Source organism: Phyllostomus hastatus, unplaced genomic scaffold (genome assembly GCF_019186645.2).
Source record: "Phyllostomus hastatus isolate PE091 unplaced genomic scaffold, TTU_PhHast_1.1 phas_contig_150, whole genome shotgun sequence".
Taxonomy (NCBI): Eukaryota; Metazoa; Chordata; class Mammalia; order Chiroptera; family Phyllostomidae; genus Phyllostomus; species Phyllostomus hastatus.
This window is the reverse complement of record NW_025333611.1, coordinates 12,949,357-13,019,055: the sequence shown is the minus strand read 5'-3', so window position 1 is coordinate 13,019,055 and position 69,699 is coordinate 12,949,357. Positions and strand designations below refer to the sequence as shown.

General features: G+C 46.0%; 4 protein-coding genes across 9 annotated transcripts in view; 1 reads left to right on the top strand and 3 right to left on the bottom strand.

Annotated features, from left to right (window-relative positions):
* Window positions 1-12,234, bottom strand: part of C1QTNF2 (C1q and TNF related 2) — a 15,004-nt gene extending 2,770 nt beyond the window's left edge. The window contains exons 1-3 of one of the 2 annotated variants that reach the window (XM_045826709.1): window positions 12,166-12,226; window positions 5,194-5,269; window positions 1,413-1,664 (exon numbers count right to left, since the gene is read on the bottom strand). In XM_045826709.1, coding sequence (XP_045682665.1) covers window positions 1,413-1,656 — 244 coding nt within the window. In that variant the 5' untranslated portion in view covers window positions 1,657-1,664; window positions 5,194-5,269; window positions 12,166-12,226. Of the gene's footprint in view, window positions 1-1,412; window positions 1,665-5,193; window positions 5,270-12,165 lie in introns of both variants that reach the window. The other variant, XM_045826717.1, reaches the window with a different exon arrangement.
* Window positions 12,235-23,368: 11,134 nt separating this feature from the next.
* Window positions 23,369-28,862, bottom strand: ZBED8 (zinc finger BED-type containing 8). Its single transcript, XM_045830240.1, has 2 exons — window positions 28,389-28,862; window positions 23,369-26,143 (listed from the first exon to the last, which is right to left on the bottom strand). Exon 2 carries the CDS (start codon window positions 26,092-26,094, stop codon window positions 24,313-24,315), a length of 1,782 nt encoding a protein of 593 aa, XP_045686196.1. The 5' UTR covers window positions 26,095-26,143; window positions 28,389-28,862; the 3' UTR covers window positions 23,369-24,312.
* Window positions 28,863-30,285: 1,423 nt separating this feature from the next.
* SLU7 (SLU7 homolog, splicing factor) lies at window positions 30,286-43,918 on the bottom strand. Its single transcript, XM_045828844.1, has 16 exons — window positions 43,783-43,918; window positions 41,972-42,157; window positions 41,206-41,359; window positions 40,779-40,859; window positions 40,311-40,475; window positions 39,162-39,230; window positions 37,537-37,584; window positions 37,202-37,333; window positions 36,829-36,926; window positions 36,588-36,655; window positions 36,337-36,476; window positions 35,338-35,499; window positions 33,818-33,922; window positions 33,588-33,659; window positions 33,372-33,488; window positions 30,286-32,126 (listed from the first exon to the last, which is right to left on the bottom strand). The coding sequence occupies exons 2-16, from the start codon at window positions 42,139-42,141 to the stop codon at window positions 31,944-31,946; spliced, it is 1,764 nt and encodes a 587-aa protein (XP_045684800.1). The 5' UTR covers window positions 42,142-42,157; window positions 43,783-43,918; the 3' UTR covers window positions 30,286-31,943.
* An 87-nt stretch (window positions 43,919-44,005) lies between these two features.
* PTTG1 (PTTG1 regulator of sister chromatid separation, securin) lies at window positions 44,006-54,556 on the top strand. 5 transcript variants are annotated; one of them, XM_045826633.1, is made up of 6 exons: window positions 44,006-44,128; window positions 48,203-48,303; window positions 48,767-48,948; window positions 50,204-50,297; window positions 53,591-53,749; window positions 54,401-54,556. In XM_045826633.1, the coding sequence occupies exons 2-6, from the start codon at window positions 48,213-48,215 to the stop codon at window positions 54,478-54,480; spliced, it is 606 nt and encodes a 201-aa protein (XP_045682589.1). In that variant the 5' UTR covers window positions 44,006-44,128; window positions 48,203-48,212; the 3' UTR covers window positions 54,481-54,556. The 5 variants fall into 5 exon arrangements, with proteins under 5 accessions (XP_045682589.1, XP_045682570.1, XP_045682581.1 ...); XM_045826614.1 differs by having other exon boundaries at window positions 48,764-48,948; XM_045826625.1 differs by lacking the exon at window positions 44,006-44,128 and adding an exon at window positions 47,625-47,693.
* The last annotated feature ends 15,143 nt before the right edge of the window (window positions 54,557-69,699 follow it).

Below are 69,699 nucleotides of genomic sequence, written 5' to 3'. Positions count from 1 at the left end.
GAAAGAGCTAGGAGAAGAGGAGTGAAGAGAGTCATTTTGGATTTAAAAAGAGAGTCATTTTGGGGGGAATGACAAATAAGGAAGCTTATGGGAAAGTGAGGTGCTTCCTTCTTGATGACTTTTCTGAGAAATTTCAGGAAAAGCTGACTTGCTCTTCAAGACCTTTCTGGAGATGGATGTACACGTGTCTGTCGGGGGCGGGTGGTTGGTGGTGGTCCTGGACTCTGGCTGGTCCAGGAGGAAACCCAAGCTCCATCTGGGTTACCCAGACCAGGGCTGCCCACTTCTCAATGCCGCCTTCCTCGGTGTGTGGGATTCATTCTCAGCAGAGAGTCAGCACGTGGCAGGAGAGGCGGCCAAAGGCAGCCCCAAGCCTGCATCCTTACAGCTCTTGGCCAGGATGGAGAAGCCAATAGCACAGACCTGTCTCCTCCCCCAGGAAGGTTCCTAGGGTAAACCTCAGGGAAAGCTCTGGCTGGCCCTGCACGGAGCACATGTCCAGATCCGAATCTCCCACTGTGGTTGGGAAATGGGGTAATGCTCTGTCAGTGTTAAAATGCCATACAAATAACAGTTATGATTTTCCTACTGCTTAAAATGTACATTCTGGGGTGCTGCTGATGCTGGAATGTATCTGGTTACTGGGGTGACAGTTTGGAGGGATAAGGAAAGTCAAGGCTGAGAGGGCATGTAGACAGGACTCCACGTGTTTGCTGGCTGCCTGGCATCTTTTCCTTTGGGGAACCGTGCTTCACTGCTCCATGTGGTCCCAGTGAGGCTGTCAATCACAGTGAACAACTGCCCTCACCACCCAATCACACACACCCAGGGGTGGGCACAAGGCCCAGTCCTGGCGAATGGTGGTACCACACCTCCATGATCAAAGGGATTGGTCCAGGATGCGCATGTGATCAGGGAGGATCAGTCATCCTGAGATTTACTCTATGGATCAAGCCATGATGAGGAAGACTTGAGCCCACCAGGAGCCATTTCAGGACTTCCAGCCTTCGTGAGAACAAAACCAACACACAGAGAGAAGCAGAGCCTTGACAACAATGTTGGAGCTCCTGGATCCAGCCATTTCTGAAGCTTAACGCTCGGACTTCCCTGTTGCATGAGCCAATAAATTCCACTTGGGACTATAAATTGGGTTTCTGCCACTTGCAACCGAAAGAGGTCTGAGTAATATTTCAGGAAACCTGCCCAAAGTCATTCAGCAAACCAAGGGTGCAGCTGGGGAAGGAGCACAGATTTAACATCCACTGTTTCCCTCAGGAGAACACACGACTCGTTTTTTAAAGGGATGCTAATTTGGCTGATAAGGACATGGGTTGGCACCAGTTTTCAGTTCTCTGTGCCCGATGCTGTCAAGACCAGGTGGGCCCAGGAGGGGCAGGCGCTGGGCCTCTTACCTTCCTCTCCGCTGTCTCCCCGGTCCCCGTCCTGGCCATCCTGGCCATCTTTGCCGGGAAAGCCCATCCTTCCCACCATTCCCGAGGGCCCTGGGACTCCTGGGGGACCTGGTGGGCCTTGGGGGCCAGGTAGGCTGCAGACCAGTTGAGGGGAGCCCTTCTGGAAATCCCTTTTGGTGAAGGCGGCAAGCAGAGGGTCGGCCGCACAAGGGAGCGCACAGGCCAAGAGCACCCAAGGGATCATGGTGTCACCTGTAGGAGGCAAGAGAGCTGTGAGCAGGGAGTGCGGCCACTGCCGGTTGTCAGAAAGGACACAGGGGAGGAGGCAGCAGCTGGGAGAGGCTGGATGATATTTCTGGCTCCTGCTTGCTGCACTGCATCACATACGTACGAGTAGCTGGACAATGTCATCATATCCTGAGTATATGTTTGGATGAGCTGAGTCACGGGCCCCGAATATACTTTAGAGGGTCTTGGCGTGAGGCACTCGTCCTCACACCACCCTTGTCCCCTGGAGTGGCAGGACATATGGCTCAGTGACAGCTGACTGTGGATGGACAGAAACGAGCCACGGTTTCATTCAAATATGTGACCCAAATGGAAAGCTACAAGGGCAGAAATACTTCAAATTGCAGGTGATGGTCTGCAACTTGCTGCTTCTTCCAGGGATCTTGGGGTAGCCCATTGTGGGGGAGGGGAAATGAGGCTTCAGCTCTGAGTGACACTGGTGGGCCATGGTGGCACCTCCTCCGCCAGGTGCTCCCTGGGCGCCAGGCTCGGGCTGCGAGCTGTCCACACGTTTCTTCACCCTCATACATCCTTACCCGGTAGGTACACGTGAGGAAAAGGAGGCCCAGAGAAGTCCACAACCTGCCTGTCATTCCGTTATCAGCAGGGGGCGGGGCTGAGACTTGGGCCATGCTGGGCAGATCCAGAGTGTCTGCCCTTTTGTCCCAGGCTCCACTGTGTCTTCCTTACACTCTGTCCTTTTTTTAGTTTAGAAATATCAATTGAAATGACATACTCACATGGTTTCTAAAATCAAACAGTACTATGAGGCTTATAATAAAAAACTGCTCTCCCACCCATCCTTAACCTCAACCCCCGCCCCAAACTCCGTCAGCTGTTTCTCCTGGAAACTGGTGCCCGGACACTCCCCAGGCCCAGACTCTCCGTCTCCTTCCCTTCCCGACTGCATGAGAGTCTTGGGAAACTGGGCAGTGTGACTTGTAAGCTGTGACACATTGACACATCGGGGCTCCCAGAAGGGAAACCGCATTCTGCAAGCAGGTTTGAACTGGTTTGGGAAGCTGCAATCTGCAAATGTTTTGGGCGAGAGAGAGAGAGAGAGAGAGAGAGAGAGAGAGAGAGAGGGAAGGAGGGAGGGAGAGGGAGGAAGCGGCCGCGAGAGCGAGTCTCCCAGGCCGGCCAGCGTCCGGTGAACCGCTAGATGAAGACAGGCAGGAGAGAGGGGCAGTGTGTGCCCCAGTGGCCCATCCCCTCTCTTGTCTGACCTCTACCCTCAGCCACACATGCTGGGCAAGAGGGAGGAGGGCCTGCTCTCCAGCCTCTCGGGACAGTAGGGACAGGGCTCAGTGACAGCTGGCCCAGGGCAGGCCCCAGCGTCAGGGCGGAGGAGCGGGGCTCTGGAACACGCAGGGAGCAATGGATTTCTTCCCCGTGGCCAGAGCCAGGAACTGTTTTGGAAATAAAGGCAGGGTCACTGGATTCTAGTTCCAACCCTAGAGGGCGGGAGAGGAGAGTCTCCTTGGCCCCAGGGCACCCCCCAGAAAAACAAGCTCCAAATAGCCTTGCTTCTGCCTGTGCGCCTGCCTTCCTGGGTCTCTCCACACTAAAGTGGTGAGAAAACCTGGGGGTGGGGTGCCATGCCCCCAAGGAATCCAGACAGGTTAACTCTTCCAGGGTCTTTTAAATAAATTCAGCATCACAAACTCGGGGAGAACCCCAAGCAATGGTCTTGTCTAACCTCTTCAGTGAGGGACAGGGAAACTGAGACGGACTAATTGGCTGTTCGGAACATCTACAATGCCCCAGGCACCGGGTGTCCCTTTCTACCCGAATGCTTTTATTTGCAGCTTACAATAAATCCTGTGAAGGTGCAGAACTTATTGTTCTATTTTTCAGGGGTTCTAAGAAGTCAAATGATTTACCCAAGGTCACAGGACTGGAGCAGTGGGGACAGAGTTCGAACTGGTGTCTACAGGGCTTGGAAGACCACACCGAACCCCTGCACCTTGCTGTCGTGTCCTGGTATTTCTCCTGGTATTTCCGCTTCACAGAAGAGGGAACTGAAGCTCAGAGAGGCTAATTTGCTCATGTTTACACAACTAGCTTGTGGCAGAAGTTATATTTGAACTTGGGTTTGGCTGACCCTGATGCTCAAATGCTTTCCATTATGTCAACGTGTCTTTGATTTTTCCCCCTAAATATCCCAAATTACAGAAAAGACCTTGAAGTATGTGGCAAAGCTACACAGAGCAATAGAGATTTCTTGGGTATTTTGTATTTTGTCATTTTATACACACACACACACAAGACATGACTTTGAAAATGTTAAGAGTGATGCTTTTTCTCCCTCAGGACACTTGAGTAAATCAATGCGTGAAGAAAACCTTTTGTTCCTTGAGAGGCCTGCACTTGGCTTAGCCAAAATGATGGGGGTGGGGGAGTGGAGGCGACAGCCTCCTGGGCAATGACTCCCCAGCGTGAGCCTCTTCGGAGTGTCAACTACTGGGTGTTTCCAGCGGCTGTTCCAAAAGACCAGGGTGCACAGAGCGCACCCAGAGGCCATCAGCTCATTCCTTGCTCGGACCTGCCAAGAGCCGCCTCTCTGATCTCTCGGCCCTCTCCCCGCCCCCGCCATGGACACTCCATGCTCAAGCCAGAGGGGCCCTTTAAAAGCGTAATCCAGGCGCATCACTTCCTAGAGGATCTTACTGCAGCGGCTACTGGTTGCAAATAGCCAATGTAGGAACCCCTGATGACGTGGCTCACCAGGCCCTAAATTACCTGGCTGCCCCCGACAACCACCACCCCAACCCCAGCTGTGCCCCACCTCTCACTGCTCCTCCAGACACCCCTTCTCTTTCAGACGAAGCTCTACGCTGCCCCTCTTTCTGACACCCAGGGGCCCCACCCTCTGGCATGCTGGCTCTCTAGCCTATGTTTCGGCGTAAACGTCACATCCTCCAAGGCCTTCCCGATGGCTCTGCCGTTGGTCCCCAGCTCCTTGCTTGTGCCTTTCCAGCGCGGCAAGCTTCCCCATATTCCCTGCCTTTGCCTGCCTCCCTGCTTCTGGGCCTGCTGCCTCCCCACTGTGTCCCCCATTAACACGGAAGCCCCACGGGAGTGGGGACCGCAGCTCACCTGCTATCTCCCTGAGTTTCCAACTTTCTTGCCCTCAGTAGGAAGCATCAAGAAATACTTCCTTGATTAATAAGTGTTTGATACCCAGAGTCTGCCCTCCAGAACATCCATCCACAGCAGAGGGACAACAAGGTGGTGGACTGAATCCAAAAGGGCGCTGATAGTCTTGGGTTTCAATAAGTTGTCTCCCTTCTTGTTTTTTTCTGACCCAAACCAGACCTAATCCCTCCTTCCTTCTGACCTCCTAGAGCTCAGGGGGCCCCACCTCGACTCCAAGGAGTGGGGCGGGGGGGCGGGGGGTGAGGGGGCGTGCAGAATATTTTACATGCAGCAGGTGCTCCACACATATCTGTGCAACCGATCAGAGGGGGAAAAGGTGTTGGTCCTTCCTCACCTTTTAAGAACGATCTTAGCTCCTAAATTGTCCTTTCTGGTGTGAGCTGAACAGCGGAGGCTGCATGACAGTCTTCCTGGCGAAGGAGAGAATGTTAGCTGGTTAAACCCCAGATAGAGAATCACGAGGTGCTAAACTTGGACGAAGCTCTTCAGTCTGGTTTTAATTTGCCCAGTTCCTGGCCTTCTCATCTCTCTGCTAAGCAGCTAATGATTCATAAATATACAGGTTCTAGGGAAATGTTAGGCGCTACAGGGCCCCAGCCTGAGCCTTCTTCCTTCTCCCTTCTCCCTCTTCTCCCACCCACAGGACATCCCCGCCCCCCCTCCCCCCAGCCAGTTCCTTCCCAGGGGCCCTCCACCCAGACTGTGGTGCGGGAAGCGCCAGAAGTGGGACCTCTGTCTCTCGCTGACTCTACCTGAACATGGTCTACCGGTAGAAACTCCAGGGACACTTGTCTGGGCCTGTCAGACAAGCCAGGCTGTCAGGCCTGAGTTCCGAATAATCTCACCCTGGACGTCAGAAGATATAAATTATGCTCAAATAAATCTGAGCTGCTGGTTGTCTGGCCATGACACACCAACAGGTAGGGGTGGTGTTTGGATCAGTGATCAAGAGACGTGAGAAACCCAGCCACTCAGTGTCCTCAACTATCCAACAGGAGAATAGAGTATCTACCTCTCGGAGTTCGTGTAGCTATAATGAGAAAATATGTTCAAAGCATCTAGCGCAGTGTGTGACACGGTGAATGCTCAGCAGATGTGAGAAATCTGCCTAAAATGCCCCCTGATGATGAGGGGGCAACCTCCTCCCTCCAAAGCCCTCGGCTACCTGCCTCATCCTTCCCATCTCAGGTCTAGTAACCTCTCCCCAGAGGGGCCTGTCCCAGCTCCGGATCTAAAATAGCCTGGGTCAGGACTCTCTGGCTCGGACCTCCCTGGTCTTTCTTCCAAAGCATGTGGAGCAAGTTGTGGTTGTGTCTTTCTTTCTTTATTGACTTGTTCACTGTCTGTGTCTTTCCCCTGGCGTGGGAGGTCCAGGAAAACAGATGTCCTGCCCCTCTTGCTCTGTGTTCTGTCACCAGAGTCTAGCACGGTGCCCACCCACATGCACTGAGTGCTCAGCTCACAGTAGTTCCAGCCTTGAACGAAATGGTCACTGATAATAAAAGAGCAACAAGATCAAAAGCGGGTGGATGACAAAGCCACACTTGGCTACTGAGGGAAACCCAGTGGCATGAACGCACTTGGATTCATTAGACGTGGGTCTGCGTCCCAGCTTTGTAACGTCCTGGTCATGTGACTACAGAAAAGTCATTTCCTCTTATCTGGGCTTCCATCTCCTCAAGAACAATGTGGAGACAGTAACTCTCACCCGCTGCCTTGCAGGGTCGTCCTGAGAATCCAACAAGGTAATGGGTGTTGAAAGCAAAACGTGATACAAAAGTTAGAGCCTTGTTTCAAGTTATAATTGGTGACAACTGCGGCTGAACTAACAGCATGCAGACCTGACCTGGCACTGGGGCCCCCCCCTGGAATATTTCACAGGGAGGCCCAGTTCTGTGTGGGGGAGGGTACCTGAATCTGGCCTAACTGGGCAAGTCTCCCAGTGTTTGGAGTTAAAAAGGAAGGGCTGGTGGTTGGAAGGGGGGCCGGGCTTGCTTGCAGATGAAATGCGCTAAAAATTGGCTTTAATGGGACTGCAAATTCTATAATGAGAGACACCCCACGCCCTCCGCGAATTCCAGCAAGCAGATTGGAAACAGCCCTCTGCAGGTCCTCCGAAGAGCCGAGACGCCGACTGGAGGCGAGCGGGGTGGGTGCCGGCGGCGCACGCAGCGGCGCTCGCCCAGCGTCCCCTGTGCCGGGCTCTCCAGGTCACGGCCCACTTGGACACTCGAGCACGCAAGGTCAAAAATACGAACCATGACAAGTCATGGGTCCCACTTGTCACAAGGCGCCAGAGAATATCTGAGCTCTCTTCTGTCTTTCCACCCCCCGTTTCTGGCTCAGTCTAGAAGACGAGGTCCGAGGCCAAACCATGACCTAACGAGGTCTCGGAAGCCAGGGCCTCGCGGGGTTTCTCCCGGTGGCGCTCCTGAAAGCACGCCAGCCTGGTGGGCACTGCACTAACAACACCCCAGATCCTGAGGCACCAGCAAACGTGGCACTCGATGCAGTCGACGTGGAGCCCACCCCTCTGGGCCCTGGGCTGCTTCACGTTGGACCTCAACTGCCTGTGCAGTGAGGCCCAGAGTCAGGCTCGGGGTGGCTGGGGCCAAGGCCCTCCAGCTTTGGACCTGCTCAGCACTGCAGTGTGCGACAAGAATGCAGCGGCTGTGCCAGATGTGCGGGGAGGGGCGGAGGCCTGAGGGTGTTCAGAGCCCCGTGTCCAGCTTGTCCCGAGGGCTGGGAGCCTGTTTGCACAGTGCTGTCCAGCAGGCGGACGACACGAGGCCACAGGCCACTCTGAATCTCTTTACTGCCACGTTACAAAGGCTTCAAAAAAGCAGATGAGATTAATTTAAATAATAGATGTTATTTAGCCGGCTACATCTCAAACACCATCACTTGTAACCAGTGTAACAGTTAGCAATGAGGTACTTTCCACCCTTTCGTTGGCACTAAGTCTTGGAAACCTGGTGTGTATTTTACCCTTGCAGCGCATCCTCATTTAGAAACGCCATGTTCCAAGCGCCCCACAACCGCACGCCGGCTACTGCATTAGCTCTAAGCATAGCTGCTTGGGTTGAAATCCCACGGACTGGCTGTGGGACTTTTCACAAATTACTTATCCTCTTTCCCTCAGCCGTGTCCTCTGCAAAATGGGTACGACAGTAAGAGCACCTACCTTACAAGGTTCTTATGAAGGTATAATGCTCCTAGAATAAGGTTTGGCATAGGGAAAGAGGTATAAAAGCATTACCCATTATTATTTCATTATTTCTTGTCCTTCTGCAGATCAGGCAAGATAATGGATGTTGGAGGTAACACCCAATACAAAAACTCAGACCTTGTTTATAACTGTAACTGTTACCAAAGGCAGCGGAACTAATGAAAACCAGCCTTGACCTTCCTCCAGGAGTCCTGCGGCATTTTGGGTGGAAGCCCCTGTAGTCCTAGAATAAATTCTCCACTTTCACTTAGGCTAGTTTGAGTTGTGTTTCTGTCCGTTGCTAACAGAAGAGTGTCCTAGGGAGCCTGGGCATGAGTTCCTGCCTGGCCAATCCCGTGCTGAGGGGAGTCATGGGGTCCCTGCCTTGGCCCCACACCGCTAAGCCACCTGCATGACCACGTGCTCCATGACTAATAAAGACAGGGGAATCAATGGGACAGTGCTTGGTTCTTCAAGTGACAGAAGGCCAACGGGACATCATGCGAGCTGGTGCCTGGCACCGTGGCCTGGCCAGGGTGCCCAATCAGTGAGGCTGCCTATTTTTACTGCCTCTGAAGCCAGACACGGGAATGAAAAGGTGTGGTTGCTGCTCTTAGAGGCACACGGTCTGGTTATAATGAGGATCCAGCCTGGCCTAGCTGTGTGACCGGGACAGAAAGCACACCTCACCCCTCCTGTCTCTGTGTAACAGGCTCTCTCTCCAAGGGCAGCCAGGACCACACTGATGGCAGGGGAAGGAAATTTGGGGGCTAGGCGATTCCTTGGAATGGCATGGAGGGGCCACACTCAGAGATCGGGAAACTGAGGGAAAGGAACAAATTCTGAGCTCTGAAGGGTTAGGGAGAAAAGGCTAGGTTTTCCTTGACTTTCCTGGGCCCACGGGTCTCCAGAGAGCCCCTTCTGGTCAGGACCTACAGACGTTCGGAATAACTCTGCAAAGATCCGACATAGGACTAGCCTTCAAGAAGCGCAGAGCTGGTCTGGTGGTTAAGTGGTGGTTAAGTGGTCTGGTGGTTATCCTTTTCTAGCTATTTAACCTCTGGTAAGTTATCTCTGAGCCTCAGTTTCCTCATTTGTAAAATGAGAAAAAACCCAGTACCATATGGTGATATTTGAATCATTTGAATTCAAAATAGCATGATATGAACATATTTATGGTTTCCCTTTATGGGTGAAAGTTTGCCAGGAACCTTGCAAGGCAGCGTGAATTGTGATCTGCAAACTGTGTTTATGCTGGAGCCACATGACAGCCCTGTTCACGCCGGGAAACAGAAACCCTGCCATCCTTCTTTTGGCAGGTGAGCTCTGGAGTACCCCGGTTTGAACTATGTGAGGTCTTCAGGAAGGTCTCCCTGAGCAAGCTGATGCCTGTGCTGCCCTCACAGAGTGATCAGGAATATTAAATGAGATCACGCAGTACCTGGCCCAAAGGAAGCGCTCAGTGACTGCAGGGTCGTCCTGACGTAAGGACAATATGAGAGACTGAGGAGATGATGGGGGGTTAAAATGACAGCCCTGGTTGGCATATGAGTTTGCCACCCTTGACCTCGAGGAAAATCGGGATTCTTGTGAATGTGTTCTCCATGCAAGTTGTGTGCTCTTGTTTCAAAGCTTCCTTTTTTAAAAGATGTTATTTATTTACTTTTAGAGAGAGGGGAAGGGAGGCAGAAAGAGAGGGAGAGAAACATCGATGTGTGAGAGATGTATTGACTAGTTAGTTGCCTTTCACACACCCCCATTTGGGGACCTGGCCCCACAACCCAGGCATGTGCCCTGACTGGGAATTGAACCAGTGACCTTTCAGTTTTGCAGGCTGGCACTCAATCCACTCAGCCACACCAGCCAGGGCTTATTTCAAAGCTTTGATGTTCATTTTCTCCTTTAATCTCCCCCACAGTTCTAAGAGGCTGATACTATCAAGCCCATGTGGCAAAAGAGAAAACAGAGCTCAGAAAAATGAAGTCATTTTTCCCAGGTCAGAGCTGGGATAGAATCCAGGCCTGTTGGCTCTGGGCCCGGGGTTCATGACCCTGTGCCATGGATGGCCCTTCTGCTTGGGCACGGGACCCATGTACACATACCTCCCAGGGCAGCTCTGTGAACCAGCCATTTACAGAAATCACAGACCCAAGGGAGGGTTATTTCCTTGTGAAAAGATTCAGCAAAGAATTCGTTTAAAAAGGAAACATAGAGTAGAAGTTAAGTAACAGAAAATCAAATGTCTACAGGAGTTCATCTCGCGGGGACAAAGCCCGGCCGGCAGGAAGCCGTGAGTGCGTGCACTCCGCTCCGTTACCCCACGGCGAGCATCCCGGAGCTGACAGCAGCGGAGACCGCGACTGTGGAGGAGAGGTCACCCCGGTCATCTGCGTCGTCTGCAGGGGCACAGGAGGATGAGAGAAGGAATAGAACACAGGGCAGCGGGGAGGGATTTGCAGAGAAAGAAACAGCTTCTTGGGGAGTTTGCCGAAGAGTTGATGGAGGCACAGTGGCTTCAGAGGTGAACCCAGGCTCATGAAAGAAGTTTCGATTTGTTCGTGCAGTGACGAGCTGAGATTCCGTAGTAAGAACAAAGTAGGTCTGAATAGGCAGATACACGGGAAGATGGCCAAGGCACAAAAAGTGAAAAAGGCAAGCAGCAGCAGGGAATGTAAAGTACGATTGTCTTTGAGTTAAAAAACAAAAATAGATAGGCACACATAAATATATATATATGAAATCTCTTAAAGGATGCAACATCTTGTCAAAGGAGTTGCCTTTCAGAATTGGGGGATAAATAGGCTTTTGCCTTTCACTTGCTGCCTTTTTGAAGTGTCTGAATTTCTTACAATGAACACTGTTAGTTTTACGTCATTTAAGACAAAAGGTAACCCTGCCGTTGCAGGATGAGCAGACAGGCAAGGCTGGTGTCCCTGCAGGGGCTGGGGGCAGTCAGACAGCTGGGAAGAAAAAGGGTGTGAAGCGTGCTCTGGGTGAGAATGAAGGGCGGTAGTGGGGCTCCGAAGGCCTGGGGGCACGGACGGGTGGTGGGGTGGTGGGTGAAGTGGCCAAAATGCATGTGATCACCGGGTAAGAGTTTAAGTCGGAGGACTGTGTAGACTGAGGTGCAGAAATGGAGAATGGGAGAGGACAGACTTCAGATGATGCTCAGCCGTGGGTTGACATACACAGGGCTCTGTTGTTGCTGTTGCCACTGGTTTAGCGTGGCAGGGACACAGGGTGTCTGGGAGATGGCCAGTCAAGGAGGGGGCCCTTGAAGGGCTCTGGGCAGGAGAGTTCTGTGGCGAAAGGACAGAGGAGGACCACCCTGAGGCTGTGCAAAGCACTCATGGTGTTAGGGGAGGGGCCTGCGCTGGGAGGCCACTGGGGACCACGGCCAGGTGCAGCGGAGAGAGTCAGTCCTGGACTGGGGTGCTGGCAGTGGGGATGGAGAGCTGAGAACCAAATTTGGGGGAGGAGGGAGAGTGAAGAGAGTTGTGAAGAACTGGGTAGAAATCGCTGCTTTCCATGTAGTGCCTTTTGAGCTGAGTTTGCCGGTCTGTAGAATGTGTTTAATTAAGCAAGTGTTGTGAAGAGTAAATGAGATGATACATGTTAACGTTAACTGTGATTGTTAGCTTGGGTACTGGACTCAGACTCATCAGGGTTCAAATCCCTTTATCACCACTCCCTAGCTGTGCAACCCAGAGCAAGTCGTTAGCACCTCTGAGCCTGGCTCCTCTTTTGCAGATGCAGACAGGCTGCTGTCATGGAAATGGAAGAGCATGAACAGAGGGCTGGCAGGGCCTGGCACAAAACAGGTGCTCAATAAATGGTAGAGCTATTGCCAGCACCAGGTAAAACCACCGAGTGCAGAGCCTGGCACACAGTAAGCACTCAATAAATGTTAATTCATGTTATATACAGTTTAGAAGGCAGAGGTCCAGAGGTAGGAATCCGTGGACTGCCTAGCCTGTAAAGAGGAGGGGCTCTTAGTCATCCCCCTCCCACTGACTCCTACCCCCCACCCCGCCCCAGCGCTGCGCATCCCCAGTCCTCCCAGCCCGCACCTTCCTCAGGCAACCCGCGGACACTCACCCTCGCTGCCGCCCGCCACGTCCCGGAGCGTCCGGAGCTACGAAGCAGTCCGCCAGGCTCCGCGTCCCCGCCTCCTGCACCGCCCCAGGCATACTTTTCCTATCCCGTCACCGGCGGGAGCGCCTTCCTCCCGGTCACGTGGGCCGCCCGCAGCGTGGCGATTCCCTCTTCGGAGTTGGTTTGGAAAAAACTTTCAGCGCTGCCGCAACTTGTGTGTGTCAAGGCATCTCCCCGTGTGCAGAACCTGTCAGTGTATTTGGAGGTTTACGTGCATGAAAGTGATTGTTACCCAGGCGTATGCAAGGGTGTGGGTACATGCGCATATGTCTGTCGCTTGCACGTCAGCTTTCATGTCACCCCGGATCTGAGGGTGCGCGCGTGTGGGCATGACAGCTCACAACAGACGCATTTCCCTGGGTACTGAATGTGCATGTACTTGAGAGTGAGAATCATGCACACGTGTGTGTGCATGCATAAGCGCATGTGTGCACACACCAGAGCTCATGTATGCATGTGTACATGCACATGCAGCTTGGTGTGCAACCAAAGAATACTTCAGGGTGGACACGGTAGTGGCTGGATGTCTGTGCGCTGGGTGCATGTTTAAATGTGTATATGAGCACACATAACTATGTATCAGCCTGATGTCTGCGGGCATCTGCTCGTGCAGTGGCTCAAACCTTGTGTGTGCTTACATACATGCATGCCTTGGTGTGGGTTGTTTTCAGATGTGTGTGCGTGCATAATAGTGTGGAGAGGTGCCCCTGCTCGCAGTCCTCATCTAGGCAACAAGCAGACACTAGGGGAAAAAAGGTCCTCAGAGGCCTGGCTTTTGCTTCTCCCTCTTCCTTCCACTGCTCTCTTCTACTAGCTACCAGTATTTCACTGGGCTGCCAGAGCATCTGGCTAACAGATGGTGTATGACCCAGGGTTTGCAGTCAGAATTTTAATGCACGTACGCATTCGAACTCTAATGCTGGTTCCACTATATTAGACAAGTCAGCTACTTCACAGATGGCATTTCACTTTCTGAGAAGTTGGGAGAATAATATTACTGCACTGTCTTTACCCCTAAAGTTGGGATAGTCGTCCGTAAGGGTGTTGGTAAACCACTGAACTATGTAGAGAACTATTACTAATATTACATAAATATTATTTGAGAATGAAAGTTAGCAGGCTCAATGAACATCTATTCAGCAAACATTTAATGAGCCTCTGTTATGTGTCAGTCCCCAAGCTAGGTGCTGGGGAGATAGAGGTAAACCAAATAGGCGTGGTGCCTGCTCTCGTGGAAGCTGAGTTTCCTGAGGTCGACTCAAGTGGTTTCCAGTGAAACGAGTGCTACAGAAGAGAAAAACATTGAGTATAAAACTGGGGGGGTCGGAGGAAGCTTGGGGAAGAGGTTCCAGTTGAGCCCTGAGGATGATGGAGACTGTCTGGGTGTAGGGGAGGTGTGAGTTCTGTACACGTATGAAAGATGCCGTGTGAAGCAGAGCATAGTGTGCTGATTTGCAGATGGCTGGAAAGGGGGCTTCTGTCCGCTACCCCGTCTTGGTAAGTCGGTCTGTTCCCAGATGCGTCCAGATGGGAAAAGGTGAGGAAACCCTGCCTAGACTGCCCAGAGCCCCTTCAGAACCTGAAGGGCTCAGGAGAGCGCCCCTGCCAGGGTAGAGTAGGGATCTGTGCGTGTTACCTTCAGGGTGCCACTGCTGCAGAGGCTGAGACTGCTGGCCTGCTCTTGCTGCTAAGGAAATGGTTAACACTTGGCACACAGCAAGCACTTAATAAACGTTTCCTGGCTGCGTAAATGGATGAATGAGGGTGGATGGGTTTCCAGGTTGGAAAGCACCCTGGAACCTAGGTCTCCTGGAGCCAAGCAGAATCCCCGGGGCCTTGTCCCATGGGTGCTCGCAGGGGGGAAGGCTTCACGCAGCAGGAACCCCATAGTACTTGGGAAATGGCTATTCCAGGAGCTGCCTCAAGCTACCATAGGGCTCAGAACTCCCTCCCTCTAGCCTGTTTCTGTGTTTAATTCAGTCCACAAACATCCATGACCTATTATGAGTGTGGGGACAAGGAGAGGAACTTTTGGTCTACAAAGAAAATGGATGAGAACACACATTCCTCAAAGAGGCCAAACGCAGCAGTGTTGTAAGGAAGGTACAAAGCATTGTAAGAAAGGAGGAGGCTATTCCCTTTCATTTGATCCAGTTCAATTCATTTCACATCGGTTCGTGCCTAATGCACGTGCCCAGCACCAAACAAGGAAAGACGAATGACATCATGATATTGATGGCCAGAGAAGTGGCATTTGGGCTCATTCCACATCTGTCCAAACCTGTCTCAGGTATGCCTTCCCATATAGACTACAGAGGCTGAAAAATGAAAAGCCCATTTCCTAGACTCCTTGCTGCTGGAGTTCTCCTTGTAATTTAGGTTTAGCCAGTTCTGTGTGCTTGTGCAAGACCTGAATTTAAAAAACAAATTGAGTTAGGTGGAGAGGAGGCAGCAGCCTGGGAGGAATCCATTTTCCTGGTGCTGACCCAAAGATGCAGTATGGCTCTGGAGCTCTGGCGGTGGCTGTCTCAGACTACACCTCGCATGGTGGGTTCCTGCAGCTAGGCTGGCCCAGTAGCTGCTCCCTGCACTCCTGGCTTCCCTATTGTGGCAGAAAGTGGAGCTCCCTTGGGAGGTCAGTACAGTGGTGGCATTCTGGGAATCATTCCTGGAGGCCCAGGCCAGAGCTCGCTCTGTAACAATTCTAAATCCTCTTGATTCTCTAGAGTAAATCCTGTCTGCTTCAAATAGCGAGAAGGGCCTTGCATCTTCACTTGAACCCTAGCTGATGTGAAAGTCAGAGGAGGGAGATGAGTGTGGAGCAGAAGCAGCGAGGATGGGAAAGCAGCAAGGACTGCCTTTCTTCCCTCTCCCAATTCCACCTCCTATCTTCAACCTCTCTTCAAATAATCAGGCTTCACATTAATTAACCACATGATTAGACTGGAAGCAACTACAATGCACAAGGCACTCTGTTTGACGTTGGGCTCACAGTAGTGAACAAATAAGCGAGGTCTCCACCGCCATGGTGCTTATGAGGAGACAGAGGTTCAGTTAGCACCCAAATAAGCATACAATTCAAAACTCTGGTAAGAGTTAGGGAGGAAAAGAAGAGGGAACTGTGGGAGGGGATGGTGACGTGGGGTCTGTGAGAGAACTTATTTTGAATGGGAGGCCTGGAAGATCTTTTACGTAGGTGACATTTAAGCCGAGTGGCAAGGGATAAAAAAAGGCTAACTATGGGAAGGTGGCAGAGGAGGAGCGGGGAGAGGTGCCAGGCAGAAGCACCAGCGTGCGTAAAAGCCGTACTAGCCTTTCTCCACATCTGTCTAATCCTCCCCTGTGTAATAGTTGCAGGATAGAACCCAGACACCTCTGCCTTTCTGTAGCCTAACAGAGAGCCCTCTGTTTTGACATCTTTCCAGCCATTTCTCCTATTTTTCCTGTGTGTCAGGGTTTCTCCACCTCGGCACTATTGACATTTGAGGCTGGACAGTCATTTGTGGGGACTGTCCTGTGCACTGTAGGACGCTTAGCAGGATCTCTGGCCTCTGGCCTCTAGGAGAAAATAGTAGGCCCCCCCTACTCTTTCCCCCATTGTAACTACCAGAAATATCTCCAGCATTGCCAAATGTCCCAACGGGGGCAAAATCACCCACACTTCATGGAGAACCACTGCCCTGTGGGTAGCCCTGCTTTGGTCAGGGGGCATTTCTTGCTGGCTCCTAGATGCACCTCCACTTATGCAGTTTCCTGGAACTAGGCCCCACTGTTGTGTGTCACAAAGCCTCGTTCATGTCTATTAGAAACTCGTGGCTCATATCTGGCAGTATCCCTCTGCCTACTGGGGAAATCTATAAGGACGACTCTTACATGTACGGAGTGGCAGGGAAAGGGTGGACCCTCCCAGTGCTCTGCCTGCCCTCTGGCTGCAGGGGCATGGGGACCACGTACCCTTTCCTTTTCTGTCCAGTTAAGAGTCCACGTGGTGGGCATGAGGCTCAAGCAGAACCAATCAGTCTTTCCAAGTGATCTCCATAGGAGGGCACTGATTTTCTTCTGATTGGTTAACTGTGAGGACAGAGCCCTGGGTTGCCCAGAGCCTATCCCCTGCCTTGGGGAGGGAGCCTGTGCACCGCAGGGGTGGATGACGTCAGTACACAAATAACAGCAGATGCATGAAGAACTGACAGGTGGAAGCAAGTGCTATAACTCCATTTTAGTACACCCTTTGTTCAGATCCTTGCGCTAAAACATTCTCATTCTCATATTCTCCTTCTTTGTTTAAGCTACTTTGTTGGTTATCGTGGAAAAATACCTGAATACAGTATTCTTGAATGCCTACGTCAAATCTCTTTCATGAAGTTCTCACAACCCAGAACGGTCTGAAGAAAATGCTTTCTTTGAATTCCTCGTGGATCGTTTGCGGAAGCCAGCAGCCAATTTTATGCCTCTCCTCCCAACTCGGAGTTCAGTGTCCGCTCATTAGCAGTTTGAAATTGTCATAGTGGGAATAATGAGACTACAGAAATCAGCAAATGCTGCAAATCAAGGCCGTCTTTGCCCCAACTAAACCCCCAGCCTGTTTACCAGCACATCACTGTCTAAATCCCTGGTCAGCTGTGCCATCCGGACATCAACCACGGACTGACGTGTGACATCTCTTGCTTTCCGAACACAGTGAGGTTGGGAGGACACGTGCCCTGGCCTACACTCCGTCTGACCCTTCAGAATCTCAAGGCAGGAACGGTCCTGAGGAATAATCTGGTCCGTGCTCTTCATTTCACAGGAGGACAAAGAGGGCCAGAGCCCTCCAGTGACCTGGCAGTGAGTCCTGCAGTCAAGACAAAGAACACCCAGGACCATTTTTTCTTGCATTGTTATTAAAATGTAGGCCTTCCTGTTTGCTTTTTTCAACCCTTTCTCCAATTTTTGTACAAAAGACTATTTAAAAATGACTGCTGAATCATTCCACACAGCTAATGGCCAAGACCCAAGCTGTCGATATTTACTTCCGACCAGGGGCTTTGGGGCTGCAAAGTTCTCCAGTGTGAGGTCATCCCAGATGGAGTCCCACTAACTCGGCGGGAGCTGGGGACAGCTGTTGAGGGGGACTTGCTGCCACAGGAAGACCGCGACGTTGGAGTGAGCGCTGGCAGCTGTGTGTATTATGTCACTCAGAGTGAAACAAGATGACAGCTGAACTGCGAGCAAGGCTCTGCAGATTTATAAAAATGAAAAACATATAATTTAATTTTTGACATAGCCATTCTATTTCCTGTAACGTATCCTGAAAGTGAGTATAAGGATGTTCTCTGCAACCTTCTTTGAACTGATAGAAGACTGGAAACAATCTAAATTCTTATAATAGGGGAATAATTAATTAAATCATTTTACATACATAGAGACAGACCTCTATGTACTATTATGGCATTGTCTCCAAGATAGATTGTTTAGTGAGAAAAAATGAGGAGCAGAACTGTGTTTAGTTCTCTCCCATTCAAGTTAAATAAAAAGAGGAGAGGAAAACACACACAAACACAAGGACGCAGGAGCAGAATCTATCTCCAGAAGGATATGCAAAAAAATTGTAACACAAAAAGTTGTCTCTGGAGAGGGCAATTGGAAAACAGTGGTAAGAGAGAGACATTTTTTACTGCATGTCTTTTGGGACAATTTAATTTTTAAAACCATAAAAATCTATTATTTATTTCTACCCCTCCCCTCAATAATTTTTGTTTTAAAGTATATGCTATGTTATAGCTCTTGGAAATTCTTCCTTTGCTCTTATGGGTATGCTGGATCTGGGGATATGGCAGAGTTTAGAGACTTGATAATCATAAGTCCCCAATAATTATATACTTGCATTAAAAAATATTTCACAGTCTGTTGCAATCTTCCAAGTTTGGGACAAGCGTTTCTCCCATTTACAGTGAAGAAACTGAGGTGCAGGAAAAGGCCATCTCCCCAATGTTTCCTGGGGAGGGAGGGGAAGAGGCAGAGCTGAGCCAGTCATGCGTTGTCTACCAGACCACAGGTGGCGGGGCTTCAACAAGCAGAGTGGACTTCCTGGGAAGGCGAAGAAGAACCAGAGAGTTCTGAGAGGCTCTTCTGATCTAAGATTTCAGGAGAGGTAAAGCCCCAGCACGGATGAAGTCAGACCAAAATAGACACTACTTAGTTCAACGGGAAACGACCCAGGAAAGATCCAGCCAGCTTCCAGATGTAACTTGGAGGGCCTCAGTTGGGAAGAATTCATTTTGGAATCTGATGCAACAAGCTCTCGATGAGGTTTCACAACTCAGTGTGAGGATCAGAAATGAACAGATGTTTGATTTGAGGAGAATGCCCTGGCAGGGGCGTCCAAAATTTTGGTGTCCCTGGGCCACAGTGGAAGGAGAGTTGTCTTGGGCCACACATTAAATACACAAACACTAACGAAAACAACAAGAACAACAAGATCTCATGCTTTAAGCAAACGTACGACCTTGTGTTGGGCCACATTCGTAACCATCCTGAGCTGCATGCGGCCTCCGGGCTGCAGGCTGGACACCCCGGGAGAGGCTTCTGCTTTGCAGAATCAAGCTTTGAGAAAGCAGCATGTGCATGAGTATAGAAACCAGCATCCGTGCTGGACTTTGCCAGCATCACTTTGGGAGGAAATGCGAGAAATAAAGGCTCTACCCCTGCCCTTTGGTTTGGAAGAAAAGCAGAAATTCCCGACTGAGAAGATGAGGCATGATTAAACTGCATAAATGAAATGTAGCTAACAGCCAGAAACGGTTAGCTGTTGTGAAACAGGAGACGAATTTCTCTAAATCTTGTGTTTCAAAAGATTTCTATGGATTTCTTTTAAATAATGCCCCACTAAATTTATGATGTGAATGATAAAAAATTAAAAAACTTAAAGCATACAAGAGTGTCTAGTGTACTACCGCTCACAAAAATGAGCACCTTTATGTAGGACCATCTCTTTAAAAATAACCTGGTAAGAGTGGCTGCCTCTGGGAAGAACCGTGGAGCTGAGATGAGGGGGAGACGCAGCCTTCACTGTACTGTTTTGACTCACCATTTGCCTGCAGTACATATTAAAAATAAAGCACACTCTTAAAAAAGTTCAAGCAGAAAACATGCCTTTCTAATGGAGAGCTTTGGTGGCTGGTCTGTTAACCAACACATACCACACTTGAGTGTGTCACTCGGACCCACTTTCCGAGACACTGCAGTGCCCAGTGCAGGGAACGCCCTGCAGCGAGCCCCCGCTGCAGTGAGAACCGGGTCCAGTAGCAGTAGAAACTAATTGGTTTAAATGTGCAGCTTTCCCACACTTCCAGAGCTGGCCTCCTCATGCGCTCTCAGAGAGGGCAGCACCAGCGGGCTGGTACCTGTTCTTCCGACTTTTGTGCTACTAAAACATATGCCAGTCTAGCCAAAGCCCCTTCCTCAGACACTGAGTCATACTTCCAAGGGACCTCTTTTCTAACCTCAACCTCTCCCCTTGTTCACCGAGCCCTAGTGATGCTTGCTGCTTCCAGAATTTACTATCTCTGAATCCCCTTTTGCCTTTGCAGTTCTCCAATTCCTAGTTTATGACTTTTTTAAAAAGATTTTATTTATTTATTTTCAGAGAGGGAAGAGAGGGAGATAAGAGAGAGAGAGAAACATCAATGTGCAGTTGCTGGAGGTTACGGCCTGCAACCCAGGCATGTACCCTGGCTGGGAACCGAACCTGGGACACTTTGGTTCCCAGCCCGCGCTCAATCCACTGAGCTACGCCAGCCAGGTTGACTCTTTATTGTAGGTTCTATTTGTTGAAACACTGGTATGTTTTCTGTTTCTTACTGGACCCTGTTTGATACATGAATACCTATAAATTTACATACAGACAGCTGCAGCAAAATTCGAACTGAATCCAGGAAATAGGCGTATCAGTGTTCATTGTATCACTCTTCCAACTTTTTGGTATGTGTGAGACCCATCATGATAAAACACCGGGGACAAAGGTCTTCTGAAAATCTGGGTAGTATCAGTGCCAGAATAAAAAGGTAAACCTGATAAAGGGCGAGAGTCTCCAAAATTGTGGCATGGGGAAGGAAATAAGTTGAAACTGGTTGCTCCAGAAATCAAACTGATCCCATTGTAAAAAACAAAAATAAAAAACTAAAACCAAACAAAAATCCCAAAACAAACAAAACAAAAATAAAAAAAATGAGTTTTCCATTTATATCTAGGCCAGGTTCTTCATACTGATGTCAGTGTCACCAAAATTCAAAAATTAAGCAAATAAAATATGGCCTTAGTGGGGAAAAAATGAAAAGGTTCTCTTGGGAAAACTTGCCCAACTGTTTCATCTTACAGGGAAGAAAGCTGAGGCCCAGGGCAGGTGAAAGCTATACAAAACCACACAGTAGAATGAATGGAGTCCAGACCTTCCCATCGGCCATTTGCAGGAAGACTGAAAACCAAGCACACAGAGCAAGTCTTTTTGGTTGCATGTGGCAGGATACAAATGGCCTTAAGCAAAAGAGGGAATCTGTTAGCTCATGTAACTGAAAGGGGAAAAAAAAACCATGACTGCATTCAGGGGCTGAAGCAATGTCTTAAGGGGTTTGTCCCTTTCCTCTTCCCAGCTTTGTCTCTGCCGCTCCATCCTCTGGCAGCAGAGCTGAGCTCCAGACTCAACATCCTGCTAGTTGAACAAGTACAGAATCTTCCCCCCTAATTCCAGCCACAGTTTTGGAGCTGACTCTGATTAGCCAGGACTGAACCAGACAGACTGACAGTGGGGTAAGGAGAGTTCCTCAAATAAAAGTTATGGTGCTTTTGTTAAAAGTGGGTGAACGAATGCCGAACAGGGCAGAGTAAGAGATGATTGGTCTGCCGGACCACTTGGTTCCTGTCTGCTGAGAGCTATGGAGGTTACACAGCTGGTAATTAGCTGAGCCACTAGTCAAGTCCATTTCTGTGAGATTTAGAACAAAAATGTAAACACTATGAAAATCACCTTAGGTATTTTTATTTTCAAAAGATAAAGTACAAAACACAATGAATTAGACAATCACCTTATACCAACATTTAAATGAGGGTAAATTAAAAGCTTCAAATTTGATTTTTCTAAGTGTTTGGCAGATATAAATAAAAGCTAGGTTTAAAATATTTTGAACTTAGTGCTAAAAGGATTCTATACTGTAATCATCCAGAGCCTAATTTTTAAAAAAACAAAATATAAGTAATATATTGTAATATTTATCCTTTATTTGGTTTTAATTCCCATTGAATGATGTCTGAAAATGCTGACCTACCCACCCATTTCAAGAGCTCTTGGTGACTTAGAAAAGCAGCCAAGATGTCAAAAAATCCACCCGATTAGGTCAGTTTTAGAGAAAACGCCATTTATATCTTCTCTGCCCCACCCTGGTTTCCCAGCGATTTCTTCGTGTTCTGGTAGTTACTAGGCCCAGCAGAGTTCCGTCTGCCAGTTTTGAGCCTACGGAGAGGCTCAGGTGGGGCATTTTTAATGTGCGCTACTAATTGGTTTTCTAGAGATGTTTAAAATCGGGTATTTGGCAAAATTGTAATACAGGAAGTTTGTTTTCAACCAATCATGCACAGAGTGACATCTGCTGGTCATAACGATTACGACTTTATCCTGTCTGGCTCCTCTTTGCAATTTATCAATGACCTTAATTACATATTAAAAATATAGGAAAGGTATCTCTTCCTTGGGGAAAAAGAAGCTGACACATATGACTTAGATGTGCCAATATATGCATCATTGTGGGAGATTTTTAAACTAAAAAAAATTGAGTTTCTTCATTTTAGCAGATAACGGGGTATCTTTCACTTGATCAAGGAAAATAAACTTGTAGGATTTGAAAATAAATTTAAAGAAACCAGCTCTCTCCTTTAAAATGTCCTCTGGGTTTTTTGTTTTCGAGCAGAAATGAATGAATTTCGTCTAAGGGAGAATTCTAGTGGACTTCACGAAAGACCGTTTATGAAAGGTCGTTTGCTTCTGGCATTTCATCCTCGTCCAGCTCCTGTGCTGTTCGGGTCCAGACTTCACGCCCATCCCTACTCCTCCCTACCTTTAGATATGCAAGCGTTTGAAACAGTACACATAACTCATCCAGATTCATTCCTTTACTAACTTAGGAAATTTTTCCAACTCTTCTTGATGTTAGATTACACTAGAAAAAACTAAGACATATTTTATAACTGCATTTTTAAATGAGAGAAGGCACATATTTGTATTTATTGACAAAAGTATTTTGATGGATGACGCTAACATTCAGTTTTGTGTAGACAATACGAACTTCGATGTGCAGTATTCGAGTGGCATCTCACTTTCATTGTCACATTCCACTCCCCTCCAGGTCCCCCCCACCGATTTCTCACTATTATAAAATGCTGTGATTACCCACCTTATAAATAACACTTTGTGGAAACCCCTGATTCTTCCATGTGGTAAATTCCTAGAAGGAAGAATCCTCAATCAAAGGAATATGCATAACCAACAGAGGAACTAAAATTAGTACCATAATAATAAAAAAATTAAGAAAGGAGATGGATGTTTTATACATTCAAACCTTATCTGTCATCTGGAGGAGTCAATATATAACCCACAGACGTAAATACTGGCACACGTGTTTGGCACATTGCCTGGCTGTAGGGGTGGAAGCAGGAAATGTTAAAGCGAAACGGTTAAGGAAACTGGGCAGGAAGAAGACTGCAGCTTTTCATTATAGAACTCTTTTTTTTTTTTCCAGCCTTGAGCACACAGCACTCTGATTAAACATTAAAGTTTTGAAATAAAAATGTAAATTTATTTAAATTAAAAATATATTCTGCCAAACTATCACTCAGGAGTACATTAGTTTAAATTCCCATGGGAAACTTTCTGTTGGCCCTTAATTACTACAGTGTCTTCGTGTCAATTTATTACATCAATTTATTATTTATATTCTGGTACATTCAAAAAAGTTTTAAACTATGTTAGAAAAATACATATAAGGAAGGCCCTGGCTGGTGTGACTCAGGGGACTGAGTGCTGGCCAGTCAACTGAAAGGTCATTGGTTCGATTCCTAGTCAGGGCACATGCTTGAGTTACAGGCCAGGTCCCCAGTTGGGTGTGCAAGAGGCAACTATTCGATATGTCTCTCACACATTGATGTTTCTCTCCCTCTTTCTCCCTCCCTCCCCCTCTCTAAAAATAAATAAAATCTTTAAAAAAGTACATGTAAGATATAAAGTAAGAGAGGAAGGTGGAGTAAAGGGAAAATAAGTGTAGGAGGAATAAGATGAGGCCAGATGACCAATGACTCCAGCAGAAGCACTGGAAGGCTGGTTAAGAATGAGGATCCTTGATCAGCCCCAGACCTGCTACATCAGAATCTCTAGGGTAAGGCTCTGGGTAAGGCCCTTTTGCAGCCTCCATGACCTGGTGTCCTAATGAAACTTAAAAGAAGACAAAGAGTGACCAATAGGATATTAGGGTATTTATTAATGTTGTATTTAGGGCATGGTAGCTAGAGGAATGGACACTGTGAGACTAACTCCGAAGAACGCATTTAAAAATAAATCCTATGTAAACCAGCATCATCCCTTCTTCCTCTAGGACATTCCATAATCCTCTTCTGATTCCAGCAACCTCCCCACAACAGCCCTCACAGGCAGGGGAGACAGCCCGTCGTTTTGTCCTTTGACTTTTACTCTTGACACGGAGATGCGTGTTCTGGGAGGTCCTGTGTTCCACTCTGGCTCCAGTCCTTAGCCTGCCGCACCACTTTGCTGGATATTCTAGCGCCGGGGCGCCCTTTTAATGCATCACATCAACAGGTTAAACAGACACTTAGAAGAATCCTATGTATTAACTAGGCAGCGGTCATCTTTTCTGCTCCTTGCCTTTTATAAAACATATATACTTTCCCATGACTCATGTGAAAATTAAAAGTTAAAGATGCTAAATTTTTTAAACACAGGATTTGGTATAGCATAAACATAAAAGGAAAGAGACAGAATTATAGCTTAATTTTATCATGGAATTAAGAATATATTGAAAATTATACATTTAAAAAAAGTGTATCAGCTTACAGTGACTTCTGCTGTAGCTGTAGCTTTTGTTCAATGATGTCTGAGAAACGAGGAACTTTTTTTGAAATAGCCACACGGATGTCCTCACTCATATTAATGCTGCTTCTGGACTTTGTTTTAAAGTGTAAAAGTGATGAAAATCCCAACTCACAAAGGTATGTGGATGCAAACGGTATAAGGATTTCTAGAGCCGTCTTTGCCAGGTCTGGAAACACTGTAAACTGAACACACCAGAAATCCTCCAGCTTCATGGTCTCAAATTCCATCAAAATTTGGCCACTCGCTCGTAACTCGGCAAGATCATTTTTCAGTAAATAACCATCATCAACGAAATCCAGGTTAAAAAGAAATGGGTCCAGTATCCATTTACTTGCTTCTTCAAGGTCCCCCACGGAAAAATACCCGTGGAAGGAGTTGTTCAGCTGTTGCAGGTGGAGTGTGATTTCCGCGGCGATGCTTCCCGCTTCATCGTCCGAGACGATTACTTCTTCAAGGAAAGGAAAGTTGGTGAAATTTCTCTTCTCGATTCGCTTTAGCCAAAATGGAAACTTCCGAATAAAGGCAGATAACTTCTCTCTAGCCGACACCGTGTTCATCCCAGTCCTCTGCATGGATGCGCTGAGTTCATTTAGGTGTTTGAATAGATCTGCAAGGTAGGCCAGATGAATTTTAAACTCTTTATTTTCAAAGCCATTAACTAAACTACTGTTTTGGTGGTGAAGAAACTGATTTATTTCTTCGTACATTTCAAAAATATGAGTGAGTATTTGGCCTCGGGAAAGCCACCTCATTTCTGTATGGAAAAGGAGGACACTGTACTCTATTCCGATCTCTTCAAAAAAGGCCTGAAACAGGCGATGATTCGGAGCTCGCCCTTTGATGAAATTTATCACCCTCACGACAGTAAACAGAGCATCCCTCAGCCTTGTAGGCAACGTCTTGGTGACCAGTTCGTGAGGGTTCAACAAACAATGTGTAACCACAATGTGAGGCACCTCTTTTTTCACGCAAGCAACGAATTCCGAATTTTCTCCAAGCATAGATGAGGCACCATCGGTACAAACAGAGCCACATACATCTAGTCCTATCTTATGCTTCGAAAAGAAGTCTCGGAAGAGACCGAACACATCTTTTCCTTTCACGGTTAGCTGCAATGGTTCACAGAACAGAAACTCTTCTATGATTTCTCTTTCTTTTATGTAGCGCACAAACGCCATCAGCTGGCTGCAGTCGTCCATGTCTGTTGTCTCAGCAAGCTGAATACCCACCTGAAGAGGGCTGGCTTTGATGTCTTCTAGAACTTGCTGTAAGATATCCTTGCTCATCTCATCAATTCTAGAATGGATCACATCATCGGATAAGGGTACCTGAAGCTTCTTCTGTGCATCGGGACCCAAAACTATATGTGCTATTTCCAATGCGCAAGGTTTCACTAATTTTTCAGCTATTGTATGAGGGTTCTTCTCCTTGGCACATAAGTACGCAAACTGATAGGAGGCTTGTAACAAGGCATCCTCTTGAGATGCAACTCCAAATGCTTTCAAGGTTTTGCTCTGATCAGATGGTGCTGGCATATGCTTCAGGCTACTGAGGTCATGCCCACCGACACCGCCATGCTGTCTGTTAAAATGGTCAGAGAGTTTTGATGGTCTGAGGTCAGCATTTGAAAACACCGAGTTACACAAGACGCACTGTGGGCGTTGAGTTCCGTCCACCTCCGTCGTACAGGTGAACCAGTAGCGGACATAGTCATCATCCCATTTGCGTTTCTTCGACATGGCACCCTGAAATTTTCAGGTGGTATTCCAGAGATGCTGCAGAATTTTGCTTTGGGAGTAAAATACAACCCACACATTAAAAATCAGTGGCTCAGAAAACATGCACAGAAAAGACAAAATAAAAAATCAGTGGCTAACCAAATGAAAACAAAGCCACATCATACGCCATCCTGCCATCTGTGTTCATGGGAAGCAGCAGCCTGTAAAGATACCAGGTCAAAGTAAGCCATGACAGCATGACATTCCAACTTGAAGCCAGAAACTCACAGCTCAAGTCCAGCAAGGTGTATGTGGGCGATTTAAGTTTAGGCAAGTTGTGAATACCCTTAAGTCCTCTACTGGTGAATTGCAGTTATGGCTTAATTTGCTTTCAAAGGTACATGTTCTGAACAAATATGGTACCTTTTGATGCCCAGAAGGGGCATCTCACTACCATCCCCTCCTTCCATCTCGGGCTAATAATGTATGCACAGTCCCTGTTATGAAGCCCTGAATAGAGAAGGAAATAATTCACTAAATACAATATGGAAGGGCAGGTACTTTGACAGAGAGGCTAGTTGTTTTTACTCAGGGGTTGGCCAAAAAGTTCGTTTTATTTTACCTGTATGATGGCTGTAGTGGTGCTTGTCTTTGACTTCATTCGAGACAATTTTGTTAGATTGTATTGTGACAGCTGTCATATCAGTGTGCATTTAAAAAAGAACATCAAAATGGGTGATTTTTTGTGCAGTGATTTCAATATTGAAGAAGGAAGAAGATACACAATATTTTTTGGCATATTATGCCTTACTATTTCAAGACAGGTAAAAAGGCAACTGAAATGCAAAGAAAGATTTGTGCAGTATATGGAGAAGGTGCTGTGACACCAATTGAACATGTCAAAAGTGGTCTGTGAAGTTTCTTGGTACTATTGACACTGTGGCCAAATACTTCTTTGCCGCAGGCCTGTCTTATGCATTGGAAGGTGTTTAGCAGCACCCCTGGCCTCTACCCACTAGAGGCCAATAGCAGGAGATAGGCGGCATACGCAAAATGGTCAAATCAATAAAGTTTTTGGTGAAAATGAAAAATGTGTCTTTTATTTTACAGAAAAAAACTAAACGGACTTTTTAGCCAACCCAATAGTTAAGGATTAAACAGGGCTGTAAAACTATTTCATCCTTAGGTTGGGGCTTTGACTTCAATCTAAGCAGAGAATTTCAAACAGGTCTGATTAAGCCACCCTTGACACAGAACTATAACACAAATATGGCTCAGAGTTTCCTGCTGCTAAAGCGTAATACACTGTCAGCCCATGATTCATACTGTCTGAATAGAAAAGCAAAACAAGTTGCTTAGGAGAAACGCAACTATTCTTGTCACCAATGTTCAAGATCCTCAAAGATGAACTTACTACCCAAAAAGCTTTCTTGTGTTTTAGAACCTCACAATTTCCACTTTCTCCTTTGTGGTACTCAGTAGTCACAATATTCTAAAATATACAAATATTTAAAAAGCATCATCATAGTCAGGAAACATTGTCTATTTAAACAGGTGTGACAATAGCATGGTTGTCTTTGAAAAAAAAAGCCCTCACTTATCAGAAATACAGACTCAAGTATTTACAAGTGAAATGATAAGATGCCGGGGTTTCCTTTGATACAGTGAACTCCAGCACACACGTGCGCACACACGCAAAAAGTGGGGTGGAGGTAGAAGAAATAAGATCGGCCTTGAGATGTTAACTGTTAAAGCTGGATGATGGGTACACATATTCTATTTTCTATTTTTATGTATGCCAGAAATTTTCCACAATACACAGTAAAATAAGCAAACAAAAAGCAGTATCTCGTTAAGATACACATCATTTTTTTAGAATGATTCTTTTGAAGGTATCTCAGGATGCAAAATCTGATATAACAAAGTAGAATGTTTTTGATAAAGTTGATAAAGTACAAGGGTAGCTATGAAAAAGTATCACGATTGACAGAAAAAAAAAGTTAGAGGTGAACATCTCCATAACAAATACTTGGGGAATGCTAACACATATACATTTCAGCAATGACAACACCCAAGTGCAGTTGCAAATCTAAAACTCCAAACAAATTCTACTTCTGTTTATCCTCTGCCAGGTGCGGGTGCCCGGGCAGGCAGCGGATTTAATCACTGCAGTTTACAGTTAAAAGCAAATAGCCAGGAGAAAAGGAACGAGCAAACGCTCCAGAAGCAAAAGCCTGTGATTCTGGCTTTGTCACTTACAGACTGGGACCTTTCCAAGCCCCAATTCCCCAACTGCCGATGACAATAGTACGTACCTGATAGGGTCGTTGGGAGTTTACTTATGAGCATGCGTGGAAGGCACACGCAGCGTGTAACTGGCAGCAAGGACCTGCTGGTGTTATTAAGGACGCTTAGGAGGCTGCTCCACGGAGCACTAGGCGCCGGGGGCCACGAAGGAAGACTCGGCTGTCTCCACCGGCTGTCTCCACCGCCCCTCTCCAAGCCCCAGGCGCAGGCCCCAAGGATGCCCGGGATCCTTTTAGAAGCCCGTTTCAGGGTCTAAGCCACTTTCCGCTCAGGCTGGGGCCTAGCCCATGGGCGCCAGAACCACTCTAGGCGGCGGTTCCTAGGTGCGACCTCGGAGCAGGAACCTGCGGAGAGGAGTGACACAGAGGCGCCCGCAGCCACCTCCGCCCCAGCCACGCCAGGCTTCCATCCGGGTTCTGCGGCTGGCTTCCCGCCCGCAGATGCGGCCAGGCATCTCCAGGAACGCAGGCGCATTAGCAACCGTCCCGGCCCCCGAGTGGGGGGTGCAGGGGGTGGGGCTGGATAAGGAGCATGCGCGCTGGCCATCACACCTCCCCCCCATCTCCCAACCTCCACCCCCAGACCCGTTTTTTGAGATTGGAGCTGGACATTTTTTCATTGTGTCTGCCAGAAAGAATGCCAGAAAAATGGAATCTAAGGAACAGAAAGCACTGCAAAGTCTATATATCTCTTCAGAGCTTTGGAAATAAAATTTTAGAGTGTCAGGCGGGCTTGTGAAAGTCCAATAATTTACCGTTTCCTATGTGGAATCCATTACGGAAAAGGAAGTTCATTGTACTCCCGAATTACACATTCAGGCCAATGAGATGGCCTATGCATACCATTGAGATGCTCACAGTGGAGGAAGTGCTTCCAGGGCGCGGGTCCTCTTGCCCACGCAGGTCACCCCCCACCTCTCCCATAAATAAGAGCACATGGGTGAATCTCCTGAGAATCACCACCTATTTTAGAGAAAAGATCTTTATTTATCATTCTTTTTAACAGGGCCATAAAGTCATAAACCTAGATTAGAGATTAAATTTTAGAGATAAACTCCAAAGAAGGAACTAGAAAACATTCAAAGAAACAAACCCAGTCATAGCTCTCTATCCTATGTGGGGTATATTTTAGTCCAGAATTCTTATATACTTAGGGAAATGGCATTTTCTTCTTCTTTTTTTTTTTTGGATAGTCAATCTTGTCAGAAGCATCTCACAAGGCTGGAGGACCAGAGGGTGCTTAAGAATGTGGGACACATGTATCATCTTTGGGTGTTGATGGTGAACTTGGTAAAGACCGAGGGCATGCTCCAGGTTTCTGTTAGCGGAAGAAATTGCAAAAGACCAGCCTTCCTGGCTGGGGAACCAGGGCCTTAACAACTAGAGAAAGGAGTAGGCTTTAGAGTCAGAGAAAGCCTGGCTTCATGTCCTGGCCCCAGCACTTTGAACTCTTAGGCCTTGAGCAAACGACTAGGAGTCATTAAGCCCAAGTGCTTGTTGTCAAGTATGGACACCATCCATTACCCCACGCAATTCTTTTGAGAAGTTACATATGGAAACTATAGCACACAGTTCCAGCACTCAAAAGGCAGCTAATATTGAGATAAAATCAAAACAAGTATCTTGAAAAATGTTCTGGATATTACCTTTCTTCCTAACTGAAACACAAATAAGATATGATTTCAGGTATTCCAGAATTCTTCCTAAAATCAGAGTAAATTAGGTTTTGCAGGATAGGAAACAGAGGCCCAGAAAGGATAAGTGACACATTTTTTGAGATAAAGGACCCTGATGATTTGATTCCAACCCACAGAAACTAATCCAAGCTCCCTCAGAGCCCTATCAACAACCACTTTTCTACCAGATATTTGAAATAATGCCACAAACCATTTCATATACACATAAGTATTCTCAATCATGTATCTTTATTAACAAAAGATAAATAAGATACAAAATAAACACCAGTATCAGACTTTATGTTGAACTATGCTGTTAAAATAGGAATATGAAAACACAAACTTTTGACATTCTTACAGGGGTTAAAATTAGATCTATTGGCATTGCTGTTTTAATTCCAGACCAGTCTGAGTCTAGATACCACATGGATATCCACAGCACTTGACAATTGGGTTCAGTTACTCTCCTAGCAGAACTACTTCTGTATATGTGTTGCCATAGTGAGCACAAGCATTATTTCTGAGATACTAACTTAATGCAGTATCTTAGTGGATTTTGGTAGCTGAGAAAATCCAACGAGCTGTTAAAAGTCAATGTACTCATGCCAGAGGTTTGAAACTTTTTTTTTCATGGGCCCGCTCTCATGGTATTATTTTCACAATGTCCCTAGAAGAGGCCTGAGGATCACGGCAATCTAGTAGCCCTACAAGCTATCCTCATAGTGCTTTTAAGAACCCTTCAACCTCAGGTTTTGCTTTTGCAAATTTTATGAAGTGACACCTGCTGGATACAAAGATTAGGTACAAGGGAATTTATAAGCTTTTAAAGTCAATTTTCATATTCATGATTGTTACATAAAAGCAATCACAATTAAAACAAACAAAAAACAGTTACCACAAACTGTATCCTCTATGACACAGGAAAGGATTTGTCTATAGGATCATCTCCAGAATGGTAAAGGACCTAGTCACCTCTGATTCGAGAATGGAAAAGGGAGTTCTTTTTCCATCCAAAGGCTAACACATTTAGTTCTGGGTATAAGACACAAGTAAATATTTTACAAATCAAAACTGTATAAATAAGTGAAAAACAGAATTATTACCACAGAGGATAAAGTTATTCACATCTACAAATTTCCTTTCAGACTGAATTATTTTAGCTACAGACCAGGAAAGCCTTAGGAGGCAACAACAAATGACTATAAACTAGCTACAATATAGTTACTATTAATTAAAAAAAAATGAAGCCCAGCCCTGTGCAGGTGCCTCAGCTGGCTGAAGTGTCAACCTGAACACCAAGAGGCTCAGGTTCACCTCCCGGCCAGGGCACACACCCAGGCTCCTGTCGGGGCGGGCAACCAATCGATGCTCCTCCCTCACATTCGTGTTTTTCTCTCTCTCCCTCTCTAAAACCAGTAAACACATCCTCAGGTGAGGATTAAAAAAGAGTAAAAGTAGAAAATAAAAAAAACAATTCCCTAGTTTTGAGGAAGAGTAATCTACCTTTAAAATGTGTGCAAACTCCAGATAAAGTGCCATAAAAATGGAAGAAATGAAGGTTAACTGTCGAGATGAAGAGAGTCTTGAGAGAGAGCGAGCGCGTGTGTGAGAGGCAGTGCACGGGCAAGCGAACCAAGGCCTCTCTCTGCATCACTGACATGAAGTCAGAAATACAACCTTAGCCCGCACTTAATGTGCCACCCCTCTGTGTTTTCCTTCTGTTTCTTCAATGCGGAGAGAAAGAAATTTACCATAGGACTTCTGGGAGCTTTATTAAAGTCAGGCAGCGGATGAGCAGACACTGCCTCCTCCATCTACAATCACCGGCAAGAAGCTGGAAAGAATTTGCCATCAGCTGTGTTTATCGTGGGTGACCGTCCGTGGCGACTTACTGCTGCCCAAGGAAAGAGGCCATGGGGTCATCGGGCCTCTGCCGCTTCATCCTGTAGGCCTCCATCTCCTCCTCCGTGGGTTCTCGAGTTTCATATATGCTATTGTAAGGCCGCTTCCTCTCATCGACCTGCATGAGCTCCTTGACATGAAGAAGGCGGGCCTCCTCTGCATTCAGTGCCTATAGTGAGAGAAAAAACATGAGTGCCATGGCTCTACACCAGTTCCTTTTGTTCCGAAGTGGCAGAACACCACAAGACTCCACTGAATATAAACCGCTACATCAAAAACCTAGATTACGCCCTGGCTGGCGTGGCTCAGTGGATTGAGTGCCAAACCAAAAGGTCACTGGTTCGACTCCCAGTCAGGGCACACACCTGGGTTGTAGCCCAGGTCCCCATTTGGGGGCATGCAAGAGGCAAACACACACTGATGTTTCTCTCCCTTTCTTTCTCCTTCCCTTCCCCTCTCTAAAAATAAACAAAATCTTAAAAAAATGAAACAAAACAAACCCCCTCACCCCACCCCCAGATTACCCGGAAGAGCTCGGGAGTCAGCCCTTTCACTATCAAGCTGCAACTAATCACTATTTGGCTCATATGATTATTATCATAGAGCCCAATCATTCTATGATATTTTCAATGTTAAAGAATTTTTACTTAAGAGGGTGAAAGGGGGGATAAATGGTAACAAAATGAGACTTGACTCTGGATAACTATCACACAATACAATACACAGATCATGTATTACAGAATTGTACACTTGAAACATATAATTTTATTAACCAATGTCACCCCAATAAATTAAATAAAAATTTAAAAAACAAGAGTGAACTAGATGTTGGGTGATTATGATGCATCAATGCAGGTTCATCAGTTTTAAAAATGTACCACAATGGTGGGGGATGGTGATAAGATGGAAAGCTATAAATGAGATATAGGAAATAGTTGTGCCCTTCTCTCAATTTTGCTTGGACTTAAACTGCTCTAGTAAAGGGTTTTTAATGTAAAAAAATTTGCTTTTACTTAATAGCAAAAATTGAATGACGTTCAATTGAATGACAGAAGCCCACAAGTGATGCTTCTGGTGGAGACTGTAATTCTGAATTTTCCCAAGGACTTGAAACTTGCAGATTATTGAGCTAGAAGGCAGTTCTTTCCAGGAAACATGTCAATAATGCTAAAATTACAGCTTTACAAGGCATATTTCACCTGTACATTAGTGATATCTGTCCAATATTGAGGGAGGAGGCAATACCAAGACACACAAAACCTCCACTCACACTCCTGACCCGATACGAGGTGACGGGAACCCACTTCATTTCTAAAATGAGCTTGGACATGGCACTAGCTAATTTACTTCCTAAGGTCCCCTACCAATAAAGAATACGTGTGGTCATTTTCATTCTTTACATTTCACAAAGTACCTTTTTCAGTTTTTCATGTTTCTTTTCTTCATCATCACTATCTGAACTGCTCTTTCGATGCTTCTTCTTCTTCTTCTTTTTCTTCTTTTTCTCCTCTTTTAGTTTTTCCTGATGTATCTGACAGAGAGGATTAAAACATAAAGTTATTAGGCAAAAACAAAGCTTTAGTGCAAGTTTTAAAGTCCTCTTTCAGGTATTTAAAAATTCAGGACTTACCTCCATGAGGGTTTGGGTTTTTTTCACAGATTCTTCTCCAGCTACATCATCTACAATACACTCCTCTGAATTCTGTGGGAAAATAGATGCAATTGGGCTTGAATATCATAGTTACCAATTATGCAAGAAAAAAGTTAAAATGTGAAGTATGAGGATATTTGTTTCATACTGATTCTGACTTAAGGCTTTGGCAGTTTTACAGCTCTGAGAACTGGAGGACAATTACTCACAGTGATCTCTTTGCCAGCTTCTCCAGTACAATAGGAATACTTGATAAAAGAGTGACAGCATTTGTATCCCCATCGGCCTTCTTTCCAGTAAGATCCCCAGATATGCTGCAGAGAGAGAGAGAGAGAGGAAGGGATGTTACTTAAAATGGAACCTGAGCCCAGGCTGGTGTGGCTCAGTGGACTGAGCACTGGCCTGCAATCCAAAAGGTCACTGATTCGATTCCCAGCAAGGGCACATGCCTGGGCTGTGGGCCAGGTCCCTGGTTGGGGGTGTGCGAGAGGCAACTGATGCATCTGTTGCACATCGATGTTTCTCTCACTCTTTCTCCCTCCCTTCCCCTCTAAAAATAATAAAATCTTTAAAAAATAATAATAAAAAAACACACCCTTAAAAAAAAAAAAACCTGAACTAGTGACCTCATATACTGTTGATAGGAGTATAAAATACAGCTCTTTTAAAGGTAACATGGGAGGAAAATTATAAGGATTCCAGAGCTAGCTAACAAGCAAAGGTCCTGACCTCAAGTGTGAGAAGCAGATTTTATAGTACAGTGGTTTTATAGTCTTCCCAAGATGTATTTAAAAATTTAGGATGTGTGACTTCTCTTGAAAAATTAAGGACTATGACATTCTGGGCCCATGTTCCTGCTTGGCAAGAATTAGCTACTGATGAACAGTGAATGCTCCTAGTGGACAGGGTTTGTGTTCTTTGTTTTGTTCAATGTGCCTGGCTCACTTCACTCATGGATGTTTACTTGCCTGACTCCCACAGGTAGTTAAATTTTTAACCTAACTTAGAGAGGCAACTGTAGTCTGGGTGTTTTAAAAGTACAGCAAATGACATTATATGCTTTATGATGTGATGCAATATGAAGCACTCTACATCAGCTGTGAAGTGTTCTTGTCAGAACACTTAACGTACCTAATAAAGCCTTTAAATGTGAATTCCTATTTATAGGAAATACAGAGAATAGAGGGAAGTTATTTATATCACTGGGAAGCAGTCAACTGTAGAATGAGACAGTTTACAAGGTAAATGGCCTGATCTAGTAAATAGTCACTGTCATGAAAAAAGAGAGATACACTCTAGAAAAAAAGGACATTACAACCAAATAACAATCAAAATAAACTTTGATTAGATTCTGACTCAAAACAAACAAACAAACAACCCTCTAAAGAACTATTTAAAAGCATTTTGAAGTACATTTTGGCAAATGTGAATTAAGGGTAAGAGATCAGATGATATTAAGGAGCTAAAGCCAATTTTCTGAATTGGTACTATGGCTATAAAAAAGACTATCTTTAATTTTAAGTTCTGAACCTAGTGGTGGGTATATGGGTGAACAGACTAGTATTCTTTTACATTTTTTTCTATTTTTGGAAAAATTCACAAAGCAAACTTAAAATGTAAAAAAACCCCAAACACACAGGAGTGATTCAGTCATGAAGCTGTAATATAAAGACACGACCCAGCGCAGGGTGCTGACAAGGACACAGAACGGGTCTGGTGCAGCACTTACTGTGTGATTGTGGATCTTCACGTCCTCCTCGTACTTGGAGCAGGCCACAGCCCGCTCCTGTCCTTTGATGACTGTCCCGTGTCGTGAATACTCCACGTAGTCTTCTGTCTGAGCTAAAAGCAGCTCAGCTGGAGGGGCATCCAAATGTTCTTGGCCACCATACTAAAAGGACATTGAACATTATTAAATACACTTTATGATATAAAGTTGCATTTGACTCCTTACTGAAGGGTTTATTTCTAATCAGAAAGATTATAGGGATATTTTTTTATGGGCCCTGTTATGCAAAACACAGTGGAACAAATGCCACCAAATTTTCATAGACAAATACAAGATGTCTCAGTTGCTATTTTTCTGCTGGATGTGGCCCTACATTCCTCTGTCCTGTACACATGCCCATTTGCCAGGACTTTGATGCTCCTGCCCTGAAGAGACTGAGTCTGTTTCTCCACTCCTTGAATCCGGGCTTGGCCACGTCAATTGTTGTGGCCTATGGGAAACCTGCACATGTGATGTGCACAAAGGCCTGGAAAGCACTCGTGCACTGGCACACACGTTTTGCTACTATCTCTGGTGTCCTGAGAATGCCACGGAAAGAAGCTGGACTAGCCTACTCAGGATGATAGCCCAGGAGGGGCAGAGCGAACTGTTCCAGGTAAGGCTCTCTTCGGACAACCTGCCTGCCAGCTGTTAAGGGACCAGAGTGAGGCCATCCTAGACCATCCATCCGCAGATGAGCAGGCCCAGACCAGTACAGAATGAGAAGAAATAAGTGTTCATTTAAGTTGTGAAGTTTTGGGTTGGTGTGTTTGCTACAAAACTCAGGGATACAGCTATGCTAATACCGTCTGCCAAGTAATGAAGTCAGCTGAAAGAAAGGACTATTCCTGATGGATTAAAAGGGACTCTCTTCGTATAGTATTTCAAGTGTACATCAAATGCTTATTAAGTAGTACCTTCTCTTTAAGAAACGTTCTTTAGCATTTTTGTCAAAATTACCTTTTCCAGGATGCTCTCTTTCTGCTGTTCTTTGAAATCTTCTTTTTTGACTTTGAAGGACTTGTATAGCAGCTCTAGTTTGGTAGGATCGGCCTGCAGATGCACTTCAGACCCCTTGTCATAGGCTTCCCATGCAAACACTAGGGCAATTCAAAACATCTTCATAAGCTGTCAGCCACATGGTGTTTTAAATGCCCCCAAATGTCTTATGAGCTGATAGGAAATGCCTTGACAATACAGCAAACACTTACACTGTGTCTGAGCCATTGAAATGGTATCACCTGTGTATCTAACAAAGTTATCTCCCGCATAGCTCACTCTGCAAATACAAATTGAAGAAAAAAAACTGTTTCAGATACTGATTTAAGAAAAGTCAATTCCTTCTGACCCAACCACAGATGATATTCATTTTAACATAGATTCAATTTTACAATTAAAAGCAACCCCCTCACCCCTCCATCTTGAAATCTGTACATTTAAGTTGATACTTACTCATCTGGATTCTTCCCTGCATTGGCATAAGGATTCTCCCTCATCGCTCTCGTTTTGGGGTCATAGTAAGCAGAATTTGGATCTAAATTCCGCAAATACTAGAATAGAAAAATGTTTAAAAACTGTATTACTGTTTACTTCCAACAAAAGAATTTCAGCAGACCAGAAGTTGATCACAATCAATTCTGTGTGTGAATGCACTCTGGGGCACAGATGAACAACAACAACAACAACAACAAAACAGAATGATACCTAATTTTGGAATGACTGACTACATTACTCGTATAATGCCCAGATATCAGAAGAGTAGGTACATTTTAGGCTGGGAAGACAAACATTTTTTAAATGTGTACATTAAATTGTTCAGGCTTACTTTTGCAATATCTTCACGAATCCTAAGATTCCGAACAGTAATCCGTCTCTTTGAGTCAAAGTTTTGTCCGGGCATGTCAATATCATCTGCATATTTATCTTCATCCTCATCTTCACTATTATGATCTTTTTCCTGAAGGAGGGAAAGGAAAAAAAAATAGTAAAATAAGAAAAATAGCATTCAGTTGTTTTCCTTTCAACCATACCCTTATTCACTTTTGTTCTTTAAAGCTGTTATTATTTCTAATTATATAAGTAATAATTATATCATTATTGTATTAGCCATCAGAAATTGAAAAGTTTAACATATACCCAGATAGGGCAAATATTCATTACCATTTGAGAATTTGGTTCCTCTTCTCCCCACTGGTGTTTTGGAGAATTCTGCATGAGAGAAGGAAAAGAATTATTTCATTATACTAAACCTATTTATTATTTAACACTTTAAAAAAAGTTAAGATAGCCCTGGCTGGTGTGGCTGAGTGGACTGAGCACCAGCCTGCGAACCGAGAGGCCATTGGTTTGATTCTCAGTCAGGGCACATGCCTGGGTTGGGGGCCAGGTCCCCGCTGGGAGCATATAAGAGGGAACTAATTGATACATGTTTCTCTCACACATCAATGTTTCTCTTCCTCTCTTTCTCTTTCCCTCTCCTTCTCTCTAAAAAATAAAATCTTTAAAAAAAGGGGGTGGGCAAAAGGGGGAAACAACATTCATTATATGTTTGTACTTGTTTGTATTTACTTAAGAAACTCTGAAAGAATCCACAAGAAAAATATAAAAGGTTATGGGGGGATGAGGGTTAGAGACAAGGTGGATGGAGACGGGGGAGAGACTTTTTGCTGTGCATCTTACATTGTTTTCCACTTTGAGACAGAGAAGACAAGTCGTCATTGTACTATGTATTGTTTCACTGAAGTAGCAGGTGATACATGAGTATGTGAAGATAAACCCACATTAACAACGTTATTATTATAGTTACACACATATACAACGTGTGTGGGGGATGTGGCTTGGGACCTAGAAAGACCTACTTCGAAATGTTAGTAGTTAACAAAGGGAATATTTATTCTTTTAATTTTTATTTTTATTTCACTAAATATGTATGACTTTCAAAATCAGAAATATTAAAGAAAATATCTGGGAGTTCCCACAAGTGGCAAGTTCAACAAACTGCATTGTTACACAGATAGCTAAATCTCTGTAACAGAGACTGCTCTACCTTATGCAGTGAACCTTAACACCAAAGTTCCCAAGTGGCAAAAATTATCAGTGCTCTACATACATTTAAGGATGCTTACTGGGAAAATTATGCTATTTTTATGACAAACAGAATATGTTAGATTAAAAGAAACAGGCCATTTTTCTTTTTCCAAAGTTGGTCAAAATAATCACAACAATAGCTACTAATACTAAATGTTTACTATGTGTATGTATGCTAAGCCCCCTGGGGGTAGCCTACTTTAGGGATGATAAACTGAGGCTCAGAGAGGCAAATTAATCCTTCTAGGACCACCCGGTTAGACAGGTGGCAAAGCTGGATTTCAGCTTCTGTTAGCTTGTGCTATTAATTTTAGTGCTAAAATTTATGTGCTAAAATGTTAGCTTGCAGGACAGCTTACTTCACCAATTACCTAACTCCAGAAATTTAAACCATTTCCATTTCTTGCCAATGAAAAACATTCTATGATGAACATCTTTGTGTACAATAATTTTTACTAATATTAGGAAATTCTTTAGCCTGGAGAATCTGCTAATTTAATTTCAGAAAAGATATACAAATATTTTATGGCAATATTCTTTCCAAAATGATTATATCAATTTATATTTGCCTGAATACTGTAAAAGTACCAGTTTTATTATTCTCCCTCAATAGCAAAAAATACATAAAATAAATTCTTGTTTCAATTTTCATTTACTAAGATATGAAACTTTTTTACTGATCATTTTTTATTACTTACAGCCTGTTCCACTAATTTTCCCGAGGCTAATTCTTCTTGGAGCTTCTGGGCTTTCAGTGTTCGTTTTGCCTAACCAAAAAACAAAACAAAACATTTGCAATTTACTTACAATACTCAAATGAATATTTAATTTTTGTAATATATTTAAGAGGACTAAGTCTATTGTTTTCAGAAAAGGTCGGTGGACAAGGTCATCTCGTTGTGATTTCCCAGAGCTCTAGACCTATGCTCCGTAAGGAACAGCAGCTACAAACGCCCGTTTGAAGCAGGCGCGAATGGAAGCCGAGCCAGAGGGCACCTGTGGTGAACTGCGGAGAGCAAGCCCCATCCGAAACGGGCAGCCACCTGCCTCCAGATGGCTGAATCTCGTCAGGCTGGCCCCGTATTACCATATATTTCACTGTTCATGAGAAGATAAAATTTAGATTATGTAAAATCTCATGATTTTTAAATGTCAACTCCGTTTAGAGAAATAAAAAAAGCAGTGTGACTATGGTTTTAAATAGGGGTGAGGAGGTGAAAACATAACAGAAAAAACTGAGGCTGAATTAAAGTAAAACTCAATTTTCTGAAACAAGTTTCCTGGCCCCCTTCTACCACCCTCAAATGCTCTGAGACAACTGTAAAGTAGGCCCACGGGCGACATACAGTCTGGGAACTAATTTTATAAACTTAAAAAGCTGAAAACTTTGGACACTATAATCTGTTCTCACACTTCCAAATTTTTTTGCAACCTAAGTCAGAGAGTAAAGGACAACACAAGAATCAAATAGCCCTGGTTGGTGTAACTCAGAGGATTGAGCGTGGGCTGCAAAACAAAGGATTGCCAGTTCAATTCCCACTCAGGGCACATGCCTGGGTTGCAGGCCAGGTCCCCAGTGGGGGCCATGTGAGAGGCAACCACACATGATGTTTCTCTTCCTCCTTCCCTTCCTCTCTCAAAAAAAAAAAAAAAAGAGAGAGAATCAAATAAAAAGAAATTGCTGCCAAACAGGGCTAGCACACTGTGTATGATCATTATTCAATGAGGCTTACATAATAATGCCACCATTTTTAAACTTGAAGACTCAAAAAATGGAGCTGCTAAATTAGAGACAGAGCAAACTGTACACTCGTTAAGAACACCAGGAAAGCCGGAATTTTGCTCACCAGATCAACTTTGGCATATTCCTCTACAATTTTCATGTGTTCTTCCGGATTGTAGCCATTCCACCGATCCCTCTTGCCGTCGTAGTCAAACGTCAGCTGAGGCTGCATGTGTTCGTCCGGAGCTATGTTAACCCCTGTAAACTTTGCTCCAACACGCCGAGGTCTCTGGAAAACAGGGTAAGATTAAGCCTCTCCCTGAGTGCCTGCAGCCCAGAGGCAAGCTTCACATGTTTACAGAGCAGGTGTGAACACACCATGACACTTGACAGTCCCTTTCATAAATCCACCAGTTAGTCTTCCAGCAGAAAAATCTAACGATGCTGAATTAAGATTACTTTCATGCGAACTAATTTTTGTTTGGTAGTGAAGAATAAGTAATTCCAGAAAAAAGGAATGAAGCGCTCTGACGAGGAGTGCAGAAGTTAAGGCACTGACTGCAGTTTCCTGGACTCCCAAGGGTGCGCTCACCTCGAAGCAGTCCTTCTTCTTGTGTGTCATGGCCCCGCAGTTTTCACATGCTCCTTTGCGGTACTTAGTAGCTATGGAATTCTGCACGTGAACAAGAAGAAAAACAAAGAACATGTTTTATGTATCTGAATAAGTTGAAAGTAATATTGGCTCTCATTATATTGTCTAATGAAATGATTTATTAGTTAAAAGGATAACCAGTGAGTCTCTACTCTTTTATAAATGAGAAAGTTGAAGGACTTCAGCAATATAAAATTTATGAACAAAATACAGGAGCTAATGTCATGTGGACTGTGAATTTTAATACCAGGTAAAAAGTTATGTAACCCATTTCTCCTTTATACAGTATTGTACTAAAGGTTGTTACTTTAAGTTTTTAAAATAAAATCTCCATTTACACACGGCTAGGTGCAGGGTGCCTACACACCTCCTTCACGCCCCTCTTGTACCACTCTCCAGACGAGCTGTACTGCCTTTGTTTTTCGGGCTGTGGTCTCTGGTGCTTTAAAGTAGGTCTTTTGGATGGATCAATATACCATGGCACTGAAGAAATATACTGAGGAATATGAGGGTTGATGTCTCTGTAATAAAATTTTTTTAAAGAATAAAGTTAAAAAAGTAACTGATATTACAATTACTGAAGGTAGTCTATACAGAATCTGAGAATAGAGATACTGCAATGGGGGGAGGAGAGGATACGCTTGATATCTCTGTAATATAATAAAAAAAAATACAATTAAAAATAGTGATTTAAAGTAGAGTGAGAAAATTGCCCACAAAGAAACTAAGAATAGTGATATAACTGAAGGAGGAAGAGAGATGTATTTTAATGAGATAAATCTTATATCAGAGCAAGAGGTAAATAGTAATGTCTTCAAGTTGATTAAAATAATGGATTAAGTGTATTATTTAGACATGTGGAGGTAACAGCCAGAAAAACTAAAAAATATAAAGGTTTGTAAGTAGTCAGCTTCTGCAGCGGGACGGGGAGTAGGAAGGGTTGAAAGGGACTATAGTGTTCATTATAAGTCCTCCAATATTACTTGATTACTAAACTGTGCAAATGAGTTTGATAAAATAAATAAAACAAACATGATGTATATGGTAAAGATAACCTGTCAAAGAATGAGGAACTGATAAATTAGACATGAATTTGAATTTTGAATGAACAGATAATGCAAAAAATTACTTACTTTCCTTCTTCATCAACTTCTGCAGGAGCATTACCCAGTTTTCGCTGTTCTTCTAGCTCCTTCTTCTTTCTCCAGTCCTCTCTGGTCATCTTCTTTGGCTCCTCCAAACTCATTTCTTTGGACCCCGACAGGGGGGCAGCATTAGCTGTATCCACAACAGTAGCCGACATTGTTACCTGGCCTCCTCTGTGAAAAGGAAGAAATCTCTATTAGTGTAAATAGGCCTTCACAAGTTCATCTATCAAGATTACCTTCTAATGACACATACTGTGGGTAATAAATACTGTCTCATATGTTCTTATTCTTTCATAGTATCTGTGAGGAAAGGTTCTCTTTCCCCTAAATAAAAATTCTCTACTATTGTAGTTACTCCCTCAATTCTAATTTACAAATGAAGAACATATATACATATTTAAAATGTCTCAAGATTCTCTCATGTACATTTCCAAATTCCTCTGTATGTAAATGTTAAACTTTCCTACCACACTAACCCTTAATAAGTAAACAGGGTCTGATCTGTGTTATCCTTAAATACTGAATGCCCTAAGAGTTATCTGTATTTATTACCTCTATTTCATCCTCAGCTACTTCTCTCTTTAATCACTCTAATTTAGCTTCCAACCCTTACCACCCCGAAAAGTTACCACTAAGTTCTCAATGGCCATTCTTTTCAGTGCTGTTCCCTCTCTCTTTGCTACCTTCTTATCTCTCAGCTTAGGGGACCCTGTATTCTTCTGGTTCTTCTTGTACCCCTCTCACTGCTCCTCTTGTTTCCTTTGCAGGTTTATCCATTTCTGTCTAGTTAGTTAATTTTGGATTCTGCAAGGCTCAGTCCTATAGCCTCTTTCATCACCCTGAACACCACTAGTAGGACAAGCTCATCCATTTCCACGACTTTAGTAGCCACAGTACACCACTGTTGGCTCCAATTTATTTCTCCATTCCAGGCCTTTTACCTGAGCTTCTGATACATACAATTGCTTACTTCACAGCATCTCCACTTAGAGGTCTCAGAGACACCTAACCTCAACAAATTTTAATTCAAACTCATGATCTCCTCTACAAAATCTACTCTCCTTTCAGTTTCTTCTCTTAATGAAAAACACCATCATTCATCCCTTTACTTAGGCGTTCCAGCTAATCCCCACATCTATTTCATTATTAAAAATTATGTGCACCTTCTGAATTTCACTCATATTCATCTAATCCTTTTCTCAAAGCTACTACCTTAGTATTACTCCTTTTTCCAACTACATGCCATTTTAAATATTCCAGTAGTCATATTTCGACAATACAAAGAAACAGGTAAAATTACTTTTACAATACTTTAGCCCAGTATTTCCAGCATATTATGTCGCCATAAAAGAAAACTTTTAAAAATCTGATGGTGATGTTACACTTGCTCAGACTAGCCACATTTCAAGTGCTTAAGATACACGTAAATAATAGCTATCCCACTGGGCAGTGCAGCTCCAATGACATATTTTTTTCTTTAAAAACTACTAAAAACAACAGTCCTGGTCTGATTGGGCCGAAGTACGATACCACGTGTAAAGCTTAGAACAGCGGCTACCTTCTCGGTGCTCGTTCCCTGCTCCCTCCTCCACCTGGTGTTCCTCATCCCCCTGAAGGTATATCTGAAGAATTAGAAACTTCCGGCCTATTTTCCGGAGTTCTCGAGCTAAACCTTCCCCGCCATTTACACCACCCCGCTGGCGCCACCTCCTCAGCACTGTCCCACCTCCCGCACCCTCCCCGCTCTCGTTCGCCACACTACTCTCCCCACCCAAATTCTCAAAATAATTACTCACCCGGTCCCGTCGCAGGGGACCCCCAAACCACTGGATGGATAGAAACGAAGCCAGTAAGTCTATGTTTACTTCCTGTACTCAGCGCTTCCCGGTAGCCACCGCGGGACACATGCGCATTAACAACTCTTTGGGTCCCAAGATCCCGAGACGTCGGTCTCGCGAGATCTCGAGCTTTTGTACTCTTCGGACTCTCAAATGAGTACTCTGTAAAACCCGTATTTGTGCGTATCACGTCCCATTACCCGAGGTTAAAAACTCCAAAGCAACGCCGTCCAAGAGAAACATAATGTCAGCCGTAGGTGTCATTTAAAATAGTCCAGTAACCATATTATGACAATAGAAACAGGTAAGATTACTTTTGCAATATTTTATTTAACCCAATATATCCAGCATATTAATTCGCCATAAGAAAAAAGTAAAGTTTAAAATCTGTTAGGGACATCACACGTGCTCAGACTTGCCACATTTCAAGTGCTTAAGAGCCACAGGCAACTAATAGGTATCATGCTGTGTAGGGCTGCTCTAGTGACATACCTTTTACTTTTAAAACCACTTTACTTTTGCTTTAAAAACCACTGACGACGCAGTTCTGGCCTGACTGGCCTAAGTACGATGTCTGAAGCTTAGGATGTTGGCTTCCTTCAAGGTACCCGTTCCCCGTTCCCTCCTCAACCTGGCATTCATCTCGCCTATGAGGTTGTACCTAAGAATTAGTAACTTAAGCCCATTTTCCGGGGCCCTCCAGCTTCACCTGTCTCACCTATAACTCTCTACCTCCTCCTACCTTGTTCGCTGCTGCCTACCCCCAACCTGGATTTAATTGCAGTTGCAACCAATCCCAGAAATATAATCGAATCACCCAGTCTGGAATTTTCTAATGAAGCATATCAAGGAAAGAGGACTTGAATCTTTGTAAATTTAAGAAGAGAGATTTATTTGGGCCCATCTGAAGACATTGTGTGAGAGCAGAGTTCAGGGATGTTTATATAAGTAGGAGGACAAAGAAAAATACAGCTGTGCATAAGCTGTTTTAGTTAGTTATATATATTCAAGGATTAGTAGGTTTATGTCAGGTGGAGAGAATATGCAGATAAGGCAGGGCCGTCAAGCACCTGGAGTCCTGAGTTGTAGGAAGGGTTCTCAAAGCAATTATTTTTACACATTTTTACGATGTAGAAAGAACAGGCACTGAGTGCCTTCTATAATCATTTATCTTTTTTTTTAATACAATCCATTCCATGAAAGCTTTCTTCCTTTTTAAAAAAAGATTTTATTTATTTATTTTTAGAGAAGGAAGGGAGGGAGAAAGAGAGAGAGAAACATCAATGTGCAGTTGCTGGGGGCTGTGGCCTGCAACCCAGGCATGTGCTCTGACTGGGAATCGAACCTGCGATGCTTTGGTTCGCAGTCTGCGCTCAATCCACTGAGCTATGCCAGCCAGGGATTAATCATTTATCTTTTTAATCAGAGCTATTGGAAAATATATGTGGCTAGTCCCAGGGAAGTCTTGGTGAGGAATTTACTGTGTTGCCTTGGTTACTGATCAAGTTCCAGCAGCAGTTTAGACACATTTTCCTTTCTCAAGTCCCAGTAAGGTTAGCTGCCACATGGACATGCTTCACTCGTTACCCCCACGGAAAGAAGAATGTGTCTGCTTGATAAATACCTTCCCCTTCTTCCTCTAGCAACCCCCTCAAAAGATGTCTTGGCCCCCAAATAATTCTTCTCTTTTGTTAATATCTCCATTGCCCCATCCTTCTTCCTATATAAACCTTTTGAATGCTGGTGTAGTTGTTAGGTGGGATGCCACCCGATTCATGAATCAGTAAATAAAGCCAATTAGATCTTCACATTTACTCAGCTGAATTTTCATTTTTAGTCCCACCTATTCTGGTCATTTTAAAAACTTGTGTAAAAATAACATGTATTCCTTTTAAAACATAAAAGTGAAAATAGCTAAAACATTTTTGCCTCAATAAGATAGCCTATTTTAATGTCTATTTTTTTCTTATCAAGAATTTGCAGTGCCTAGAGTTTAGGAATATAAATATTAATTTTGATTCTACAGGGCAATAGATAAAGGAATAAAGTGTCAGAGAATAGCCTGAAAGTGAGTAGTCTGTGAATCACCCACACTTAGTTTTTATCTCTTTAAAACAATTACTGAAATTGCTTGGAAGTGCTGAGGTGTATTAAGTTCAAACCACCAGGCACAAGCTCCTCTCCCAGAGGAATCATAAAATGTGCTGGACAAGAGGGTAGAATCTTTTGTAAAGTTTGGGTTCCTCCCTGGAGGATTGATTCTGAAGAGGATTTAAGGAAGCAGTTCTGGATGGGTCGGAGTTTGTAAATCGGGATTAGGATACATTGGGGTTGATTAGGATCTGCGTGCCCTTGTGAAGGGAGGGTGATGTAACAATTGGGTACCCCACTAATTGTTTTTGGAAGAACAAAGTAGGTCTGAAGCATCATTAATAAGAAAACAATGGTCACTCAGCGGGGAGGTGATTATGGCATTTTCAGTTACTGAATGACCTTGGGAGACAGTGCTCCCTGTTGGTAAGGGGAAGACTTACCCCTAGGGAGGTATAAACCTTGCAGCCCAAAACCTTAGGAGATAGAGGATCCCCACTTGGAAGTTGTAGGTGTTGCACAGATTTGGTTTCAAGAATGAACACTTTTGTGTGCCCATGCTATGATATGGAGCTGAGACATGTAGAAGGTGGTACAAGGGAAAAATAAGGGGAGGGGGATTAAAAACAAGGGATTAAAAGAAAAAGGACAGGGAAGAGGTAATAAAGATATGCGTGGTTGTTTTGTTCTCTTCACTTTCTTGAGCTAGGATCCTTTCTTCTTGATGCATTAACCTGCATTCAGTAATTGTTCACCGAATGGATCATTCCATCAGTTTTGGTCCTGAAGTCCCAGGGAGGAGGCCAATGAGCTGCCATATTTTGAGAACCATTTCTATGCCAGTCCCTATTAAATGATAGACTTTTTAAGGAAGCCTGAATTATGTATTCATGAGGATCATCATCTTGTTCCTAAGCCAGAGATTCCTGTTGCCATACTAGAAACAGCCTCCTTGCCTGAAATGTTGAGGAAAGGCCTTCAGTTAGGGACTAATCTGTCCATTCTTAATTACAATCATAATAGAATGACTCAAATATTGATCTTTGATCTATCTGTACTTATGTTTTTTCTTAGTTTTTCATTCTGCTCTGGTAGTGTCCTTTAAACTTAATATGGGTTGTTTCCCCCACCTGACGATGTATTTTTTCAGCTGTAATGTATCCATGTTTCCTCAGTTACTTTCCTGAAGACTACCATTCCTTTATTCCAGGATGCCTCTTTGTTTTTATCTCAACTGGTCTATTTACTCTCTGGACGAAGAGTTGATTAGTCGAAGACTTTAGGAAAACAGTTCTGTTACCAATTACTTTTTTGAACCTCACAATCATTTCATTTAAGAACGTGTTAGCCCCTCAAGTGTCATAGGAGAAAAAAAAACTGTATCCTGATATCATAATCATCATCACAATTATTTGTAATTGTAGACCATATTCACTCCTCTGCTACCTGTGTGGGGAGCAAATTAAAAAAAAAAAACCCTAAAAGTTAATTTTTAAGGTGTCAGGAGGTTTGATTACCGCCCCCCGCTCCCCCGCTCCCAAAGACACAAGCTATAATCTAGGCACTAGGTTATAAGGCTCTAGGGAAAAAATTTTCGGGGCGGAACCCAAGTAGTTTAGGTTCCTCCCATTGGTTCTTTCGGGGAGCCTCCGTCCCATTCCGGTCCCGCCTCCTGGGCGAATCAGCCAATAGGGATGTGAGTTGTCTTTCAAACACCTGGCCGGGCCGGGCGCTACAGCAGGAGGCTGTGGCGTGGTAATTTGGTTGCTGATCCTAAAGTGGGTGACTCCAGAGGTTGCGAGTGGTTGGGTGGGAATGGGGGTTCTGGCCAGGAAAAAGGCATATCGAGGGCTGGGGGCAGGAGGCCGGGAACTGGGAGCCGGTATCAAGGGGCTGCGTTGGGGGGCCGGGGATCTGGGGCGCGGCTCCGATGGCCCGGGACTCGGGGTGGGTGGGTGGGTCAGGGTCAGGGGATTTGGAGGAGGTGGGGCGAGGACCGCGTGCCCGGGGCTTGGGCTTGCCGAGTCGGGGTGAGCTGCGGCTTTGGGCTGCATCGCGATCCCCGACCGTTCGGTTCTGATGAGTACCAGTGTCTGCAGACTCCAAACCGCCAACTCCTATGGAATTTAGAGTCTGGCACCTCTTTCAAAAGTTAAGAGCTGGATTAAGTGCCCGTTGGCACAAGCTCGGGCTTCCCTCTGCTTAATGTAAAGTTCGGTCTGTGCTACACCTTAGATTCTCTGGTCTTTCCCACCCCCAGGGTCTAATATGTATTTCACACCCCTAGTTAATACAGAATGGCTACTGTGATCTTTGTGGATAAGGAAAACGGAGAACCGGGCACCCGTGTTACTCCTAAGGACCGGCTGAAGCTGGGGTCCCGGCCTTGTAAGTATACAGGCTGCAATCAGATACACAGGTATTGTGGATCAATTGTGGATGTGCCCCGGAGCCTAGGGAGCCATTTAGTGTACTTTCTGTGGGCAGTTGGAGTCGAGTTTGCCGAATACAGGCATACCTTTTATTGCACTTCGCAGACGTTGCATTTTTTTACAAATTAAGGGCAAGACCAAGCAGCAGCAGGATTGTGACTCACTTTGTACTTGCTCAGTTGCCTTGGTCTACAATTGAACCTGCAATATCTCTGAGGTGTGCCTGTACTGCCATTACAACGTGCTTGTTATGAGTCTTGCCTGTTCAGTATTTGAATGAAATTGACAATTGCCATGCCATGGTCAAAAATGGGGGTTGAGTTTGCAGTGAGAATTAGGCCAAGTTGATACAGTCAGCCCTCAAGTTGCACAGATGTGTTATTGCCCAAATAATCTTACTTTTTTTTTTTTTTAAGCAGTCAAAGCTTTAGATGGGAGATCTCAGGTTTCAACAACACATGTTGGCAAAATGTTTGATGCTCCACCAGCTTTACCTAAGGCTCCCAGAAAGGCTTTGGGAACTGTCAACAGGGCCTCAGAAAAGTCAGTGAAGAGTAATGGACCTCTCAAGCAGAAACAGACAACCTTCTCTGCTAAAAAGGTAAGTATTGTCTATAAAGACACTAAGTTTGAACACTTTAGCACTTTGACTCTTAAAATGACTTGGCATCCTCTCTGGCTTTCTTCCCAGTGAGTAGGGCAAATATAGACCAGCAAACAGATTGGCAGAAGAGAATCATACTGTTTTTGTGAGCTTCCTCTGTACTCGGAGATCAGAAGCCTCTGAATCAGCTGGTGAATATTTTTGCCTCACCTGCCCTTAATGTCTTGAAGCAGATTGGCTGGTAGTACAGGCTTACTTACCTCAGAGATATTGAAGGTTGGGTTCCAGGCCACAGGCCACCATAAAACAAGTATTGCCATAAAGCAAGTCCTTTTTTTTGGAGGGTCTCGCTTTCAGATTGTTAAAACAAAACTATGAAGTGCATTAAAGTGAATGTGATAAAATGAAGTATGTCTGTATCTACTTACATATACAGGAAGTGCTTTGCATATAATAGCTCAGGTGCTGCCATCCTCCACCCCACCTCCCAGAGCAAGCACCAGCCCACTTAGGTGCTGATTTGTTAGCACCGCAACCTCTGTGTTTGTGTACTAGCTAGTGAGCTAGCATTATAGGTCAGTGCATCCCAGGCTGAGAAACATGACTTGAGTGTGCGGATTGACACTTGATTTGAATGATTTTTTGTTTAATGTGTATTAAGAAACAGCAATAGATTAAAGTAACATTGAAGGAAACATGGAAAAATCATACTTCCAAAAGCCAAAAATGGCATTTAGGATTAGCTTGTATTCTGGCCGACTCAGGGTCCTTTCCTCCTCTGTTAGGCTGAGTGATTGCGTTAATTACCTCCACTCTGCATTCTTGATGGCTCAGGCTGACAGGAACTAATACTGAAATTTTGGACTTAACTTTTGAGCCTCGATACTAGAATTGCTTGTTGAATTGTATTTGTATGTAATCACAGAACTAAGGATGAAAAAAATAAATAAAAAAAGGAGATAAGGATCAGGGTTCTTTGAAGTCAGCTTGAAATTGAAAAAGTTTTAGAATGCAGTGAAGCCTTCACATCTTTTTTTTGTAAAAAAGAATTTATTGATTTTAGGGAGTGAGAGGAAGAAAGAGAGAGAAACATCGATTTGTTGTTCCACTTATTTATGCGTTCACTGCTTGCTTCTTGTATGTGCCCTGACTGGAGATCAAACCCGCAACCTTCGTGTATCAGTATGATGCTCTAGCCAACCGAGCTCGAAGAAGTCCTCTCACTGACTCCTATTTTCTTGGCTTGTTTTAGGTGACCGAGAAGACTGTCAAAGGAAAAAACTCTGCTCCTGCCTCAGAGGACACCTATCCAGAAATAGAGAAGTTCTTTCCCTTCAACCCTCTAGGTAGTATCCTTTGGTGTTACAGAAATGCTTGGGCCTTGAATTTCTCTTAGAATCCATTTCAGCTGTAACTTGCTGTGGATACGAATATGACACATGACCCGAAGCTGTAACGAGGCTGTCTGAATCTGGGCTGCTTTGAACAGACACACTTGTTAGTAGGTATATTTGTAAGGCACCATCCTGGGTCAGAAGGGGAATTGGGGCAGCGATGTGGAGAACGTTTTCCCTCCCAGGGGGGAGAGGATGTGCTCACTAACCTTGAACAAGTCAGTCTGCAGTGGACAGCCCTAGTAAGTTTGTTAGAAAGCGGGCTTTGTGGCAAATTAAACAACGCCTGAAAACGTCACATAGCCAGTGAAGGCATGATTTTTTTTACTCCTTCAACCTGCTACATGTATCTGAAACGTTTTTTATTATAGAACCAGGTTTTTAGCTTTAATTTACTCATATTTGAGGAGAGGCTACTGTATGCCAGACCCTGCCCTGATTTGCTCACGATTTGGAGGCTCTGAATTTGTCCAGTTCTGAACAAGTCATCTCACTGTGATGGTGAGCAGGCAGAAAAACAGGGCCCGTTAGGGGGAACCGGACCTAGCCTGGAACAGCAGGGAAACTTTCACAAAGTGACACAAAGTGGAGTCTTGAAAGCTCTAAGGAGACAGGTCGGTGAAGAGGAGGATGGGTAAGGCCAGAGCGTTCGTTGTACACAGAAGTGTGTGCAAAGATCCTGAGGTGGGCCAAAGGCCTGGTGCAGCTCTGGGGAACCGAAAGCAGAGTGGAGGACGAGACGGGTGAAGCGGTGGGAGCAAATCAAGCAGGGCCTTCTCGCTTTCTCAGCTGGGTTTTTTGCCCTCTCACCCAACGGGCGTTTGGCATTGTACTAGCACACATCCCGGCTGTTTGTGGCTCTTCTACATTGCAGACAATTCTGCACTCAGTATTCTGGAAGTTACAGTGTTGTGAGTTTGTGAGTATACCCAGTGAGGAAACTTCAGGGACGCTGGGTGATGACACTCTGAGAGCCTCCGTGCTAATGGTTACCATTCAGACGTTAAGGAAATGAGGAAGGCTTAGGCCAGGAAGGAGGGCTCCCGAGTGCTGTGTTTCAGGAAAGAGGCATGGCCGAGTTGTCCTTTAAAATGGGAGCATAAATTACTGAAGCCACCTCCTGCTTCCCCCCCTGCTCTCTAGCTGCAGCTATTTGAAAACTCTAATCTTTATCAGAAACACAGTGGGTGCCTGCTTTAAATTGGGGGGTGTGTGTGCCCAAGTGAGAGCACGTTTGATAATTGGCCACTTGTGGTTAGTTTAACTTCGATCTGGATCTTTGTTTTCCTTTGATAATGTGACTGTTTTTAAGAGATCTTAGTGCATAAAGGAAATTAGCCCTTTTATGTCTCAGACTTGCTTCCTCCTGAGTCTTTTGTCTGTTTCTGGTTTCCTTCGAATCCCGTGTTGTAAATGAAGTAGTCTCTGCCATTCGGTTTTCTTTTGACCTCTGGGCTTTACCAGGCTTCAGAAGGATCAGATACGTTCCTAGTATTTAGGCTTCAGAGAACTTTCACGCTTGCTGGCGTATCTGGACAATGCTTTAACTCTTTTTGTTCTTATCTTCTGGGAAAATGGTTAACCTCCTCGTAAAGAGGAAAGATTCAGTATTTAAATCCTATTTTGTTACTGTCAAGAAAAACCAGTTTTAAATAACACAGACGGTGGTTCTCAAATTTTTGTTCAATCACTCTTTTCCACACTTAAAAATGAAGGAGGACTCCCGTTGTATGTTTTGTTTATATTTCCTGTGTTAGAAATTAAAATGGAGATATTTAAAATTATTAATTGGTTAAAAAATAATAAACATATTGTGTTCATATAAATAACTTTATAAAATAACTTTTCCAAAACAGAAAAAGCTTATTGAAAAGATTGGCATGTCTTTATATTTTTGAAAATTTGCTTTATTTGGCTTAATCTGAGACAGCTGGGTTCTCCTCTGACGTCTGCGTTCAGTGCGTCGCATCTGTTTCAGTTAAAGTACACGCAGAAAATCTGGCCTCATGCAGGTATCTAGTTCAGAAAGGAGGAAGCGTTTAGTAGTCTTTTCCGATAAGTGTAGTTTTCTTAGATACTACATTAAAATTCAATCCGTGGCTGTTTCTGAACGGACAGCATGGAATCTGAAACCATGGCACTGAACATTTTGTGCTGTGGCAGTAAAATGACTGGGTCTCCTGTGAACTTCAATGTATTTTATCCTTTCGTTCACCATGCACTGGTCATTGAGGAATACTGGTTTCTTGAGAAAAGCAGATTCACCACATATTGAAATGCTTCATTATGCTGCAGCAAAAGCGGTTCTTTGATCACCGATCTTTTCAGAAAAGTCTTAAGTATGATGCAGCTGTCAAACTAATGACCGTAGATAAGTTTTCCAAAGTTCTAGAAATTGTGCATTCTAGAAATGCACAATTTTTCTTGAAATTGTGCATTTTATCATTGGCAACACACACTGTTTTCCCCGAAGGGATAGACTTCTTTCTTTCCTCTGAGAAAATGGGCAACCCTCATCTGACTCTGAGTGACCCCAGTTTGTCTTTCAGTTCTTTCGGCTGAATTGCGCTGGGAAAAAGGCCTCTAGTTTAGCTTGCAAATCAGGCAGTCGTCCAAACCCTTTTTCTTTGAGATCACCATCATACCTTAGTGTGCAGCAGAGTGCTTTCTGGCACACTTACTTTCTTATACTGAATATTACAGAGATACACCCTGAAAGATTAAGAGCTAAAAAAATAAATGCTTTTCACTGTGCTTAAAACTAGCATTTTTTAAAGAGATTTTATTTATTCATCTTTAGAGAGAGAGAAAGGGGGGAGAAAGCGAGGGAGAGAAACATCAGTGTGTGGTTGCCTCTTGTGCACCCGCTACTGGGGGCCTGGTCTGAAACCCACACATGTGCCCTGACTGGGAATCGAACTGGCAACCCTTTGGTTCAGAGGCTGATACTCAATCCACTGAGCCATGCTAGTCAGGGCAAAACTGGCATTTTTTTACTGCAGGCGAATGGTAGGGAGGAGCACAGCGTATTGCCCCTTGCCGTGATCTGTGCTAAGGCACGCTGCTTTACCCACCGTTGCTTCTGTGCCGTCGCTGCTCATGTCAGCACAGTGGGAAACGGTGTTAATGTTACTAGAGAAACAGTTTTGACCTCGTGGGCCCGCTGACGGGGGCTCAGGCTCCCGGGAGTCCACCGACCAGACTGAGAACTGCTGTCCTGACAAAATCCCTTCTGTGCGTGGCAGACTTTGAGAGCTTCGACCTGCCTGAAGAGCACCAGATCGCCCAGCTGCCCTTGAGCGGAGTGCCTCTCATGATCCTCGAGGAGGAGAGGAAACTCGAACGGCTGCTACACTTCGGCCCCCCTTCGCCTCTGAAGATGCCCTCTCCACCGTGGGCGTCCGGTAAGTGCACAAGGGCCCTTCTGGCAGGGCCGAGAGCAGTCAGCGCCAGGACACGTGCATCACCCTGGGGACGGCTCTGTGCAAGGTTGGCCTGCCAGCGAGTTCTGTCCTTCAAACTTCAGGATGAGGTTTCGGAACAGTAAACACTATTCTCAGTTGGTACTGCTTTTTGGCTCCAAATGCCCGGGTGAAATCAAGTCATTCTGGAACCCAGACAGCCTTAGCTCCAGCAAAACGAGGTGGAACTTAGCATGTAGCTTCATAGGTTACAGGTTGAGGTATAATAAACTTGCTTGAAAGGGGAATTCCAAGTCACATCCAGAGCTTGTTCAGGATCAAGGCATCTATACAACAGCACAGAATGACAAAACCTTACTGTACGGTGTTTGAGGTCTGGTTCGAGGTGGTGCTGAGAGGCCCTCATCAGTGTTTTCTGTTTGTTCTGATGAGATAACTTCCACTGTTTCATAATTTAAAGTTTGTAGTTTACATTAGTGGTATTGTTGGCTCTTACTGGTGTGTAGGTGGGGCAGGGATTCATCAGATAAGGGAAAAACAACTGATGATTAAAAATGACAGCTAATGTCTGTGTGGGGGTGGGCAGTGAATCAAGGGTTTGCAGACACTGAAGAAGAAATTCCTCTTTTCTAGATCCGCTGCAGTCTCCCTCAAGCATTCTGTCGACTCTGGACGTTGAACTGCCGCCCGTGTGCTATGACGTAGAGGTTTAGTTTCTTAGTGCTTTCCAGTTTGTGTGTATGTATTAATAGTTCGTGTTAATAAAGCAATTCCTTGACAGACTCTTAACATTGCGGTTGATATTTGTAATTTGCTTAAAACTATAAAAACGAGTATCATTAGAAGTGTTAATAGATAAGAATCCATAATCTGACAATAGAAGTTTGTCTGATTTGAAAAATATACCATAAAACCCTTTGATTTGTTTTAACAGCTTATGTTAGAAGCTGCACTCTTTTCCCTGAGACACATCCCCTCGATGTGTACTTGGTTGCTTTTCTGTGGCCGATAACTGGTGACCTTTGTTAGATCGTTAGATATTTTTTGCAGGCCCCCAGTCCGCCCTAAGGTGAATCTCTCCCTTCCTCCTGACGTCCGTCTGCTCTGAGCTCTGCGCATGCGTCAGCGAGACCCCAGCGCCTTTCCGCCTTTGCAGGTCCGCACCGCGTTGTAGTTGTCGGCTCGTGTCCTCGGGCACATGGTAGGTGCTCAGTAAATAATGAGGACATGAATACTTACCTTCTGGAAAGGTTTATGTAGGTGACTTGATCATTTTATTTTTTAAAAAATTTTAAAGGTTTTATTTATTTTTAGAGAGGGGAAAGGAGAAAGAGAGGGAAACATCAACGTGTGGTTGCCTCTTGGGTGCCCCCTACTGGGGACCTGGTTCCCAACCCGGTGTCCTGACTGTGCCTCCAACCAGCGACCCTTTGGTTCACAGGCCAGCACTCAATCCACGGAGCCACACCGAGTAGGGCCATTCTTTAATTATTTATTATTTCAAATTTGCAGTCCATTTCCCTTCATTTATGCAGAAAAACGTCTATTGGGTGGTCACTATGTGCCGGTCACTGTTCTAGGTACTAAGAATAGAGCACTGAACAAAACAGGTAAAAATCTGTTCTCATCCCAGCCAGAAGGAACAGACTATCCACAAAATAGTAAGCTACACGAGGTGCTAGAAAGTGATAGGTGCCTGGAAAAAATATGGTAGGGGAGGACACATATCTGTGGGTGAGTGGGTGGGTGGGCAGGTTGAAATTTTAACTGGAGAGGTTATCGAGGGCCTCAGTGGGAAGGCACTTTTGAAGAAAGATACTTTTGAGCAGAGGTACTTTTTTTTTTTAAGATTTTATTTATTTATTTTTAGAGAGAGAAGGGAGGGAGGGAGAGAGAGAGAGAGAGAGAGAGAGAGAGAAACATCAATGTGCGGTTGCTGGGGGTTATGGCCTGCAACCCAGGAATGTACCCTGGCTGGGAATCGAACCTGGGACACTTTGGTTCCCAGCCTGCTCTCAGTCCACTGAGCTACACCAGCCAGGGCGAGCAGAGGTACTTTTAAAGGAGGCGAAGGAAGAGTCCTGGGGATGCCCAGGGATAAGACTGTCCAGGCGGAGGAGAGAGCAAGTGCAAAGGCCCTGAGGTAGGAATGGACTTGGTGTGTTGGAAGCATTGCAGAAAGGTCAGGGGGCTGGAAGGCAGTGAGAGACAGGGAGGTGGAGGGGGCGGGAGATGGTGCCAGAGAGGCAGGCAGGGGCCAGATCAGGCAGGGTCTGGAGGGCCATGGAAATGAGTCTGGGTCTTTAGTGTGGGTCCCTCCATGGGTGGGTGGCGGTGCAACAGATTGTTGGGGGCAGGGCAGTGCTGAGCAGGGAAGATGGTGGGTAGGTGCTTGAAGATCAGATTACGGAGAGGTCGAAGTTAGGGGTGGCGATAGTGTCTAGGAGCTGACCACAGGGAGCGAGTGACTGAGGGAGGTGGAGGGGAGTCGTCAAGGAGTTTTGGGAGCGGGTCTTGGATGGAATAGAGTGAAGGAGTGGGGTTAGAGAGAATGGCAGTGAGCTGGGGGCCAAACCTTCAAGGAGGGAGGGAGGGAGGACACGGCTGGGGTGTTTGCAGCAAGACGGTCCATGGATGGTACAGTCGGATGACCCGGGATTCCAGGCGGAGTTTCTGGGTGGGCAGAGGGAGCATGGTCTGGAAGCAGCCCCGAGGACCCCCGTTGGGGGGTGCGGGGACAGGAGGCCAGGGGAGGGTTGGTGACCGGAGCAGGGGTGGCAGCCAGGGAGCCAAGGTTCCCTCCTGGTGTGCAATATGTCTTTTACTGACACATTAATTTTAATGAAACGTAAGTGGGAGTATCACTTCCTAATACTAGGTTTCTTAGCCTGGGTGCAATTGAGCGAGGATTTTTCGGTTCTATTCCCTAGAGGTGGAATAATAGGAATTAATTGTTTCTGCCCCTGGGTCTTTCTAGAGTGGCATCTAGGCTTTAGACAGAGCCCCTCTGAATTGCTTGGGGGAGTCTGCCTCGGGCTCCCCCTGCCCTGAGAGGCTGCATCCAGGGCCCAGAGGAAGGAGAAGGTGATTTAAGAGGACATGCAGGTGCAGGTGCCAGGAAGAGAGGAGGCACGGAGGAAAAGAGGAAGAAGTGGTGTCTGAGAGGTCGCTAGGGCTATGGGGAATGCACTTCCTTTTCCTTTGCCCTGCAGACAATGCGCGTTATAGAGTGGTGCTTCTCCAGGGGGGTCTGGACACTCCAGGGGTCCCTCGAGATCCTTTCAGGGCTGCAGGAGGTCAAGACCAGTCAACAACGGAACTAAGATGTTACTTGCCATTTCCACACCATACTCTCATGTGTGTGTCCTGGGGTTTTGCAGAAGCTATGTGAAGTGTGTTATCACAGCAGATTGAATGCAGATGTGGAGATGAGAATCCAGCTGCCTTCGTTTAAGCCAGATATTAAAGAAATCTGCAAAAACGTAAAACATCAGTCTTCCCACTGAATGTCATTTTATCTGGGAAAAGAGCTGTTTTTTCACGAAAATGTATTAATTATATTAACATTAAAAGGGGTTGTTACTACAGTGTCTAAATCAGTAACTGGTTCTAATAGTGTACATTGCTAGATATTATCTTTATAAACAAAAGCTCTGTGAGGCCCTTGAAGAGCGTGAAGGAACCCTGAGACCAAACAGGCTGAGAGCTGTGGTGAGCGGGTGAGAGGTCCGGGTCTGGAGTTCGTGTGCTTGCGTGCAGAGAAGGCCTGTGATCCTAAGCAAGTTACTTAACCTCTCTGAGATTTAATATCTTTATCTGTAAACCAGATACCTCATACAGTTGGTGTGAGCAACAAATGAAATGTATTAACATGGCTTTGCACAGTGCTGGGCCCAGAGTGATCATTTTACAAATGTTGATTATTTGATCAAATAACACATATAATAGTATGAGGGGGGCCCCCAAAAAACCAGAATTATCTTCTGGAGGGCGAGCCCCTTGTAGTACAGGCTTCCCCCGCCAGGTGTGTGTGCTAGGAGCCCATCTGCGTGAGTGCACCAGCTGGCGTTGTCAGAGGCTGCATTTGGCTTCAGTGGATTGTTTTTGAAGTCTCTTTCAGTGTGTGTGCCCATCTCATGATGGGTGATTTATGAGTGCACCTGCCTACACCACGCCGAGTGTTCAGCAGTTTTTGACCAAAAACAGCATGACTCCCATGCCCCACCCTCCCTGTTCACCCAATCTCGCCCCAGCAACTTTTTTTTTTGTTTCCTTGATGTAATAAGTCAGAAGAGGTGAAACGAGAACAGCTGAAGAACTAAAAGGCATCAAAATCAAGGAGTTCAAAAACTGTTTTGAGCAGTGGAAAAAAATGTCTTGGTAGGTGTATTGCATCAAATGGAGAGATTTGAAAGTGACTGAAGTTTAAACAAAAGAAATACACATTTTTTTATAATTAAATTCCATTTTGGGGGGGTCGCCCCCTTGTACATGCATAGCCCTGTGCTAAGTGCTGTGAAGGGTGTAGACTGCACAAGGCTCTCACTCTGAAGGCGTTTGCCGTCCAGGAGGGGAGAGATTTCTAGATTTGTAGTTGGTACCTTTGGGTTCACCTCCCAGCCCTACCTGAACCCAAGGTCAAGTGACCTTGAGTAAGCCACTTCCCGTGGTGTAAAGTTAGATGATAGAGGCATCCATGGTGGTCCACTGAGGAGACAGTAAGTTCCCACTGTATCTCTCAGGCATCTTTGCTGCTGCCTCAGTTGAACATTTGGTTTTGCCTTTCTCCTAGAAAATTAAGCTATATCCTCAGCTTTCCTTGTCCAGAGTCCGCTTTTCTTCCTGCAACCATGAGATCATACCACTAGAGGGCATCTCTTGCCTTCCTATCCATTCACTTGCGGCTTTCTCTGACGTGCAAAAGTTCTTTAGCAGAGATGGTGTCCTCAGGGCACTCTCGCTTGGTGAGTGTGGTTGGCCTTGTCTGAGACACCCGCCTGTGTGTCAGTGAACACACACTCACAGAGACCTCTTTAAATAAACCTGGGAGGGCCGGGAAGGGGTTAGTGGGAGGAAGATTGTGGGTGTCACCACGGTCCCCTGACATTCAGTGAGCAGGTTCTTCGTGCCAGGGTTGTGCTAACTGCCTCACCTGCATGGTCTCGGGGAGTCTCAGAGCAGCACTGGGGGGTGTGGCCATGGCACTCTTTAATGGCTGGAGACCCGAGCTCTGGCTGGTTCAGTGACTGGTGCAAAGTCCAGCTCAAAGGTGGTGGAGCAGGTTCAAACCCCCGAGGAATGTGCTGATTGTAGAGGAGGGCGAGGTGGCCGTGAGCCTGAGGGAGGGAGGGTGGGTGGGAGGGAAGCCTGGCCTGGCAGGAGGCAGGGTCTGGACAGGAGACGAGCCAGAGAGTTTGGTCAGGCAGGGGAGTCACACTTCGGACTAGGAAATGGTCTCCGTAGGGCACTGTCCTGCCGAGGCTGTGCACCCTTAAAGCAGGGAGCCGGCCTCACGGTCCTAGCACAATACTTCTCAGCCTCAGCCAGTCTCTGCCTTGTAATACTGCCTTTACTATCCTGAAGGGAAGTTCACAGGCAGTGTGTATCTATACATGTGTGGTGTATGCTTACATATAATACAAAAGAAAATACAACTGAGTGTCAGGCTTACTTACCCGTGTAAGCCTGCAAGCACAACTTTCCAAAGTGTCCACCAGGGGGCGGCATGTTCTTCCACCCCCATGAACCTCAGGGCCCTACCCCGTGACATTGGGCTGTCTCCCCCTGCCATTGTAATGACGCCATGTTAGATTCCTCCTGGGGTAGCATGGTTGGCTCCCCGAGGTCCCCTGAGTGCTGAGGGTGGGAAGTGGGGTATAAAGAGAGGAAGTCACAGAGTGTAGAGCTGACCCTCAAGTCATTGTGATAGATTTCTGGTCACATGCACACACCGTGATCAGAGTCATATGCTTTGCTTTAAAGTTTGGGTTTTGTTTATGGAGTCATTTGCTTTAAAGGTGATTATGAAGTAACATGTATGTTCTATTTTAACTGGAATTATTGCAGAGGTTACTTCCTGCTATAGCAAGCGGTAAGTATTCATTTAATAGTTGTGTTTACACTGACTCAGATTTTCTTTAACCTAAAGACAGTGGACTATATGTAAATGGAAAGTTTAAATTAATGTATAAATGGAAAACTTGTATCACTTGGCATAATCAGAGGGCAACCTAAAAAAAAGAGAAAACAATGCTGCTACATTCTTGCTCATACTTAAGAGTCCCACCAAACCTTCCTTCTCTCTCCATAAAAAGGGAGTTTAACAAGTGTTAGAGGTATCAAAGGTACATTCGTGATGAAGATCCAAGAGTGTCCTCAAAGTAATCAGGACCAGCAGAAGGATAAGGGAATAGCTTTCTTATTATTTAGGAGAATCCACATAATTTTAAAAGTTTCCCTGTTTGCCCCTAAAATCACTTCTCATACAGTGGTAGACAGAACGTCTCTCACTCTGGAGACATGGGTTCACGGGGTGGCTTCCCGGGCTTGGAATCAAGGGACCACTAACTAGCTGTGTGTCCTGTCCTGCACCCGTCACCTGCCCTCTCTGTCCTCCCGTGTCAGATAAGGACATTCTGCCGGTGCCAATGGTCTAAGGCCCTCTGAAGCCCTGGGTCTCCTTCCAGTGAGGGTGCCTTCCGGTTCTGTACTTAGACTTCCTGTCAAAGGGTTCGAGAAAGCCAAGGATTCTCAGAGGAGTCTCAACCAGCACCCTGTCATCTGAGACGCAGTGGAGCCCGACAGGGCAGAGCAGCTAAGAGCTGGGACCCTGGAGTCCAACAGACCTGGGTTTCATTCAGTCTTCACTCTGCCCCCTCCCAGTTTGGGGACTTGGAGCGAGTCACCGCACCGCTCTGGCCCCGGTTCCCCCACGTGCAGCGTGGACGGTCGCAGCGTTCGTGTTCCCTGGGAGCACCACGTGACAACGTGCACGCCAGGGGCTCGCCACAGGCCTGGCCCATGTGTTCACAGTTGTCCCTGCTGACTGTGCCACTTCCTAAGGCAGTTAACGAAGAAGAAACCGAGGTCCCGGAGGGAGGCCACTGGGGACACTGTCTGGGGCCCTGTCCCCCGTGTCTGTAACCTGATGGAGTGCATGCACCAGGCACCCGCGGAGGGGGCCTTGTCTGAGGATGGTGAGTGTGAATGTGCAAGGCGGTCCCACCCACACACGGCCTTGGTGGTGATCTGAGGGCTGAGCATATTTTGTGTGGGTTTTAAGACTTTTAAAAGTTAACAATTTTTGTTTTACAGCACTAGCTGAGTGACTTGTGGCTTTCTAGCCCACAGGTTTCCTATGTCTCTGCATGGCTCCTGGGTACAGGGGCCTGCCAGTATGTGCGTGGGGCCGGAGAGAGTTGGGGGAGCAGTGGAGGGACGGAGTGAACCCATGGTGGCTGGTGATCAGCTCTGCCACCGAGGCAGGTGGGGCTGGGCAAGGAGGCAGGGGCAGCGGGGTCATGTTGGTGCTGCTTTGCTCACTCTGGGAGGCACCTGCCCGTGACTGCCATTCCCAGGACCTTCCAGACCAGATGGGCTTGTCCTGATGAAGACACCATGTTGGCATGATCCTATGACTGCCACCTAAAGCAGAAGGAGGGTTCAGCTCTTTCATCTGCAGACCTGGATTAGAGAGGCCTTGCTTGTGGAGAGGTCCTGTATCCATTGGAGTTTCCGCACCAAAACCAGCTAAGCTGTCTGAAACAGACAGGGAACCTACTGAAAGCCTGTCAGGTGGCTCGTGGAAATGTCAGGAAAGCTGTGGAACAGGCGCAAGATGAAGGACAGTGACAACGGAGGCCCGGCCTCAGCTAGAGCAGCGGTGTGTGAGAGATGGTGCAGCCCCAGTCCCACCTTCCCGGCCTCCTGCCTCTTGGGGTTTGACTCAGCTCTGGACCAAAGGATACCCAGCAACTGGGTATCTTAAGGGGACACTTCCTGCTGCCCCACTGGGGGCCTCAGGTTCCCTACACAACTGGCATTTTCTCCCACCTCCGTTGCTTGAGGCCAACAGTAAGTCTCCAGGACTTGCACCCGAGAGCAGGAAGGGAAAGAGAAAATGATTGGGGAGGAAGAGGTTGGGAAAGATAAGTGGAAAAATAGGCTCTTCTGCCCTGAGAACAACAAATTGCTAGCTGGCCTTGGACAAATGACAAAATATTTTCAAGCATCAGAACCAAGAGCAAAATGAAACTGGCTCTGGTATTTTGTGTCCCGAGAGCGCGGTGATAGTGGTGAGGGCCCCGGGCATGGTTGTCGCCGAACGAGAGGATGAGAGAAGCCTGCAAACAGAGCTCTGTGTTTAGTGTACACATGTCCCCATCATCACACCAGGATGTCCACCTTCATGGGCTTTTGGCATGAGTTTTTTTCAGTTTTTTTTTCTTTTTTTTTTTAAGGGGGAGTGAAAGGAGGAACCCAATGCACATGACATTGATGGGGTTGAAAAAAAGTCCCTATTTAGAAATCTGATACAAAGCAAAGTCATCGTTTTCGAAATTGGTTCCGACTCACTGGCCTGACTCGTGCTTCTGCCACAGGCTCTGGGGGAGGCTCCCGGACCCAGGTACTCATAGCCGCCCTCCCAGTGTGGAGGCGGGAGCTGCAGGGGTGGCAGGGTCTGCGCTGAGCAACACTCAGAGGGCGATGCTTATGCATGAATGCTAACACCTTAGGTCAAGACCTGGCCCCCCTGTGGCCTCCTTTCAGCCCACTGCCCACCTCCATCTGGCTTATTTCACCTCTGGTTGGCTCCTACACATCCATGGAGCATCACGTTAGCTGTCTGCTCTGCTTGGGATAGTCTTTCCCAGGTCTTTGTCTTAAAACCTGTTTCTTGTTCTGTTCTAAGTTTCGAAGTCACTTCCTAAGCCTTCACGGACACCCAGTTCATAGTAGGTGTCCTCCTTAAAATCCCAGCATCCTATGCAATCTCCCATCCCAGCGTGACTGTGATTGACAGCCTGCTGGGGCTCCGCTGCAGAGTGTAAGGACTCTGAGATCGAGCACTGTGCTTTCTTTATGGTTATATTTCTGGCTCAGGGTGCAGTGCTTAATGCACTATAGTGCCTAATGAATATTTATTGGATGAGTTAAAGAGAAACTTGCTCAGATCTTCTGACAGTTTGGAAATTAACAAGGGTGCCTTGTGTTGGCAACATCAGATCAATACATGTTTACAGGGACCCCCATTTCAATCCCCGTCTGCCATGGAAAGCTCAGGTTCATTGCCCTCACTAGAACCTGCAGCTGGTCTTGAGCTTCTCCTTCACCCCACCTAGCTAACCCCCAGGTGGGCTGTCTGTCTCACTTTCTGCCTTCTCACTTCCATTCTCATGGCTACCGCACTCCTCAGGAAGTCCCCTTGCTCCTCAACTTCCAGGACCTGCTTTGTCCTGGAAGCTCCCATCACAGCGCTTGGGGCTGCACCCTGAGTGCTGCCCTGGCCTCTCGCTGTGCAGGGTCCTCCGCCCGGCTCTTGACCATCCCCCAGCATCCTCATTGCTTCATTCTCTTAATTCAGGCTGCTTCCTCCGAAAGGAATCTCCACCTTTCCCTTCCCCCAACCCCGGCTGGTCCGAGCTGCCTGCTTATCTTACAGGGCTTGCCTTGGATTCTTCTTCTGAGCTTCTTCAGAATCTGTTGTGTAGGGAGGAACAGGTTTGGACAGAGCAAGTCGCTAGGTTCAGGTAGAGACACCTGCCACGACAATGGCCTGCACTAGTCACCGTTTATTGATCCGACGAACCAGAGATGCGCATGTCACCTGCCTTATCTCATTTATCCTTTGTACCAGCTTTTGGAGATGGGGGTGGGGAGTAGGCTCTTTAAATATCCTTATTGTGCAGCTAAAACAACAACAACAGCAACAACAGAGGTTCAGGGAGGTGAGCAGCTTTCCCCACAGTTACCCAGCAGACAGTGGTGGAGTGGCGGCGTGCCTCTAGCAGACTGAGCTTCCCTCCAGAGCTGGAGCTGGTGCCCGCTGCGCCCTCCTCTCGCAGCCGTCTCAGGCCCCTCCGCGCGCGCGTGCGCGGCCAGTGTGCACGGCTCACCACTTTGCTCGTAATAAATGCTCCGCCAGTCTTTGGACTGAATGAATGCTTTCTAATTGACGTTGAAAGTACTATCTTCTCTCATCAATAACAGGACGGAATGTAAACGTGGCCTTTCTGTTTATTTCAGTAGGAGTTCTGCACAGTGTGCACTCACGGACTAACGGGATTACGAAAAAGGAAATAGTGGGAGAGCATAGAGAATGAAAATGATGAAGTCGCATCCCCTGTCCCTCTGGCCACCCAGCCCTCTCCCCAGAGGCAGCTGCGGGTCCCAGTTTCTTGTTTAGCCTTCTGGAGGTAGTCTGGTATGGGCAGCACTGGCGAGTACAGGCGTCTTCGAAGAAACACCAGCGGGAGCCGCTGTGCATTGCCCTGCATCTCGATTCGTTCGTTTGGAGATGCGTCCCCGCGAAGGTGCCGCTTCACACACACAGGCCGGCCAGTGCGCGGAGTATGCCGGGGAGCACAGGGCCCGGGATGGGTCAAATGAGCGCCGTGCTGGCGGGCATTTACACTGGTCCCCCTGTTTGCCGTCACGAACACTGCTGCAGAGAAGACCCTTGCACACACCTCATACCTCGTGGTGAGGGATCCGTGTTCCCTTGTGTGTAACTGCAGCTGGGGGGACTCCGGGCGGCCGCCCCTCTTCTAAACATGGGGGACCGAGGCACAGGGTGTGCGGGAATCTTTTCAAACGGAGGCGAGACAGGAGGGAGGGTGGGAGACGGTCATAAGCCCTCTTCCTTTCCAGAGCCGGGCGGATTGGCAGGTCATCATAAACATGGGAAGGTCATGGTGTTTCCCCCCACTAGTAAAAGTTACAGTCCGACAGAAAGTTTACTTGTTCCTCATGGTGTTTTTGTGGAAGTGTCTGTTGCTTTTTAACATTCCTTTTTTGGTGTCCTTGCTTTTTTCTGAGACCCTCAGCACGACTCAGCCCACCTCCAGCGCTGCCGGAGTGAGGAAAGGAGTGGACACGGGTCCGTGAATCCCAGGCCGGGGGACCGGCAGAGGGTGCAGGACTCAGCATGGATCCGGGCTGCATTCACAGCCTGTCCTGGCCGCCCACTCTCCAGATGAAAATACTGAGACCCGGTGAGATGTCATGCAACTGTCTGAAGCTCATTGACACGGTCTTAATGCAGGTGTCCGGACTCTCAGGCTGGTGGCGTTTCTGGGAAAATGAAGCTCTGGGCAGCCCCGCATGAGTGAAGGTAGCCCTTGCAATTCACTGTTAGTTCGTGAGTGCACAGGGGCAGCTCGGGGTCAGCGGCAGGTACATGTCGGCCGCCCCTGCCCTGAGAGGAGGCATCGCCCAGACGGAGCTGTGATTTGCGGTGTCCTGTTAGGAGACGTGGGAACAACAGCCAGTGGGTCTCAGGGCCTAACTGTGCTGACACTGCCCGTCAGACGGACACCCCGATGGCCTGGAGGTGGCCGTCAGCTGCCCCTTGGACAGCAGCTCGAGGTTGCCAGGGGGTCATCTGTCTCCTGCCCTGTCGTCGCAGCCTCCTAAGCTCCAGCCACAGCACCGATCGAGGTGAGCTCTGAGCGGCAGCACTTCCTGTCGAAGGAACCTTGTAAGTCAGAACTTTCCAGAGAACGAGCAGTGCGGTTTTGGTGCCTGATGTGAGTCCTTCAGGACAAAGACCCGCCTGGGAGCTCCCCCATCTTTCCACGCACACAGCCTACAGCCTTCCTATTCATATACTTTCTTCTTCGTGGCCGCGTGCGGGCAGTGTGGCGGGATGCTCAGGGGTGGGGGTGTCTGGATCCATACTGTGCCTCTGTTGCACATGGCAGCTCGGCCTTGGGCGAGCAACTTAGACCTCAGGGCCCTCGGCCTGGAGTGATCTCAGGGTTCCCTCCGCGCCGTGTGCACGTGTGAAAGCAAAGATAAGGATCTGGGGCTACAGTGATTTATCTGTGGCTTCCTAGGGTTTCCCTTTCAGGGACTAGGCCCGGGGCCTGAATGGAAAGGAAATCAGAGCTGGAGCTCGGTGGTCGGTGAGAGCCTGCGTCAGAAACCAGCTGCCTGTGGTTGGACCCCTGCTGTGGATTCTTCCCCTCCCCACACGGTGGGACCTCAGACAGTCACCACACTGCTTCGTGCTCGGTCCTCTGAGCCCTGAAAGGGGCTGCCTGAGGGGTGTGTGCAGTGACACAAACAAGTCACAGGAAGTGTGCCCGATGGTTCTATGCAGAGGCCTTGTCAGGAAACATAATTGCTATCTGTCGCATTGGCCAAAAAGTTGTCTTTGATTTCATCCGAAACAATTTTGTTAGATTGTACTGTGACAGCTGTCATAGCAGCGTGCATTTAAAAATCTTATCAAAATTGGTGGATTTTGTGCAGACATTTTAATGTTGAAGTTGGAAGAAAATATGCAACAGTTGCAGTGCATTATGTTTTATTATTTCAAGTAAGGTGAAAACACAACTGAAGTACAAAAAAAAAGATTTGTGCATTATATGGAGAAGATGCTGTGATTGATCAAATGTGTCAAAAGTAGTTTGTGAAATTTCTTAGCACTATTGACATTTTGGCCAAATACTTCTTTGCTGTGGGGCTGTCTTATGCATTGGAAGATGTTTAGCAGCACCCCTGGCCTCTGCCCACTTGAGGCCAATAGTGGGAGATAGCGGACATACTCAAAATGGTCAAATCAATAAAGTTTTTGGTGAAAATGAAAAATGTGTCTTTTATTTTATGGAAACAACATAATGGAATTTTTGGACAACCCAATACAACTCCCCTCCTCCCTCTTCCAAGTATAATATGCTTTTCCTACACTTCAATACATTACAATTGGTAAAAATAAGTGTGTAATAAAAGAGGCTCACGTGTGCACTTCATTCATACTTATCCATTCCACAAATACTCATCAGGCTCGTCCTCTGTGCCTGTTCCTGTGCTGGAGGCGGGCCCTCACGACGAGATTAGTTTCTGTCCCTGCCCCTATGAGGATGCAGACAGACTGCCCACCTGCCAGCCAGGAAGAGGCTCCTCATCAGGAACCTGACCACGCTGGTGCCCGACCTCGGACTTCTGCCCCCGGAGCTGGGTGAAGCCGGTGTTTGTCCTTTAAGCCAGCGGGTTTGTGGTGTCCTGTCACAGCAGCCGAGCTGACCGAGACGCTGTGACACCAAACGTGTTGTTGAGTGAAAGGACTCGGGTGCGGGGTTTGTGTCCTGCCTCTGTGTTCGCGTTCACCGTCTCTGGAGAGATGCACAAGGAACGGGGAGCCTGCGGGGCCCGGGGCCTCTCCCGGGCACTTTTACCCCTGGTGCTCTTTCCCCCCTGGAGCACGGGCGACACTTTTCCCCCGGATGCTCTTGTCTCTCGAACTTGAGCTATGTGCACGTAACACACACTCAAACAGAATGCTCAGAAATACGAAGTACACACGCGTGTGCCAAGTCAGATGACACAGTTGTGCAAGAAGAAAAGGCTAATAATTGTCTCTCCTACCTTCCCATCCCACCCCCTGAGAAACCAGTGATGTGTATCTTTTCACATCTCTCCCTGTGTTTAAACATGGACACACAAACCATAAACACGTGTGTGTTTCCTTCGTAAAACCACGTAACCAACAGGAGCGGGAATCCTGTGGTATTCACTGTTCTACAACCCTGTTTCCCCGTGCTTCACGGAATACCATGGCCGTTCTCCAGACCGAGCCAGTAAAACCAGTATTTATTATGGTTATCGTCCGCAGCAGCCTCAGTGACAACAGCACCCGTTCTGCGGAGGCGCCTTAGCTCCCTACTTAGAACGCATTCACGCAGGCTGCGTGCAATGCCGGCGCTGCAGTCGGTGCTAGCCTGCCCGCCTATGCCTTGCTCACAGACACCCCATCTCAGCAGTCTGGGGGTCCTGTGGGCTGGGGGCCGGCAGCCCACCCCCTTCCCATGTGTGCAGCGTGGCAGGGGGCAGGTGAAGAGCTGGGTTTAGTCCAGCCCTGCTGCAGACCAGCCCGTTGTGCAACTTCGAGTGCGTCCCTGCCTCTCCCTGGACGTCAGTCTTTCCATCTGTCCAAGGGAGAGTTGGCCTCCGGGATCCTGAATGGCCTTTTCACTCCTCGGATCTCCACGGGATCACAGGTTCCCCGAGGGGAGGGACTGTGTTTGTTTTATTCGCTGTTGTTTCCTGAGTGGTAAGCACGTACTAGACATTCAGTGGCTATTTTCTGAGTGAACGAATAAACGGATTCTTTGTCTTGTTGAATGTCATGAAGCTCACTTGCGGCAGAGCTGTGTGAACGCTTGTTTCTTTTTTCCTCTACATCACACTGCCTCCCGCCTCTTAAATATCTTTGCCCTTGACCTTTACATCGTGTAACCACATGATTGTTTCTTCTTCTGCTGCTGCTGCTCATGTGATGTGTTTCACTGTTGATGCATCTTTTACATATTCGGCCAGGGTTCTAATCTTAGCACCACAATTTACTACCTGTGTGGCCCCGGGACAAACTGACTCTCTTTCCTCCTCTATAAATAGGGATGAAAGTTCAGCATTTACCATGCAGATGTGCTCTGAGGTAAATTATCTAAGAGAATAAGTATAAATTGACTAACAAAATGCCTGGTACACAGCAGGTGCTCGATAAATAGTTGCACTTGTGGTTCGAGCAGGGGGTGACCTAGATGAATCAATCACATTTGAATTTGACAGGTGAGTGTCTGCTTGTGGGGAGACACTGGCCTAGATGCTGGGGTGATTCAAAGCTGTGTGTCAACGTGCCTGTCTTTCAAGGAGCTCATCACAAAATCCCAGAAACGTCAATTTTGTAGTGAAATTTCATCAGTTTGGTTAAGCATATTGTTTCAAATCATATTATCTTATTTTGGGTTGTTAGCACATTAGAAGACACATATACACAATATAGAGTTTTATGCATTTGACTTAGTTTCTATATTTTTCTTATTCCAAATGCCTGGACTGTTGTGTAGGTCATGCTGTTGGTTTCAGAAGGTACTTGGAAATCGAGGTGGGTTGAAATAGTTGAGGTAGGAAAGGGTGGAGGCAGCTGAAGGCTTCTTTTCTTTCGTTTTGATCATAGAAAGAGAGTCTGAGGCTCAAGTGAACTCTGTTGATTTAGAGAATGGCTAGAACATGGTCAGGTTCCAAAGGAAGAAATGCAGAGGATGAATCACCTCAGAAACGTTAACCGTGGACACTTCTTACCTGCAAGTTACAGAGGCCAGACCAAATGGCTTAAATAACTGAGTCTGTAGCTTCATATAACTGAATTGCCCAGCAGTTGTCCCAGCTTCGGGTGAGGCCTGATCCAGGGACTCCAGTGATATCCGTCGGGAGCTTTCTTTTGGTGATGGCCTCATCTAGGCGGAGAGAGGGTCTCTTTTGTTGACCCTCCGCAAGCCTCAGAATTGCATCTCTCTCATTGGCTTGAACTGGGTCATGGTTCTTTCCTGACCCATTTTTATCATTGCTCAGAAGAGTGGTTACAGCCAATCAGTGACCACCTTTGGAGGAGAGCGTGGGATCGATTCCATTCAAAATAACAGGGTTGAGAATCTAGGAGTGAGGATTTCAGGAAGGAGATCTGGAACAGTGTTCAGAAGGAAAGGGGTGCTAGGCTGCCAGTGCACCCTAACTGACTCCTGGAATAATCAAGTATTTATATATGCAGCACCTACTCTCTGTTGGCCATAGTTCTACTAAAGATTTTACACGTGCCCACTCATTTAATGAAAACCCTGTGAAGTGCTACTATTTCTGCTATCTCCAGGATGAGGCAACAGAGAGAAATACATCAAGTAGGTTGCCCACTTGTTAAGTGGAAGCAAAAG

Excerpts from the sequence above, each read along its gene's own strand:
- ZBED8 (XM_045830240.1), bottom strand. The coding sequence starts at position 26,094 with ATGTCGAAGAAACGCAAATGGGATGATGACTATGTCCGCTACTGGTTC.
- SLU7 (XM_045828844.1), bottom strand. The coding sequence starts at position 42,141 with ATGTCGGCTACTGTTGTGGATACAGCTAATGCTGCCCCCCTGTCGGGG. Across the intron at positions 40,860-41,205 it reads ACAAGAGGGGCGTGAAGGAG|AATTCCATAGCTACTAAGTA; the intron begins GTGTGTAGGCAC and ends GTTCACGTGCAG. Across the intron at positions 35,500-36,336 it reads AAGAGAGCATCCTGGAAAAG|TATGGTGGCCAAGAACATTT; the intron begins GTAATTTTGACA and ends ATGTCCTTTTAG.
- PTTG1 (XM_045826614.1), top strand. The coding sequence starts at position 48,213 with ATGGCTACTGTGATCTTTGTGGATAAGGAAAACGGAGAACCGGGCACC. Across the intron at positions 50,298-53,590 it reads CTTTCCCTTCAACCCTCTAG|ACTTTGAGAGCTTCGACCTG; the intron begins GTAGTATCCTTT and ends TGTGCGTGGCAG. Across the intron at positions 53,750-54,400 it reads CTCTCCACCGTGGGCGTCCG|ATCCGCTGCAGTCTCCCTCA; the intron begins GTAAGTGCACAA and ends CCTCTTTTCTAG.